The sequence below is a fragment of the Plectropomus leopardus genome, chromosome 15, assembly GCF_026936395.1.
Source record: "Plectropomus leopardus strain MGB_pleo_1.0 chromosome 15, ASM2693639v1, whole genome shotgun sequence".
In the NCBI taxonomy this organism is placed as follows: Eukaryota; Metazoa; Chordata; class Actinopteri; order Perciformes; family Serranidae; genus Plectropomus; species Plectropomus leopardus.
In genome coordinates this window covers 8,870,013-8,942,101 of record NC_142190.1, presented here as the reverse complement: position 1 = coordinate 8,942,101, position 72,089 = coordinate 8,870,013, and the positions used below count along the sequence as shown (strand labels likewise).

Genomic DNA, 72,089 nt, shown 5'->3' with positions numbered 1-72,089 from the left:
GCTGACTGATCGTCTTGCCCTCAGGCAGACGACTCTCTGCTCCTCTTTTGTCATTTCTGCCCCCTCTGCTGTCTCTCCCTCACTTTCTTCTTCTCTTTCATTTTTTGGCCGTGCTGGTGGTGTGGCTCTGTGAATGGCAATGTCGGCCTGTCGTTGCACCACCTCAGACATCCATGATTACCTGATAACTCTGACATGTGCTGTGGTGCCACCATGAAGCTGAGATTTATCATTTTGAGAAGTACTCAAGAAGTACTCAAATATAAAAGTAGCAATACTATAGCAGTAAAATACTCTGTTACAAGTAAATGTCCTGCATTCAAAATTGTACACACAAGTACCAAAAGTAAAAGTGCACGTCGTAAAGAATGGACCATTTCAGAATAACATATTTAATATCACTGGATAATAAAAGTGATTAATAAATGTGTAAGCATCATAAATGTTGCAAATGTAAGACTGAAATTTTAGTAATTAAAATAGGTATGGGTAGTGAAGGAAAAAAAATGGTAAATTAATGCCATATCACATCACTAAAATAAAAAAGGCAATAAAAAGTTCTTATACATTAATACTATTTTCCACTTTCACTGAGTTATTGTTTTAACCAACTCCATATACATCAAATATTCATACATTTTCAGAATTATTTTCAATATACTACATGCTAAATTGATTTTTTATTATCACAGCCTGTGAAATGTCAATGATTAAGACAAAAGTACACAATCTCCCAAAATGTATGCCATATGCATAAACACAGTCAGAATGATTAAAATAAATAAAAAAATTATGAAGTGTGTAAAATGCGGCAAACAGTCCCTAAGGGTTAGTGCAGGTGCTCCTCTTTCTATTAAACTCATTATATGTGGAGCACAGCCTGCACCAGCAGAGCTCAGCACACGGATATTGTAATAAACCGTATACCCCGGTGACATTTCAAGAAGGTCTGACGGTATGAAATATTACATACCACCCAAGCCAACTAGGAGTCAATCATATTTAAAACAAAAGCACCCTAATATACAACATTAAGTTTTTTTTGTCACGTGAGTTTCTAGTCACTCCTTTTTAGTCAGATGTTGTTTACAAGAGTCGACTGACATGACTAACAACCTAACCAAGCAGCTGATCCCAACATCCAACCCCCAACCCCTGCATCAAGAAACAGCACAAAAGGCCGGGATGCTGCGGTCCAAGTGTCAAATTCTGACAAGTAGGGCTGAGATCGTGTTGGATTTGGTGTAATTTAACAGGAACCAAGTGTACCGAGTGCCATGCACTTTGAAACGCAACAGATTTTTGACTTGACTAATCAGATTTTCACTAGCTATGATCATGGAGCTACTTTACATTTCCACTTTGCAGATAACACTGGCTGAAATGTTCTAGTCAACAAAATGCCAAAATCAATACCACATTTCATCAAACCCATTTATCACACCAACCGTTCTCTCCTCTAATATTTGTCTTATCCTCTTGTCTGTCCACATCTGTCCCCTTCTGCCTTACCTTGCCTTGCCATAAGGTCTACATCTGTTCCCACTCTCTCCTCTCTGACACATTTCCCTCTGTGTTATCTTTCCCTTTTCACCTCCCTATGCTAAAAAGGGCATTTGTATTCCAGAGTCAGGTTGGCAGGGTACGCTTATCTCTTCAGAGGGCCTTTGAAAAGCCTCTGATTCTGCATGAAAAAGGAGAATCCAAAGGCAAACTCGGTGACATCTCATGACAGAGTTCAGAGCGGGGGGCTAACTAGACAGCGATTGGCAGCAAATCAGCCTCGGGTACGATGGCAGATGAAGTCTTTGGTCTAGCATGAAACAAAGTACATTAGTCCCCAGTGTACACAGGAAGTAAGGGGGATTTGTAGTACACTCGGTCACACTTCTAAATGCGTTAGAACAAACTGATTTTCTTATAATGTGACACAGTGAGACACAGATGTGAACTGTACAAAAGGGGCTTTTGAGGTTTTTGGTGAGGAGTTAAGTTGAAGAAGGACAGATTATGGGCCACATGTCTGAAAATTTCAGCACAGAATCACAAATACCATAAGTAGAGCTGGTGATATCACAGCAGTTATTTTCCTCAGTTGTCCTTGAGCAAAACTGTACCCCATTTTTGGGCATGATTCATTGGTTTCACCCTAATTTTCTTGTATTTATGACAATCAGCTTAAGCCTACTTACAAGCTGACACTTGACATTGACACTTTTAAGACTAATCTTAAGACGTACATGTTTGCAATGGCCTTTGGTTGCTCATGTTGGTTTTAATATTTTAGAATCTTTTAACATACGTAACTGAACCTACCAGTCTTATTTTGTTTATTATTTGTGTGAATGTAATATTGCTTTCTAATTTTTACGTCCATATTGTTGTTATTGTTGTTTGTTGTTGTTACTCCTATTTAAATGTCATCTGTGTGCCATTTATTTTATTTTGTACAGCGCTTTGGTCAGCAGCAGTTGTTTTTAATTGTGCTGTATGAATAAACTAGAACTGATTTGATGTGAAGTAAAATTCAAAAAGCAGTGTATCTCAAGATCTGGTTAAAAGAGGGACTGCAAATAATGTGGTTCACCTAGTGGTAAAGATTGCAAACTGCAACCACCTGAAACTTTTCCCAGTTTAAATTCCTATTTTTTATTGTTTATTGCACAGGAGGTTTTAGTAAATAAGTACATTTTAGAAGTATTTTTCCCTCAAAAAAAAACCAGATGATTAAAATTGGTAAAAACACACAAACAAGTCGTGTCAAATTACAAATCAGTGTGTTTCCGATAGTACTTGACATGTCAGAGACGAGCCATTAGCCCGGTACCTGTTAATGTGTGCTCACCTTTTTACTCTGACAACTTAAGACCCGGGCGTTCAAGAGGCTGAATCACCCACAGGGGTCTCCTCTTCTCCTATACAAATGGACCAGGTGTTTTTAACCGGTAAAAACGCTGACTAAAAGAGTGTCACATTAAAAATCAGTGTTTTTCTGACGCTGCTCATTGTGGAAGCGCTAACTGCAGCAGCCGATGTGTAAATGCAAATGGCCTTATCTAGAGACAATGTTTGGTTTGTCTGTTCTGGGACAACTGAAGAAACATGACAGCGCAGCATGATCTCCATAGTCAAGAAACAGCTCACTACGTGGAGATAAACGGGTCATTCTAAGGTAATGAAAATAGGCGATTATTCACTAAAGATATATATGAATATACTTATTTTATCATATTCCATTTCTGCATATATCCCCATAAATCCTACACAATGGGCCTTTAATCCTCTAGTGATTCTACTGAAAAAAAAGCACTTATAGAAAACCTACGTGTAAATTTCAACCCAATTTATGAAGAAAACAACTGAAGGAGAACTCCAAACCAAAAAATGTTCAGTTTCCACCCTTAAAAATGCAATAACACAAGCCAGGAAAAAGCAATGCATTGCAAAGACAAAAAAGTCCAGAAAAGGAATAAAACTCACCGGTTGTCAATGTGAGAGAAGAAATAATGTGGCCATGGCTTCATGGCTTGCTCAGTCTTTATGGTCCTCCATACACACTTGTTTCTCTGCTGTCTTCAGCGGTTTGAGGTCCTACAATAACAAAAAAAAACAAAAACAATAATAAATAAAAAACTGTTAAAAAGACTGCTAAAAAGTGTTGTTTTTTTTCTTCAGTAGGCTGTCTGGCTGCCTCCTCACTACTCCGTCTCACCAAACCAAATTAAAATCCCCTCCCCAAACAATTCTCCTCTCCTCTGTTCCTCCAGGCCACGCCCCCTTCACCTGTGTGGAACAGCACACCTGACCATGTGGACCTGTGTGTTAAAAGTTACAGCAGGGCTGAGAGGGACATGCTGCCCTAGAAGTACAATCTAACTGTAAAACCCTTTGTGAAAATATCTATATATTGATATTGACTTGTGTGTAAAATGCAACAACAGTGTGACAATATGCAGTGTATCATATATATTGTATTTAAGAAGTATGTAGTATAGTATCAGGACATGGCTCCAAGCTTATAATCATAAAACAACAATGAAAGTGTCACTGAATTACATGCATACGGGATGTGTGAGAATGCATGGCACCTGGAGCCCTGCATACCTCTTTGTTTTATTGCACTTGTGTTTTCTGTTGTGTGTTCCTGTGTGTTGTTTGTTGCGTGTTCCTGTAGCGTATTGTGTGGTCCTGTGAGTGTCAGTCCGGCCCTCTGCTGACGGCAGTGTAATGTGTGGACAGGCTGCAGGCTCTGGCACATCTTTTCCCGTCGCCCTCCTGGTTAATGTTTTCTCTGAGTAGTGAAAGCTGTCAGGGCTTCACTGCTTACTGGGGCGTATATCATCCATGAACAGCCCCTCTGCTCCTTTTCTGCTCCCACCCAATCATTTTTTCTCTCTTTTGGTCCATTAACATGTGCTCTCCTTTCCCTCTGAATCCTCCTCGTAATGATCCCCCATGGGGAATTAGTTTCAGAAAGGAACCAGAATTAGGCTTACACAGATACAATGATTCAATGAAATATCCGGGTGATATTGGTTTGTTATTCATAAGTTTTCTGCATGTGATTGAATAAAGTTAAATATTGTAGAACTGATTAGTACTACCGTGGTTTTCCATGTTACGCTCTTTACATGTTGCCTAAAACAACACCCACACGCCAGGTTTTGTTTTCAGATTCAAATCAGTCTGGTATTGTGTTCATTGATGGCTGTTTCAAATAGTTGGCATTGAAAACTTTGCGCCTGTGGCAACACATCATATTCCTACATAGCTAGCAACCATCTACATTCATTCAAAAAAGGCCAAAACTTAATATTCACCCACGTAAAGCCAATGTACCCACTGTACATTAACTTTAAGCCAGCTATTTTACAACAAATTCCTCTTACTGAATTCACAACTCATCAGAAGCTCAATTTTTTCTGTAATTATTCTCCAGTCTCTCTCCTTTTATCTTCGTCTTTGTAAAAAGCACAAACATTTTCAAGAAGGCATCTTAAGAGTATCTTTCTGTTGAGTTATTTGCAATAATGCCATCTCTAAGATTTGCTTCACTTTCTGTCTGAACACAGTGCGCTGCAATGGGCAAAAATGAACAAACAAGTCTTTGTCACACTGTTTCCTCTGGTCCCAATAGCACACCATAACATATGTGGTTTTGCAGGAATTTATGCAATGAGCCTGTTCCCGTTCCCAGGGTGTCAAAAACTGCTGCTTCGTGTGATATTGACGCCAAAGGCAGCTTCGTGTCTGCATAAGAGGCACTGGGCTTTCAACTAACTCCAGTTTACACCCATCCATGGAAAACACGATGCTGAAAGCAACTAACATTGTAAAGAGTGAACAAGTCTGCATCAGATGTTGTTTTAACGTAACATTATGCAATATAGACACCATAGTCACGCACTAATTCTAGTCAGGTGACGTATGTCAAGAGCTACTCAAAAAAGTTATTTTGACCTAAAGCATGATCCTTTTTCTAAATCTGACCAGCTGTTTTACAACATTAATCACGCGTTACCATGTTGCCGTGTTTCTACTGTGGATGACCAACACGTTCTCATTCCAACTGGTCACATGGTGCTGCTCTGTCAGTGACCTTTCACGCCTAATTATGGCGTTTTAGGTATCCTTCTGCATCAGATTTTTACACTCCAGGATGCCGTTACCGTGATGTCACCAAATGCACATGGTGGGATGATGCAGCATGTCCTTATGTTTACACAACAGCACATGGCAGCTAACACAACCGTCACGATGGTTAGGATTAGGCAATAAAGTCACAGACGGCTAGCTTTAGGAGGCACATGGTAAAAAACAAAACGTATACACAACCACATGGTAAGTGAACTCAGCAATCAGGGTGGACGTATTTGACAAGTTCGGAGTGAGAACGGGTTGAGATCACATGGATAAGCTGTGTACCAGAGTATGTTAATTATTATAGGATTATCACCATGCTGTGAAGTAAATTGATGGTGAAAACTTCGCTTGGATTTCTTTAGTGAATTTGATGGATATGAGCAGAAGAATAAGAATATAAGCAGCAGATTGGCTGCTGGCATTTGCAGTCCGGAAATAGCAGCCCTGCTGGTGTTTCTGTGTGTTGTGCCCTCCAACAGAGCTTGTCAACAAGACAGTCAGTACCAGGAGGGAGAGCTGGGCGCTTAATCAGATAAAAGGTGTGAAACTAATGCCAGGAAACTGTCGTAACTGGAAGAGAGATGCCGTTCACCCCTGTCTCTTCTGCAAACATATTAATCACTGTCCGCATTAAAATTAAATGACTGGGGGCAGAGAATAGAGTATATATGGTAATGCCAAACCCTAAAGACGTGCAGTTATGGAAACTCAGGTTCGGTGCTTAGGGCTTATTTATATTCTGGGGAAATTATGCGCACTCACGTATCACAAAGATGAAGGTCTGCTTTGTTTCTGTGAGGATGCAAGAATGTTTCCCTGTAGAGTACAGGTTGCATTTCAGAAACATTGTAAAGCAGCGTGTTTCTTCTTTCAACTATTTGCACAATACAGAATGCAATTTATTACTTCTCCACAGAAACATTCAGGTCCTGACAAGGTCTTGGGTGCAAGAACAGAGAAAAGCCTGCTGATAAAAAGCAGCAGCTGCACATTCTTTTTTCATAAAGGAAACTCATCTCAAAAGGACGTGTTTTTTGTTAGGTGTTGCTTTGCGGTAGAAAAGTGGTTGTGCTGGAAGGACAAGTAAAAGCTGACCTGTGTGGCACTGACTGCATGACAAAACATTGACCCAGACAAACCTGTGTGGAAAGGTTAAGAGAAAATGAAAACAGCACATGTACATGAATTTACCTCTAACTTTTAGAGCTGGCACTTTCCTTCCCTCCTGCTGTAAAGCCCTACAGTATATAGGAGCCAGGTATATCCTGACAGCAAGCAGCATTTGGGAGAAAAGGGCAGCACATGACAGCAGTTTTCTCAACTATGCTTAAGCTGAGAAATCTTTTTCTGTTCACACCGGAATATGCCCTTCTCCATTTTGCAGAAAAATGTCATCCAATGCGGTTGGCTCGGTGATGTCTGAGGGGGGTACCATAGTGGAAATGCATGTGTTTGGGAAGCACTGAGTGTACAACTGGATAAATAAGACTTGGATTAAACTGCATGGATTGAGTTAGAGTTTTAAATTGATTTTTCTAATAAACTTACTAACAAAAATTCTAATGTAATACTCCCATTTTTTACAGGTCTAAGTTTATGAAGGCATATCACTATCAATAATCCTGCTCATCTAGAGATCCCAGCACACCGAACCTCACATACACATATGCGCACAATATCTGCTCTTGAGTTCTCAATTCGATTCAAGTCTAAAGAGGTTTAACAAGTACAAAAGTGGGTATTTTTTATCAAAATATTTGAACAGTCCACAATAACAGCAGTATCAGAATAATTAAACAAGACTTGGTAAAACCTAGTATATGGCTGAACCATGTAGTGGTCCAACCTTTTTCTTTCAGGGACCTCTTTACTATCACTGAGTAAACTCAAGACATATTTTAGGAATATTTTATATTAAATTAAAAGAAAGGTTGAAAATAAGGCAATGTACCTGTGGCCCCAAGCTCTCAAATCATTACATCTGCCCCATCTAATAATAAGAGCTCAGCGTGAGCGGCTGGATGAGACACGGAGCGATGCGCTCAGAAGTTTCTAAATAATTACATCCAAAGTCTGACTAAACCTGAAACTAAAATAAAGTAGACTGCAGAAGTCCAAAGAAATCACTTTACATCACTGAATATTTAACATTAACATTCAGACACTTTGGCGGTGTGAGGAGAAGCTCCGCTCTGTCTGTCTCACTGCGCTGCTGTCGGACCATCAGCTGTTTGACCCGCAATAATGAAAAGCATTTTCATTATTAGCATTTGGTGTGTCCCTGTCATGATGCTGTATAAGGCAGACTCTATTGTACATGTCCTGTCAAGCAGTTTCTTCTGTCCTTGCCCAGATACAAAGACAACAGCCTATCAAAAAAACAGTAAGCTAACTAATTATTTAGCGATACTACAGCGACTAGGTCCTCCCACTTACTGTCAAAAAGATAAACCACTCCAGAGCGAGCAGGTGAAACTCAAGAGCACTGACAGCAGCAAAACATGGTTATCTCCTTTCAGGCCTCTACGATATTGTTCTCACAAGAAGAGATATTCTGTATGGTTCTGTGCACTCCGATCTCATTTGCGAGAGCAGAGATATTCTGCTTGCAATTATTGATAGTGATATCCCTTCATATAAGTTAGAGACTTTTATTATGCACTCAATAGATATGGCACGCTCCCTCAAAACTTGCCACAAATTTGGCATTGGTTGATTGATCAAACTGCACATTTTAGAGTGGCCTTTTATTGTAACCATCCCAAGGCTTACCTGTATAATAATGATGTTTAATCAGCATCTCGATATGTAACACCTGTAAGGTGGATGGATTATCTTGGAAGAGGAGAAGTGCCCGTTAACACGGATTTTAACACATTTGTGACCAAAGTTTGAGAGAAATATCTACTTCTACTGATTGCATTCAAATGTCTTTTAACTCAAACCTGTGATAATGTGTTGCAATTATATTTTTGTCCAGTATAGTCAAAGTATTCCTCAACAATTCAAGGTAACACAGTCTAACTTATTTACAAATGTTTTTTTAGGTGACGAATTCCTTCACATCAAATACGTTCTTTCAAGGAAGGAAGCACAGGCAACTCCATCATACTAAGCTACAGAAACATTAATCAGATATGCTCTGACCGTCCTTCCTAACACACTTGTGCATTACTGAGAGTTAAATTGCAGCCTCAAGACAATCAAAGGCTAATTTCCTCCGAGTCAACTGCCTTTGAACTTTACACACTGAACCTTTTCCTGTGTTACCAGTAAATTTAAGTGTGTTGCCTGATTAAGAAGGAAAGGTTTGTTTTTGCAGTTTCATCAGTCAGAAGGGAGGGGGAGCTTCGGGAGTCCTGGACATGATGTCAGGAAGCTGACAGCTCCTCTGTGTAGCTGACTTATTGCTTTGAGCGCTCCAGTGCAGGTACAGCATTTCTAAACAACACGAAACACTGAGCTACAGAAATGAGCATGATAAAAATACTGTGCAGAGAGGAAACCTCTTGACAGTGCAATTTGTGTTTTTGTTCACTATAAACTGTCAGATATTGTCACAATTTAGTGATAGACAAAAAATGTTGTTGTCTTATGTGCAAAACCTAAGAAAAGTTTATTTCCAGGCTTTTTTGTAAGCAATTAGACACCTTTAGCCCATCATCTTCAGTAACAGCTCAGAGGATGAAAACACTTCAGTGATAGCAGCAAAGAATATTGCAAATTAGAGTAAATAAAGGCACTCTCTATTAACATAACCAAAAAAAAGACCTGCGTTTTATTTTGACTGCACCACACAAAGGCTTTAATCTGAATTATTTTTCTATTAATAATTAACATAAGGTCAAGTCCTGTGCATCAACTACTTTTTTAAGTAGGCCTTCAGGAGGGCATTTTTTAATTAATTATTTTGCTTTCTTTTTGTTAAAACTATTTCACAGATACTTTCTCTCTCTCTCTCTCACACACACACACACACACTTTGTTTTAAGATAGATAGATAGATAGATAGATAGATAGATAGATAGATAGATAGATAGACAGACAGATAGATAGATAGATAGATAGATAGATAGATAGATAGATAGATAGACAGATAGACAGACAGATAGACAGATAGATAGATAGACAGACAGATAGACAGATAGATAGATTTAGCCCCAAAAGTATAATCTGTTCCACCAATACTCTAAATTCAACAGCAGTGAACAGTTCCTACTGCAATTTATTGCTTTCTTGATTATCTGTACACAAAAATCAGTAAAAACATCAATTCGTGGTTTTAAAGTCCCGTCACAGCATCACTTAAAACAGCGAAAAAATTGTAGCAGCATTAATAAGGCAAATTAACTGGAGCTAAACACACTGCAAATTAAGAAAACACATATAAAGAGACAAAACTCAAGCAAGTGAAGAAACATCATCTCCAGTTATACAATGTATGAGCAGCATTTTGAAAAAGCGCTGCAAGAAATTCACAATGCAACGGAAACTGTTTCCAGGGGACACTAAAAATAGATTGCTGCTTTCATGTTATTGCTCACAGCACTGATCAATAGTTCATCTTCTTTCAGTAACATTACGGATACAGTATTTTCTTGTGTAAATACCTGTATGCTAATTAGCTGTTTGAAAGTATTCCAGTTTCTTATTGAATCTCTCACATACACACACTATCACCATTAACTGCTTATCCTTGGCTCTGTGCTCGATTAAAGCTCGTTCTCCGTCTCCTGAATGCTAATGTGTCTGGTCCAGCCAGCTGCTCCCTGTTTTATTTAAAGCTCTTTTTTAAGGTCCAGATTAAAGTCTAATGCATCAATTGCATATCCCTATCTGGAAAAGTGTCTCCTGAGGTTGCCTTGGGAAGGTCTGGAAAGATTTGGATTTTGAAAATATTTTAGTTAACTTCAGACATCATCATCCCTCAGCCCCAAAACTCATTATTGTGATGTCTCTCAGTTTCACTCTATGGTCCCTCTGACCAAAAGTCTTTGATCCGTATTCTAGCTAATGTTGCAAATGGTTTGATGAATTCATTATCCCCCCAAATAATGTTCTAATTTCATGTTGAACCTGTAACATTGAAAAATGTCTAAACTAGAGTCTACAGGCATGCCAGCAGCTTTGCGAGGATTTGCTTAAGGTAAAACGAGCTAAACGTCTGCTTGCTTAACAAGCTGATGATGTTAAGCCAACACATGCTCACTCCCAACTCGTCACATGGTGACGCTTGGTCGGCGTCAACCTCTGATGTTTTAGGTATCCTTGGTGAGTCAGCTGTTTACGGTCCGGGATGCTGTTACAGTGATGTTAATAAATGCACGTGGTGGGATGACATCATGGTAGGATGGCGCAGCCCGTCACCATAATTTCAACAAACGCACATGTGGTTGGGATGAAGCGGCACAGTCTCTATGTTCACGTAGCAGCACAGATTGTCATGACTGGTTAAGATTAGGCAACGTAGTCGCAAAGGGATAGGTTTAAGCAAAAGATGCCTGTGGTAAGGTATAGAAAAAAGAAAAAAACATGGGACGCGAACTCCGGTACAAAATCAGTTGTTTGTGGGACCCATCCAACTCCCCATCCCCCACCCTATAAGTGCACTTGTGCTCCTTATATTACATGGTTACTGGCACCGTTATTACCTGACGCTGTCCTTCAGCGTTTTTGGTGCACGCCACCATTTCTGTCCGACAGTGTTATCATCTGACACGTACGTGCACGCTACATGTGGACATGGAAGGTGGTTTTTGGCGTCACACTCGTACGCCCAAAGCACTGACAGAGCAGCATTTGGACTGAGAAAGTGTTGGTTAAGCAGGTATAACTTTACACACAGCACAAAAACTGCCTCTATATAGTGTTGAGGGGGCGTTGCCTGTGCTAATAGGTGACTTATGATCAAATGGGATTTATCTTTGAGCACACTTGGGTCAGAGCAGATTTGGGTGGTTAATGCTATCCCTAACCCTTACCATGAAATTATAAAAAATATAGGAGAAATTTAACAGAATGTTGCTGCATGAGGGTCACTGTTGGCTCAGCTGACTCAGCTGTTGCGTCTCTCATGCTTTGATGAAGGCAGTACTTGCTGGATGGTGCAAATACGGTATTTTTTGTCTCAGCACTAAAGCTTCCTGTACCTGGTTGTGGCTCCTTGAGGGCATGAAGGCTACGCCACCAAGTCCCTAAAGGCATTGCTTTGTGGGTACAAATAAGACATAATGTCCCCCTCAGTGCTGAGTAGCATCATGAGCCTCCTGAATACGCACCCAAAACACTATCAGAGCTCTCATTAATAATTTCTACTGGCGCCTCATTAAGGTGGATTTATGCTTGTGTGTCCTGGCATACAGATGCCTCCAGTGTGGGAACTGATTTATAGTTCAGCAGCTGATTTCACCCAATGATAGCACCACCACAACAAAAGATGGATGTGTTGTTTTCTCAAAATACAGTATATGCCTCATGCAACTAAAGAAGAGCTTTGCTTTGCTATCAGTTGTTTTTGAAACCATAGGCATGTACTTACTTTTTTGAGGAAGTGCATGTTAGATCTGGTGTTGCAACGTAACTGCCAAAACCTCCAAACACAGAAGAACAAGTTCAGCCAAACTTGTCACCTGTAAATACAGTAGGAGGGAAAAAGCATACAAGAGCCAAAGGTAAGATACAGCTAACCACATCCCTAAATTACCAGCCCAGTATCTCCAGGGAGTTAGATTAAATTGGACAGTTTCACAGCATGATTTGTGTTCCTGGGCAAGAACTGAACATTGAACCCCAACCACTTGCAATGGTCAGACTGCTCAATGCATGACAGCATGATAGCAGCAAACTGTAAAGCATCTTGGATAAAAGTGCTGTATAAATGCTGAAAGTAGTGTGCCGTTTATTTAGGATCGTGCAGGTGAATGGTGTTGCGTACCTGCATGCTTACATGCATATGGCCAGAGTTTGAAACCTGACACAATCCAGCACTTGCCTTTAAAATTGTAACCACAATCTTTCCCTAACCAAGTTTTTTAATCTAACCTCAACCTTACAGCAGTTGCAATGCACAAATATTGCAGAGAGAATCTTTTTTTAAAATATTGGAATTGGATGTTGTCAATACCCACTGAATGTAATGTGGGGTTTGCAGAATATCAATGTTCTTTCTCTTATGCTTGAGAGCACTACTGTCGAAATTAATATGTGTGCAACTATAGGTGAGAAAGGGGAAGTAATAGTAAGATTAATAGTCCCACAGGCTAGTTAGTCCCAGTGGCTAATCATGGTGGCTAACCACCAAATTAACATGTTCTACAATGTCTTTGTGGAGTTCGGGTATCTGTTGCACTGTCCATTGCTAAACGGTGGCTTTAAAAACCAGGTGTTGAAGATGCAGACGGAGCAAAAAGGGATTGTTCCTCTAACCAAAGGCACAGTTGGCATGAGAAAAATAAAACAAAAAGAGGGGAGGTGAACGAGTCCAACAAACTACAGACTTTCATCATGCAACCGCTGTTCGCTTCTCGTGTGAGTCAAACCATGATGTTTTTTTCTAAAACTAACCATGTGCTTTTGCTGCACAAGAAAATAAAGATAAATACGAGGTATTATACAAATATTGTAAATTTATTATTAGATGCTTTTACTGCTTTCCCACCTTACGCTGCTGTACAGTCCCTGTGAAAACTAGTGTATTTTTAAAAGACACAATTATGTGAAAAGGGTAAATTAACACAGCATCCCGAAAAACCAAAAACAGACGCAAATGATACCTAGAACATCATATGTAGATGTGAAAGTCCACAGACAAAGCGTTAATATTAGACGAGTTGGGATGAGAACGTATTAATGTAAAGGGTGGTGTGTTCCACTGGTTTTATTTCCCATTCGCACTAGTTAAGAGGATTAGTTAACATTTCAAAACAACGGTTTCTTCTACGCCCCGGAAGTCCCGCTCATAATTCAAGCAAGGCATCATGGGGTTCGGATTGAAAGAACGACATGCTAATCCACACGGGACTATTGTGATGCTACCTGTATTTGTGTTTTATGAAACATGGTATTTTTTTTCACAGCTGACCAATGCAACGATTACAAATCGTATCAGGTCCTCGGCTAACACTAGCCTTGTGCGAGCAGGCTTTATTAATCATATGCAGTTTGAAAAACTAATAGGATATGCTTGCTGTCCCTAAACTACTGTCATGGTTGCTGACCATGGGCTGCTGACTCATGGATTAGGAAAACACAGAGCCAATCCTTTTTTATGGAACCTCGAATGTTTTAATTTCTCCCCATCTTGGTTTTTTATTTCTCCACAGAAATAAGAGAATCTTCTTAAAACGATTATTCATACATTTACAGCTGCTCTGTTTTCACACATTAGTTCTGCTGTGTTGTTTGAGAATACACAGACACTCCTCTTGGATCGCTGCAGCGCCTCGCCACAGACGTGGGAATTACCCACACGGTTACTGCTCGGGCAGATAATGCAACACAAACACAATCAGCCCGCTGCCAATGAGCAAAAATTAGCATTTGCACATGCTAATTACTAATTATGATAAGGGTGGCAAAATTAACCAAGGGTGATGAGGAAGTGGGTCGTAACAATGATGACATCCTGACGGCGTTAACGACAGCGATCCATTGATCCCTGATGGCTACACTGATGAAGAAAGCGATGCTACTCGAAACGACTGGATTATTATAATGCCAATATGCAGCTCTATCCAGCATATTAGCTCATCCTCCACTCTGATGAGCATGTATGAGTGCAGTGGTGGGATTATGCAAATGGCAAATTGAAGAAGCTGGCGGTTTCCCTGGCAGTCGACTTCAAAGCTTCCAGGACTGGAGATGGAATTAGTGCTCTGCCTAATCCCACTGGAGGAGGGCGGGGAGGGGGGAGCTGCACTTTATTAATGCACCAGCAAGTTTAATCAGAGACAGAGAGGGAGAGGAAGGAGAGGTGGGTTTAAAAAAGAGGTATAAGATGGTGACAGAATGAGAAAAGAGGGGAAGTGAAGGAGGTGAGGAAGAGTGGGAGGGCTGACGACGAGAATAAGAGAGGGGAGAATAGTGTGTTTGTGAACGGGGAGGGTTGGGGAGAAGAAGTGCAACACGACGAGGATCAAAGAGAATTTTTATGGCAGACCTGGAACACGACGAACACGGATCCTTTTTCCTGCCAAACCAACCACACCTGATATTCACTGTAACAGCAGGAGCGAGAGCACAACGGGACGACAACAGAGCCTTAAGGGCAGATCAATACAAACACTGCAGATGCTTCTGCTGTATGTATGTTTGCACCGATGTTAAGAAGTTGTTCTCAGTGTACCAGCTGCAACACACACACACATAGAAAGCACAAATGGCGCTGAATTTTCTAACCAGCTCCACACTGAATCATACAGCATGACTTTTATTATTAACGGATCATTAGGGATTATTGTCCTGCATCTCCATGAATCCAAGAGACGGGTGCACTTTATTGTTGAATCGGGATGTCTGAATGTGACCTTTATAGACCAAATGATGGACTGTAAATTACTGCTGCTGATGATATTGTTGCTCTTTTTATTTATTTATCAGCATTGCTAGAGGCAGGGCCAAAAGATGCAGCGAGCGGTTCCACCCAGGTAGACGACAGCAGCAAGATGTCAACTTTCTCAACTTGCTTTCACAGAAATTACAGTGACAACAACCAAACAGAAGCTAACTTTTCTGGTGTTTGGGCTGTACACATCTCCCCCAGAAGACAACAAACAATGAAGACAAACACTTTTTGGAACGGTAAAGCTTGATTATCTATCCGGTCTGGACCAATGAACACTGACTACGTTTACACGCTCACAAATATTTCACTATTATTATGACTGACAGTATTCTGCATTTCATATGGGTCATGTAAACAGGATATTCAAGAATTACACAACAAGAAAAAACATTCACACCCATGAGACTCACGTAAAATCATACAACAGCTCCATAGATCAATAAAATCATGTGTGCAAAATAACATAAAATATTATATCAGCACTATTTTTTTATGATTAAGTTTGGTCCCACTTGTTTTGACAAACTTGTTTTGGGCAAAAAGTACACATTTTACAAAGCCTTGATGGTTTTTGTAAATTTAAATAATATTGCAACGTTAAAGTGCCATTTAATTTGGTGAAGAGCACATTATGACTTGTTTGAAGGATTCAAAACACAAAGTTTTGGACTTGGGACTTAACTCAGGACTTGTTTGTCTTGACTTAGGACTTAAGTATGCAGACATTTACAAAACAATGACTTGGTTCCACTTCTGTTTCTCATATACAGGATAAGGGCTTCAGCAGGTTTTGCATTAACAGAATTTAGTGTTTACATGCTCAGTTACATAAATGGGATACAGGATACTCACGTCCATGTAAACACACAGTAATTGAAAGCAAGCCTTATCAATAACTGAGATTTCACAGGTGAACAGGAATGAGGCAGGTAAGAGGTACGATGGTAAACTTACCTGTACAAAATCAAGTTCCAGGATTAAAGTTTCAGGTAGCACAAAGCAGCACTGACGATCTGGCAACCAACTGGAAAAGAAGCAGGCTGGTATGAATACTGACAGAGGGAAATTGACCTATCGCTAACACTTAGCTCACTCAGACCAAATATCAGCGCGCTGCCTAAACTAACAATAGCAGCTGTCAGTGTCAAAGATATATCCAAAAATGCTTTACAGAAATTTTGGGGACAGAAGCTCCTTATTTAACACACAAACCATCTTCACCTTCTCAGTAACGTTATAGCAAGTTTACATTAATGGTTTTCAGTTGGCTGGACTTTAACCCTTTGAAACCTGAGCAAAAAAAGAATGAGTTAAATTGAAAAAGAAGCAACCTATTAAGAAATGGCCCAAAAGTAGCAATAATTTAGTAAAAGATTACAAGAAAGCGTAAAACGAGAGAGAGAGAAAAAAAAGAAAAACATAACTTAACATAACATAATATTAATTGTATAATCAAGAGAATTATGCATATAGTTTTATGGACGCACATTTTTTTATTTGATAATAACTCATAATCACACACAAATTTCCAGATTATTTGTGGTCTTTTAGTATTTATTTTCTTGTTTTCATTATTCACATTATTATTCTTTTTTTTTGGGCACTTAGGGAACATTTCTTTCCAAGTTTCTCAATATGTTACTGAAAAAAATCAAATATTTTTTTTTCCGGTTTGAGAGTTTTAAAAGCTAATAAAAGGAACTAATGCAGGGCAAGAAAACAGATGTCAATCCAGGTATTAAGAGGGTTAGCTACGACCTTTTTCTGCAGTAAACATAATGTCTGATTGTCGGAGAACAAAAATATGAAGCTAATGACACGAGCTAATGCTACAAAGCTGAAGTTAGCCGTAACGTTAGCGGCTATTAGCTAAATTAAGCTAACCGTACCCCTCAAAGTTTGTTGCTAGGTGACATTATACACGATGTTGCCGACAAAATGTATCAGGTTATATATAATATAATCTACTTGTATATTTGCAGCAAGTTTTGCTGACACTATGTTACCTTACCTTTGAACAAACGTAGACATCCTTGTTTATCTTCTTTATGTTTAGCTGCTTAATCCAAAGACACTTTGCTCTGTTTATGTGAGATTTAAGAAAAGACGTTAAAATACACTCCATTCTCCGGCCTCTCGGGATACCTTGTATCACTGTCAGATTTATTCTTTGGCCGTTTTTTTAAATTATAACTGCATAAATTGAAATAAAACCGTAAGAAAATGAACATTTCTAACGCGTTTTAACGGAGGTCTATGAGCCGGATGTGTTTAGTGTTGTTGCTCGAAATGTGATTGGCTTGTGCCGTTCGAGGGCGGGGCTTAGCGACAGGTCAACTTGGGAATGAGAAACAGGTGAGCAGGTGTGTTAGTCAGGTAGCTGGGGACAAGTCTGAGGGAATCTGGTGGAAAAAAGCAATAAATGCAAACAGTCATAGAAACGCATAAGAATGGAGATTCAGGGGTTACTGCACATTGTTAATCTGCTGTATATATTAGGGGTCAACCAATATTCTTTTTCTATGGGCCAAATCGATAATAATTATTAGTAGTTAATGAGACTGATAACCGATATTTGGAACCAACATGCATTTACTTTTTTTCTGTCAATATTTCAAATTTGGAATATAACAAATGCTTACACAAAACTCCTGTCTCTTCTGGTGCTCACAATTTCAATAAAATTAACTGAATGATTGAATTTTAGAGAATCTCACAAAACTAAACATGGGTGCAGCATGTCGTTATTGACAAAAGTTTAAACATACATTTATATTGTATGCGTTATCTAAGCTGCTACATAAAATTATCTTCAAAGAATCCAAAAAACTTCTATAAAAACCTAAAAAAAAATGGCCTTTAATTGAAAGCAGGCCTTTATTTGTCAAAATGTGAAGTCACTGCAGGCTAGTAAAAGGAACTAGGCTTTAATTTGGAGTTTTAAGGTATTTGTACTCTTCCCACATTGCATTGCAATCACTGCACCGCAATTTCCCTCTGGATTTATTTCCTCTTATCTTAATGTCTGTAATTCGGTAAATTCAGGTTTATTGATTCATTAGTCTTCAGCTCCACTTCCTCATTTTGCTGGAAACAAATTAGAGAACATGCCTCAGAGAATGAACAGCTCACATGTATCTGCTGTATTTATAAAATCATGGCACGGCCCCTAACTCACAGATCAACCCATTTGGACTGCTATATTGATGTATAAATCAGCCCGCTGTGCTGGTGACTCTTTGATATACACACAGCTTGATTCATGAATTTTCTGCCTGGTGCTGCTGTATAACATTATATCTGCATGAGAGCCCCGGAGAGCTTGGAATGGCTGCAGCCGCCTTTGTGCTTAATCAATAAGGCAGCGTTGATGAATTTAACATAATTAGAGCTGCAAATATGAAATCTGCGGCGGCATTTCCCTGCTCCTTGGCATGAAATTGATTGTCTTGGAAAAACAGAGGTATAGATTTTCTTGGGAAAACAGAGCACTTCATGGAAAACCAGGCACTTCTCTGCATTCTTAGGAGACTGTTTTAAACCAAACAGATGACCATTTTTATGCATGCATACCAAAAGTGTTAAATATTGATAGAAAACAGCAGCGTCAGGACAAACAGTGTGTTAAACTGTTGGACTGCAGACTCATATTTCTGACACTTTGCATTATGTGTCTGTGCCGCAGGTACAGCAGGCTGGTGCAGTCCTCTGAAGGTGAGACAGTCAAATTAAATTACCCACTAGCGCCTTCACATGGATGTTTTAAGGTAATGCTGAAATACCGGGAACAGAAACTGCAGTGAGTCTGAAAAAATCTCCCCATGGTGAAATTCAATACTGAATTTCTGTCAAAGCAGGACTTTGTTTATGGATTTCTGAGGGTGAGATGCAACTTTTGCCTCAAGCTTTTGTTGGTTTTGGTGAATAAAAAGAGTCAAACCACAAAGATAGTGATGACATGTCATCATTCTCTCTCCTGCACTTACACACACGCACATTAAACCTGACTTATTTTTGTTTTTTTGCCACTTTAAGCCAGTCCAACAAACATGTTAACAAACGCTCACTTATTTACACATAGGGCAGACATATTGCAGTATTACTGATTCATTTGGAGTTGTATTTCTGTTGACATGATGAATGAAAGTCCAATTTTCATTCTCCTTTTTGCTCTGTTTTGGTCAGCTCCTGTGAAAAACACCCAACTCTTCATCTGCTAAATACTCTGTTATGTTCATCAGCTAATCTCTAACTGACTGACTGCTGGAAGCCCTTCAACAGAAGAAAATGCTGCTATTGTACATTTCTGTAAACCACAGATGTGTCGCAGTAGGTTTCTCATATATCAGTATTTCTAAATGACGTACTTCTGATTAAAGTCAGGCAGACAACTATTGAAGACAGGCAAACAATACCAGTTGTTCTTTAGTGAGACATTGCAACATTTCTGGTAGTGATTGTGGTATCAAAACTGGATGTGTTTTAGTGGACATTTAAAGCATTTCCAGCAGTGGTTTTGCCACAACCTAAACTGGGAGTTTTTAAGCAAAACATTGGCCACATTTGTGTCATCTGAGTTATTTCCAGCAGTGATTGGGCCACCAAAACAGGTTTTTTTAGTGAGACATGGACAACATTTCTGGATGGTTTTTAGCAAGACATCAACAACATTTTTGGATGGTGGGGTTTTTTTGTTGTTTGTTTTTGCAAAATTTCCAGCTGCAATTGTGCCACCAAAATAGGTTTTTTAGCAAGACATTGGAGGGATTAACAACTGTGATTTTTCCACCAAAAATAGGAAGTTTTTTAGCAAGAAATCTGCAAAATTTCCAAATGTGATTGTGCCACCAAAACATTTTTCTTCTTCTTCTTCTTTTTTAGCCAGATATCATCAGCATTTCTGGAAATGTTTTAGTGAGAAATAATGGCATTTCTAGAATCGATTGTGCCACCAAAACTGGGTGTTTTTTTAGTGAGACACTGGAGACATTTTCAGCAGCAATTATGCCACCATCTGTCCTTTGTCAGCTGTGGAAATTGGCTTAGTATCAGAGATAGCTGCTAGAAGATTTCAAAAGCACACATCCCCACCTTACCTGTATGTCATCTCTTTTATAGAGTTTACCCAGCATGCACTTCATCTGATAGATTGCCTCCTGAGTGAAAGGTCACAGGAGAGATGTGGAGAAGCTGAGGACGGAGAGAGCTGGCTGTGCTCTCTGAACTGAAATGTCATTACACGCTGGATCCCACTTCTGCCACACTTTTTTGACAGCTGTTTAAATTATTCCAAAGCTCATGTTTTAACCACACAGAAATATTTCACATTATTGCAGGAATCGTCCTAACTGTTTTGAACCTTAGAGGACACACTTTTGCTTTTCATGTTGTAGCTCATTAACTTCAAAAAGTGTGAATTGATCTCAAGTCTTCCAGGCAACCATTGGTTTCCATCGATTATAAAATTCAGCTTGCAGAGGCTGGAAACTATCATACTCACAATAAAAACTTTTTTTTTTAAATGCAGCCTACAGTGCATTTTCTGTCACTTTGTGGCACTTTGTTTCTGTTTGTATCTGCAATCTTGAAGGCAAGTGATGGATGTCTTCATGCTGACTATTTTTCTAAGGAAAGTCAAGTTTTGTGCTTCTTCATTTATTAACATTAACCTCTTACTATGTAGAAAAGCTAGCAAGCAGTGGTGGCAAAAAAGTACTCAGATCATTAACAGTAGCAGTACCACAGTGTAAAAATACTCATGTTGCAAGTAAAAGTCCTACATAATAATAATAATAATAACTTTATGTATACAGTATATCACCTTAAAAAACAATTTACAAGTGCTATGACAAACAAAGCAAAGCAGAAATGGGATACACTGACAGTGATAAAACAACAGAAATCCGAAAAGTTTTATTGAACACAAGTGAGACAAAACAAGGGAGACTAAGGACAAAATTAAAACCAGGGAACAAATAATGCAAGATGCAAGATGTGAAATATGAAATAATATAAAAAAAAATAGACCAAAAATAACAACAAAAAAAGCAATAAAAGCATGAAAACCCCAAATAAAAGGAAATAAAATAAATAAAACATAAATTAAAAAGGTTAAAGAAAAAAAAGACAACATCACATAAAAGCAAGTCTATAAATATGTGTTTTCAGAAGTGATTCTAATAATAAAACCGTAATTTGTCCAGTCAGGTGCAACAAAGAAAGATATGTAAGCACACACCCACAGGGACCCTACAAGAGCCTTTAAAAACAGCAATTTGCAACTCCATGTTCTGAAAAACACTTTATAAATAAAGTTATTGCTTCATAATGTTACCGGATGCTCGCCCTGCAAACACATTTTAGTTGTCTGAATGTAGTTTCCGCAGGCAGAAAGCTTAAGAAGTGCTGACTAAAGTGAGGATTGCCAACGCTGACGTTAATGTGTCAAGCTCTAACAGTTGCCCTGCAGTTTTGACTTGAGCTCTCATTACCACCGAGTTTGTCTGCAGCTGATCCGCACTAATCCACCGCTTTGATGTGATGTTCATGTATCTCCACTTGCATTATCATTACACACTCTCTCTGATGTTTGGAAACAAACTGGAGACTCTCCTGACTTTGACTAAACATCCTCCTGACAAGTGTGTTTGAGGTTTTAAGATACAAGAGTCTAAAAGCTTTATTGACAGGCTGAAAATGTTCATTATACTCTGCAGCAGAAAAGTCTCAGAATGAACAACATACTGCTGATTTGGCGTTTCTTGGAGCCGTACCAAGTTGAGGATGTAGTTACGATGTTGACGCATGGCGAGGCTGTCACTTCAGATTTGAAAAACATTTGAGCTTGTGGAAAAATTTGAAACTAGATCTGTAATCATCTGTTCAAATAAAAAATATCTGAGCGCAACAGGTTGTGCCTTAAACATCAGTGAGGGAGGTTTATTTTATATTAATTTCCTGTTTAACTGATAATTATTACTCAAAACAAGCCAAGAAGTATGTGGATTCAGGGATAAATGTGGTTGAGTTGATTTCAGCTCCTTAATATTGTTTTTCTGTGTTCGCTCAGAGAACAAATTCACCTCTGCACCTCTGTTGAAGTAGGCTTCCTTAATAATATTTTGGGGGCTTTTTGGTCTTTCTGCTGGGTGTATAAGTATTACTTTTTTAAGCAATAAGATATTATGCACTCCATTTGCAGCATTAACTTCTTTGCTGCTGCCAGCAGGACGTTCAGACACAGAAGAGTGACAATTAAGAGAAGAACCTGAGTAAATAAGTAGATGTTATGACTGTAAGGAGAGACATAAAACTGGACGGAGAATTAAAGGAGTAAATTTGTTCAGCATTTTAGCCTTTTATTGCTAAAAATGCTAGACTTGAATTTAATGAGAGAGCCCTGGCCAAAATAACAAAACAGCCAGCCATGAGTAGAAATAAAATCATAGTACTACATAAACTTGGGGGCAAATTTGTTTTTTTGTTTGTTTTTTGCACCCTCTCTCAGTTCCTATCAGCTGTCACAATGTTTTATATGATGCGTGAGCTTACTGCCCTCTGCTGTTCATCCATAAAGTCAGCATTTTTACTTTACAGTACTTTAGAAAGCAAAATAAGTGCTAAATTAATCACAAAAGTCTTTGCATGCACGTGTGTGTGTGTGTGTGAGAGAGAGAGAGAGACAGCCAAAAAAAAAAGGAAAATAAACAGTCAACAGTAGTTCTAACCGACATTTAGTCTTTATTGGTGTCTCAAAAAGTACAGCACAAACAAATGAAGCACGCAGTTACAATATCTATTAGTACTTTAGGCCTTACTGAAGAATACAGAATGTCATATCAGTAACAATGAAAATACCATCATGCAGATCGTGGTCTTATAGGCAGTTTTAAAGCAGAATATACAGCAGCAAGTACGTAACTTCATCTACAGTATCGTATACTCCTAACACCAAAAATTACTGGTTTATTATCATAAAGGAAACTGCATTTTTTATTTTTACAGTAGTGCAAAGCTGACCATAGCAAAGCAAAACAAGCAGGAGATGAAACCAGCACTGACATTCACTGAAGTAAACAGCTGCATAATACTGACAGAAAAGAAGCATCGACGCTCACTTCAATGGGACAAAGATATTCAGTACTATTATCAACACAATCAACAGTGCAAGCATGGCGCTAAAATGATTTCCTACATTTGTCAGAGCCGTCAGCATCGTCACGTGATGTGAACGCTCATGGATGTTAAATACAGTGGTCACATGTTCAAGTGAAGCAACACAGCTGTGATGAAGTACACGCGTGTCAGATGATTTATCTCTCAGTGAAAAGTAAAAGTAATGACTCAGAGCTGAGACAACAATCAAACTGACGCTCCACAGATAATCGATTAGATTGTTTGGGGGTTTTTTTTCTTAAAGGAGAGTCAACTGCTGCAGTGGCTCCAAAAATGCCACAAGATAAATCTAAAGGCATTTTATTTCTGCATCAAATCTGTTTGTATGTAAGGTGTAGGCATGGTGCAGGTGCGTACCCTCGCCATAGTCTGGCATGCACCTCTCCAGAAATATAGCTTCACATTGCTGCAATGCAGATTACAAAACTGTGACATGGCCACTTGGCAGCACCACATTTTTTCCCTCAAATATTGCATCTAAAAATGCTTTGCTGTGAGCAGTGGGAACTGGAGAAGAAGTGCCCGCATAATAGAGGTTTAATAAAAAGTAAATAGTAATTTCCTTAAAAGTAATGTTGTTCAACATTTATTTGCTCTAAATCCAAAATGATCAACTCAGTTTAAGTTGCTGTTTTTGATGAAGGTACTCAACACAGAGCAAAGCACACCAGTGCAGAAGTATAAATGCTCCCAGTGGTGTGGGTTAAATGTATAGGCTATGGCGTAGACGCATGGCCTATAGCAGCACTCTCCAGCCCCAAACAGGAAGCAGCAAAACAGTTAGATAGTAAACATGGAGGGGACTCCAAATCTTGGTTCTCGTGGACTCTCTTAGACTTTGTGAGGCTTTCTGAGTAAAATAAAGACATCAAATTTTAAAAATATACATGCAACCCACAGTAAGGAGCTGACAGTGGCATCATAGAAGATCGCGGCATTAAAAAGTCATTATTTTCCTGCGTTGACTGGTCGATCAACGCCTCCATCTTTAGCGCTTTTACGTTTTCACAGTCAGCTCTTCACTGCATTAGTAGGAACCACCTCCTAATTCATTTTCTATGGAGCAGCTTCATATTTACATCATGTTTCTCTGGTTGTTGCAGATGCTTCTTGAAGCCTTTATGTGTAGCATTTTTAAGAACATTAGTAAAATGTTAAATTAATATTTTACTGAAAGCAAATGCTGGAGAAGAGGTGAGAACACATTCATGCTCACGAACGTAAGACGACATTCTCCATGAACGCTTCCTGTCAGTCCTCTGTGTCTTTGGCTTCACTGAGAAGGACAAACACGTCTTCACTTCCATAAAGCAATTCAGCAGATTTCCCGCCAGATTTGGACTTTGTAAAAAGCAGCGCAGCGACTGCCAGAGGACATTTGTTTACAGCAAATTCACTAATGTCTTAAAAATAATGTGGTGATATTTTACTTCTATCAAACACTAATTATAAGTTGATTCGCATTCCAGCTCTGAGTCACAACGTAAAACAAAAACTTAGGCACACATGGTGCAAATTAATACATTTAAAAAGAAATGTGCAGTGAAATGAATGTAAATTATTGCTTTGGCTGATACAACAGTGGACACAGTGTCACATTCAGTGAATTAAAATAGTCAAACAATCGTGAACGTGAGCATGTGAGGGACATTCATAACTGAATCTCTGCATGGGGTCAAAGCAAAGGCAAAAACCTTTTGCAAACCTGTAAAAATAATGTTCATGACTTTATTTTTATTGATATTTGGATGTTACTCTGTGTGAGGAAATAAAAAAGTTATTAATTGCAAGAGAAGTAGCTGTTTTAATATCCAAAGTGAGAAGTGTGCTGCCAGTTTTTAAATATCTATGAACATGATTTTGCAGGTTTACAAAATGTACATTTGAGCTCACAAGAAACAAACTACTGCTGTGATTGTAAGTTCTCCACATTCGATATTTTGGCAAGGAGAAGTCTTAGGTGTCATGTCATGTTGACATAAAAAGTACAGTACAATCTATGACCTAATACAGACAAAGCTAAGAGATGACCTGGCCCTATATTATTTAAGAGCTTTTGATTGAATCAGCGCCAGCAACATTTCTTTTATGATTCTTTTAAATTTATATTATAGAGTATCTATAGCTCTTCATTTTAAATACAAAATATTTGTTCTGTCACATTTGTGTCTGAAGCCCGACCAGCTAATTGCCAAAATATTCTGAACTGATTGTGTTGCAGTCTAAAACAGGGATTTTTTGTTTTTTTGGCTGAGAAAGTAAATTTGGTTTGTTATGAGAAGAAGCACAGGGTTCATATCTGAGGTGTAACGGCTGATACAATCGTCGTGAATCATTAAAGCAACAGATAACGATGAGTCGTGTGGTGCAGCCTCCTCATGCACAGCTACAATCGCTATGGTCATCTCTGATGCTGGTGGTGTAACGCTGCAGTGAGGGCGTAGAGGCAGTGTGTGTGTGTGTGTGTGTGTGTGTGTGTGTGTTGTGGTTGAGTGAGCTTTTGGCAGTGACGCGACATGACGTTAGCTGGGACGAGGTGGGCTGAGCAGATTGGGAAGAGAGTCTCCCCAGATGTGTCCAGCAGTTTGAGGAACTATGTATGTGAGGGTAAAGGGTTTTCTGATTTTTTTTTTTTTTTTTAGTTGGCCTACCGGACATCCAGGGGAGACCTCTGTGGGGGTATGAAGGGTTCAGCTGGGGACTGTGGGGGAGGGTCACAGGTCAGGGGTGTGTGTTTTAGAGGTTGACCAGGTGGAGGTCGGAGGCGGAGAAGTGGGGGCACAGAGCCATGTCTGGATTCTTCAGCTGTCGCAGGATCCTCCGGTGGAACTTGGAGCGGACCCGGTTAAACTCCATGATGTCGCTCGGATCCTCCTCGATCCAGAAACGGTGAAACTCCTGCATCAGGTAACCTGCCATGAAGATGAGCAAAAACAAGTTGATCCTTTATGTTCTTAAAAGTGAGTGAATGAAAACTTAACTGGATTGATTTTTCTAATATAACTCATCCGTTTACATTTTATTAAGACTTAAATATGAGTGACAGGCTGTCTGTGAAGCCTCACTACCATCAGCTCCACCCCTCGCTCCTCCACAGCTCTGTCCTTGCGTCCAAATATGGTCATCTCTGACTCCAAAAAACCAAAATGGTGACGGCTAAAATGTTAAACTTATGACCTCAAAATAGGAGTCTATCATAAACCACTGGGTGACGTCATGGTAGTTACATTGATTTTTTTATACAGTCTAAGGACCCATCCCTCTCTTTCTCCCTTATTTATTTATTTAGCTTTTATTTATGCAGTAAACTCTAGGCAGTATTGCAATTAAAGGATGTAATTGGAAATTTTTTTGGCAAAGGAAATTTCCCTAAAATTGCAAGAAACTGGCAGATTTACAAAATTATTTTTTTAAAAGCTAGGGGAAAATGTCAATGTCCATTCCACTATAATTATAAATATCTTAACTATGTATTTAAAATTAGAATTATTATTATTGCTTAAGAATGTTTTGGGGCCATTTCCTTATTCTATTATTATTTTTTTTACTTTACTTTTTTTTGTGCTAATTTAAAGGTAATTTTCTTGCACTTTTTTAAACCGATTTTCTGCAGTTTTTTGGTCAAGTTACTCTTTGCCATTTTAACATGTTTTTGGAAACAATCAAGCTAATTTGCACAGGTGTTACAGGATTAACTGAAATCTGATTTAACAGGAAAATAGTAAACTCACAGAAGGTCTGCTGAAAGTGCAGCAGGCTCGGCATCTCTGGCGCCACGTTGTACAGGTGGGTCTTCAGAGCTCCGCTCACCAGCAGAGAGTAGGCCAGGTCTGTGATGTTGATGCCCACGATAGCAAAAGAGTAGCTGGAGGAAGAAGATAAAAAAAGACGATAGTTTTTAGGAAGTTTTTGTCTGTTTAACAGGGGTGTGTGGTGGATGTGTTTGTAAACAGACTTAAAAAAAAAATACCATTTCCCATGACATCTTAAGTATGACTTAAGAAGAGAGTGTTGTTGAGCATTGTGGAGATGCCCAAAACAAAAACATATATTTTTTTATAAAAGAGTTTAGTGTTTTGGAATTTAGTATAAAAACTGAAAATACCATAAAACTTCAAATAAAAGCCTATTCCCTATTAAATACCTTGTCCCTTTTTACTAGCCGGGTGTGGCGACACATTTTGACAAATAAAGGCCCGTCTCAATTACAGGCTCGGTCTGGTTGCCATGGAGTTCATTTTTATAGAAGTTCTTTGGATGTATTTAAGCTGGTTGTTGGATACCTGCTGGAGTTAATGTTAGTTAGCCACCTAGATCACGCATAAAAATATGTATATATGTTTAAACTTTTGTCAGTGTGGACATATAACGCACATCATTAGCTTGGTAAGATTCTCCAAAATTCAATCATTCAGTTAATTTTATTGACACCGTGAGGAAAACATGAAAAAAATACAGTGAACTGTATTCATAATTGTATATTTAAAATATTTTATTTTTAATTACTTTTTTTAAATTCAGGTAATTTCTGCTTTGTTTTCTTATTTGTTGTTGTTTATGTTTTACTTTGTCTTTTTTATTTGGGAAGGTGTTTGTAGGTTTTTTGGCTTTCTTTTCATAGATTTTTTGCCAACTTCTGGGACATTTCTTCATTTGTTGCTTATTACTGTCTTCCCATGTTTTTGAAAAAAAAAAAAACTGCTTAAGTTTCAAAGGGTTAAACAAATAATTTGATTGTATTTCCATCTTTTCTGAGCAACAGTTATATGTGAAAAACGTAAAAGCCTGTCCCATATCGACATAACTGAAGTTTTACGGTAGCAAATACCCCTTACCTTCCAACTTTCACTTCAAACTGGTCCCAGTGTGTGCTATGTGGTGGACCATTTGGACGTGCGAGGAAAGCGCTGTGTACCATCACAAACACTGTCACAGTAAAAGATTTGCACTCTACAGCTTGCTGCTCTGCTGGAGTGTCCTGAAAATAATGTTTGGGATTTATAGGAGTTTTTGTGTGTGACTGCGTGTGTGCGTTTTCAGAGTCGGCCCTTGGTGCTTATCAGAGCTGATGCAGACTGGAGGCAGAGCACAGGAGGACACACAGCAGTAAAACACTTCCTGCATAGACACACTCCCATGGCCACATCACAGAGCCCCTCCGCTGCTCTGTATTGAGGCCAAAGCTCACACAGCTCCAGCAGCAGCAGCCCAGTTTTGCCTCCTCCATACACTCGTGCATTGCCGTTTTACAGTACACATGCAGACACTTACCCAATAGCTTTGTCTAGGTTCTTCTGTTCCCATTCAGGCTTGTTAATCTCACTGTGAAGGACACAACACTTGAGTCACATATTGTCTACATAGAAAACAACATTCAGTGCACCGACTGAGAAATCTTAAAGTCACAGTGAAATGACATTTTATGATTGCTTGCTTCTTAAAGGGAGCCTTACGCTTCTTCTTGTGTTACAATGTTGGATGTTCATATTAAACAGGGTTTTCAAATAAAGAGGTAAACGTATGTAAGAGTATTCAGACCACTCTGAAAACTCTGTTTCTAATTGTTATTTCTACTTTGGCTACAAGATTACATCAATTCATGAGTCATTTGCTCCAAGCACACTACTGCAAGAGTTAAAATTTCATACCCTGCTGCATGTGGTAACATGCTAATTTCTAGGAAACATGTAATCTTGGTTGTTCATTTCTCCCCGATTTTGGATCATATTCCTTCTGGAACATTTCTGGTTTTGCTTAAATGCTTTTGTTGGGGATTTTTCATTGTAGAAAGTGCCTCTGTTCTCTGTTACAGTCATTTTCTGTTATTTTACAGTACTGATTATAAAGTGCATGTTTAACTATTTTTTTAAATCCAGCTTAAGCAAAATCAGCGATTTTCTCTGTAGCCTGCATATTATATATGTTAGAAAGTACTGGAAACTGTAGTAGAGCTATGTGGAGTTAGACTGTTAAACTTTTTACTATTTCTGTTCCTGGGATTTTTAAGGCGGGCCTGATATCATGGCCTGATGTCACACTGGACTGCTGTCCTTATCATAATCCCTCCCCCAACATGTAAAAACTACTTCACTGTTAGTCTTACTAACATTTCAAAATTATACACACATACACTACTTTCTTTTTTGCAATTCCTAAAACTATTATTAATATTATGTTCTTCTCTTATTAATTCAAATGGCAGCACACCAACATGTTATCCATTCACAAAGAGTGTTAAATAAATATATTTTCACAACATCTGTCTCCGTGAGGGTCAGTATTGGTAATGAGATGACCAAGTAAAAATAACATATATGTAAACTGTGCCTAGTGCGGCTTTAAATGCATGAAACATCAACCCAAAAGACAAAGCTATGAATGCAGTGAAAATAATGAAAGTACCTTTGCTTTCTGTGTGTGCTCCTACAACAGTGCATGTGAGAGTCAGAGAGGACGGCATGGTCAGAAAAGTGGAGGTGAAGGTGGAGGAGAAAAAAGAAGAATCTTCATTTGTGAAATGAGCTCACTGAGATGCGATGAGAAACAACACAAGCAGCAGCAGCAGTCGAAAAAAGAAGACGCAGTGAATGACATCGAGCTGTAGGAATGAATATTATCAAGCAGAACGTGGTAAATGCAGAGTAATGGATGACTGAGTGCAGTTTAAAGGAGAAGGGAGTACACCACATGTCTGGTAGAAAGATTTTAAAGCTGCATTAATTGGTGTTTCGGCCACAAGGGGCAGCGGAATAAGCTGAAAACACAGCATTTATGATATTATCACAACTTAGAGTTGGTTTTGTGAACATGTGAGCAAACAGTTGCACATTAACACTTTAAAATTCCTTTTATATAATGTGAAAAAACATGTTGGAAGAAATGTATTTTAATTAGTAATTAACTTAAAATGCATGTTCATAAATATGGTAATTAAAAGTATAGAATTAGAATTTCTTTCATATAATGTGGAAAACTGAGTTGAAATAAATTAACTTGTATGGGTTATCAACTTCAATTATTTATAAACACATTTTTAAGTTAAGGCCTCATGTTACGTACTGTTACCATAATTATGAACACATAAAAGTTAATTTCGTCCAACAAATTTTTACGTTATTTAAAAGGAATTTTAAAGTGTTAACACATCCAGCTCAAACAGAGTAACAGTAAAATTCATTTGGAGTTGTATTTTTGACCACCTGATTAACTCAAGTCCATAAACTCACTGTTGTTCTAGCTCCGTTTTGGTCTTCACCAACTCTTAAAAATATATCTTCACTTTGTTTACCAGCTAGTATCAATCTTAAACAGCTGCTGCTGGAATCCAGGCTGATGAAAGCATAGTTTGTGGGCCAGAAACCAAAACAATTCACCTAAAAGAGGCTAAAAAAAGCTTGGTAAAGTGAGTTGGTATTTATAATCTGTCAGTTTTTTCACTATGAGCGACCTCTGTCACATCACATGTACCCATTTGTTCCACTTTTATTGTAAGAGATATTAACTGGTGCAGCTTTTAGTGGCGAGAACATTGACAATATAATGGTATATGACAATTGCTGCATGTAATATATACTGCAGTTTCTTTTTATGTCATTTACCTATTTCAAAGCCCCCGTGAGCAATACTATTCCCACAAAGTAGATTCCAATTTGCTCTATCATTGGACATTATGGACTCTGGTGATGAGTGTTTGCTGACTACGATGGGATCTAAAATTGCCATAATTTTATGGATGTATAAATTTATTCTTGAACCTTGAGCGATTGAGCTCTTCTACTGTAAAGACAGCTATAGCTGTACAGAGTTTCTTTGAATCACATGCAATAAATACATGCAGGTTTTAACCCTTTAAAACCTGAGCAAATTGGCTTGATCCCTTTCATAAACATGGGAAGAAGGGACTGAACACACAGACGAAATGACCAAAAATATAAGCAAGAAATGAGCAAAAGTACTAAAAAAGGAAAACAGGACTAGAATAAATAATTAAAACTACAGCAATTCTAATAATTATATGTAATTATGATAATTCTAAATGTAGTTTTTCCCTAGCTGTTTTCTTTTTTCCTCCACATATTTTTTCCTAGCCTCTAAAAATTTTTTTTTTCTAAATCTACTCATTTCTTGCAATTTGTGGAAAATGTCTTGCCAAGTTGCTTATTGCCCTTTTTTCTATGTTTTTGAAAGGAATCACACCAGTTTGCTCTGGATTCAAAGGTTTAAATATTTTTAATGTAGTAGTTTTAAAGCAGCACAAGAATAATGGTTAATGGGCTCAGTTTCTTATCAAGCAGCTAAATATCTGCTAAAAAACTCACATTTCCTCATTTTTTGATACCTACTTCCCTGGAGTTGCTGGTCTCCTGGGAACACTATGTTCAACCAGAGAGACTTTCTATCAAAACATTTGGTGTATTCCTTTATATTTATCATGCTCTGGTCAAAAATTGTGGAAAAAAAGGGGGGATGCCATACTTGTGCTTTGGTTGCAAGGAGTCATGGAGCATCTGCAGGGCGGTGGCTTTATCGTGTTCTGCGAAATACCTGCAAAGACAATACATGAGAAGGGTTTAATGTGAAGGTCAAATTTAGCCCTACATCTGTGCATATGTAAGTTTTAATAATCTATAATTGAATCCAGTTGAAAGCTATTATCTCACTGAAGATTATACCCCTAAAGATGTGTATACATAAACATCCAAATATAAACACTTATATATCTTAAATCCCATTAATTTGCAATAGTGACTTTTTTAAAGTGTTTTGCAGAAAGTGAAGTGACTGAGAGCTTACAGCAGATTGTGCAAGCCCAGCAGGCCCATGCCTCTGAAATCAGTTTTGGGGTCGCTGCCTTGGAAACCAATTTCACACCACTGTTTAGAGATGCGTCCGGTGAGAGGTGTGTCAGGACGCAGCTCCTTCCACAGCTGCAACACACGCACACACACACACACATACATGTCAACATCAATAACAGGGGACTATAATTCTTTACTATCCAAGTGGGAACTTTTATTACCGTCATCATTTTCGTCATTTTAAAAATAGAACTAGAATTGAAAATATACTTCTCACACACACACACACACACACACACACACACACACACACACACACACACACACACACCACAGGTCAGTCCAAAATTCTTTCAGAAGTTACATTTGTAAACTAATAATGGATTTAAAGTTGAAATAGTTAGCCTCAAGTAATATCTTATGGTGTAAATTGCTTACTAAAATGGATTAACAGTTCAAATACATATTTTAAAGTAACAGCTAAACATGAGCTAAACATTTATTTATTTTTATTTATTTTACATTTTTATTTAAATTTTATCTGTTTTATTTCCTTTTAATTGTGGTTTTATCATGTTTATTGTTTCTGTTGTTGTTTTTGGTCTATTTCTTTGTATTATTTTAAATTGACAGATAATGCAAGATGCAGATGTTTTTAAAGGTTCTATTTAAATAAAGTTTTTTTATTATTATTATTATTATTATTATTATTATTATTACTATTACTATTATTATTACTATTACTATTAGTGAGCAGCAGTAACAGCTAAAAATAATGGATAAACCGATGAAACAGTAAGCTTAAAGTAACAGCTACAGTGTAAATAGTTGACTAAAAATATTTGATTAATAGCTCAAGTTGTTATCTTGAAGTCACAGCTAAATAGCAGGACTCGTTAGCTAAGAAATAATGGATAAACAGTTGATATATTAAGCTTGAAATAGCAGATAAACAGTGGAAATAGCTAGCTTAAAATAATGGATTACATCAACTTTACATTTTCTATAGATAACGGAGCTGATTAAATAAAAGTAATTGGTAAACAGTGATTTGTTTAGATATTTACAATAAATAGATTAACACTTGAAAAAATCCCATTGAGGTAATTAGCTAAATGAATAGATAAACTGGAAAAGTATTTAGCTCAGTAATATCTAATGGTTGAAATAAAAAAACAGTGTCCTTAAAGCGGTACTTGAGTTTGGAAAACATGAGATTATCCTGTCAGGGTTTGCAGGCAGCTGGAGTTTATTCCAGCACGCATGGAGCGAGAGGCAGGATGGACCATGAACCAAGTTAACTACAGGAGGTTCAGCACAAAAACTGATGGTTATTTTTGTTGTTGCGACTTTAAGCAGCCACAGAGATCTATGTACCTTCATCAGCAGGTCCTCGTGCTCTGGGTTTTCACAGTCATAAGGCTCCCTGCGCAGCTTCTCCACTTCTGCCACCAGGCTCCTGTAGCCCACGATCTGCAGCAGGCTGGCTTGCAGAGAGATGCCCAGCCTGAGGGACACACAGGGAAGAGGAAGGGCTGCATTTATAAGAGAATTCAGGTCTATTAATTTCACAATATTTTGTTCTGAGCAACTTATCAGCTCAGTTTGAGCAGGTGGGGGTTCAGCACGATGCTCAAGGGCAGCTCAGTAGTCAGTACTGAGTAGGACAAGTGTGTTATTCTTTATTCGCTGTCCCCAGACACACTTTCACAGGTCGTCTTGGAATTCAAAGTGTTGACACAAATTTACCACAACAAGCTAACATTAGTGAAAACTGAAATGTGATAATGTGTCTCACTGTGGGTTGGTGTCAGGGTTAATCTTCTTCAAGGCCATGATGTCCTCAATAGTTTTCTCCACTTTGTCAGGGTGGACGCTGAGGGCAGACTGCAGCAGCTAGAGGGGATGACAGAAAATGACAGAAATGAAAAAGGACAAGAGGAGGAAGATTGAAGCTAGAAAACTGAGCAACACACCATATTCATACTGCATATATATAGATTTTAGAGACCCGTACCTCATTCTTGGAGTACCTCAGAGATGATTCTGGAAGGAAATGGATGCAAAGTATAAGACAACAGTGTGCAGTGACATTAGGAGCAGAGTTATTTAGTAGTTTTAAAAACACGTTTGAGTGTAGTTCAAGACATTTATATATTTAATTCAAATTGTGAAAACTGCAATTTGCCCAAGGTATGAAAAGGTATCTCGCATCGAATCATGCAAACTTAATTTTCAATAAAAAGGAAACTAAATGAATGCAAAGACGCATACAATAACTACAAAAAGGGGCAAAATAACCAAAAATAGACACAATATAACAAGAAAAAGTGGCAAAACCACAAAAATATACATAAAATAACTATGCAGACACACAAATTAACAACAAAAGAAGATGCAAAATGACTACAGGGACACACAAATTAGCTACAAAAAAGGGAAAATCAACCACAAACAAGTACAAAATGAACACAAAGAGACACAAAACAACTACAAAAAGGGGCAAAACAGCCAAAAAGTAACACAATGAATACAAAGAAACACAAAATAATCACAGAACTAAAAAAGGGACAAACTCACCAAAAACAAAAACATTATGACAACAAAGACACAAAAGAAGCAAAAATTGACTACAAAAATGGTAAGGGTAGAGTAAGTGTAAGGTTGCTGATGACAGTGTCTTTTAATCATAAATTAACAACATGAATTTATAAACAAATATCAGATAGTGAGTGGGCCTACCTATCTTGAGGGTCCTGCGGGCTCCATGCTTGTTGTTGTAGCAGATTCTCTGCAGCTCGCAGCGCCCCGTAAACTTTCTGGCGACAAACTTCAGGCCTCGCCACAGACATTTACAGTAGAGGAACACGAAGAATTGGGTCACCACTCTGGAGAGGAGACGACAGGAGGGATTAGACTGATAGTCAGGTGACAGGTGTTGCGTACTGTTTGTACTTTGTGGCCATTTAGAGTCAGTTTATGCCCTCTTGTGTCCTCAGTTTTTAGCCCTGAGTAAGTAAAAAACTATCCTGTGATGGCGTACTAGGACCATTGCAGGTATTAAAAACAAAGCCCTCAGAATTTCCTAGAGTGAAGTATTAAATTGAGGAGGGATTTTGGGGGTTGTTTGGGGGAAAGTCAGAATATCTCAGCCTCTGATGCTTCACTTTCTACCATTCTTTTTAAAATCGATCTCTTATTAATCCCCCAAGTTTCAAACATACAAATTTAATTTTCTTAAATTGTTCTTAATCTATGCTTGAACTGGATTTGTTCTTTCGATATCATCCGTTGAATTGCTCCTCATTGTGATCTTTTTATATTTCATTGTTTTCATTGTCATTTAACAATCTTCTGCTTTATGTCTTGTGTGAAGCAGAACAATTTACTTGTTTTTAGTCCTACTTTCTATAAAACTATTATTATTATTACTATTATTACTATTATTATTATTATTATAATTATTATTAAATCACTGGAGTACTTGTGTGCAATATTTTTGTTTAATGTTGGGTTAATACCAAGATGTTTTCAATATATTTTAGAGCTGCAACAATTAGTCATTTAATCGATAAAAAGAAAATAAGCAGCTATCTTGATTATCAAGCAATAGCTTAAGTAATTATTCATACATTCAATGATTCCAGGTTCTCAAAGACAATAATTTGCTTTTTTTTTCTTGGTCTTACATGATGGTCAATTGAGCATTTGGGAGCTTTGGACTGTTGGTTTAAAAACAAACAAACAAACACACACACAAAAAAACACCAAGGCATTTAATGATGTCTCTTTGTGCTTTAGGATAAAGGAATGAGCATTTTTCACTATTTATTTAAATGTTTTACAGACATATAGTAATTGCCAGATAATCATTATTTGCAGCCCTAATAAATTTCACTTCAAACTTGCTCTAATTGTCATCTTCTGCAAATGAAATAAAGTAAGGGGTTTTCTTCAGAGATCTGTAGTATATTAGGGGATTTCCAGGGGAAAGAAATCTAACCCAATCCTATCATGTTTTAGAGTAAAAATGTGTCAAATTGAAAAATCACTACAGAGAAAAATCTCTATGAAACAAAATGAAGACAAGAGAAGCAGGGAGGAGAATTTGATGCTAACAGAGTCAGAGAATGGTGTTGTACTTCTTGTCTACCAGGTTCGACTTGCAGCAGATCAAAGAGTGCTATTTTTTGCAGGTGACACTGAGAATGAAAATGGAGATGTGTGTCTTGGGAAATGCACAGTGACCCATTAAGAAACAGTGGGGAATAAATGATTTTCAGCCTCCAACTGCTTCATTAAATGATGAGCATTAGGAAACAAGGACAGAAGGAAGAGACTTATGACAATGGCATGTTATTTTGATGTAAAACCTTCTATCATCTGGTTTCGTGATCCTGAAACCCAGGTTTAGGGACCCTAATGGGTTTTTTCCCATCTATTATCAGGCCTAATATTAGAAGAAAGCGTCAGCAAAACCTGCAAGCCACACGAGCAGCCTCACTTTCCTTTTTGTTTGTTTTTGTGGAATAGTATTTACAACCTTTTCAGGCAGAAATAAATCCTCCTGATGCTGACAGATCACAGCATAACATCATCTGCCATGTCAACATAAAAAGAAGGTAAATACAGTCCTGAAAGATTAATTCCTCCTGCTAGTCCCATGGATGAGACTGGCATGTTAAACAGCTCATATAGACACTCTGTCATTTTCTTAACCTTCAAGGAGCGAGCACCAACAGCAGGTGATAGTGGGAGGACTGATACAAAGAAAACGTGTCATTTTAAAGGGGCACTGCACTAATTCACATACAATAAAACTCTCTTATGGAGCTGCTACTCTGCCTGTGAAAACACTTGGATATTAAATTGGTCCAAATGCCCACACCTGCAGGATTTACAAGTAGCAAGTGTTGACGTATGTGACATATTTTGCATAACTTCCACAGTGCTCTGTGTCAGTTAAGACTGCAATTGTGTTGACGTTTATCAGAGCTCACTGGTACAAAATGACTCAAACAAGCCAAGGCATTTTGGTGGTTATATAATAATTCAAACATCATGAATATGCATTTATTGTGCAAAAGGCAGCCGTAACAGGATTGTGTCAGGACCAACAGATGTGAGGTGAGCCTGAAGACTACAAATTTATAACAGAAGACTGTTACAAATGGGAAATGTGACGTTTCAAAGAGGTTTTCCAAAAAAAAGTCTGTCACAGAAAGATGCTGTTGTATACTGTGGAATCTAGGAGATTGAGCCTCCAAAAGTCATGATATCTCCATCTTTTTTAAAATTATTATTATTTAATGTCTCTTGAAAGTTCTCTAACTGTAGAGACATGCAACATGAAATCACTGGAGGACCCCTTTAAGTTATTCTCAACACTCTGACTAGCCAAAACCATTAAAAGGTGGAACATGAATCATTTTTACATCAGTAAACTATTACCACATTCATTTAAGCACATTAGTATAATTACTGTAAACAAACTGTGAAAGCCATCACTAAAACAAATTGGCAGCCTCTGCTGGGCTCCACTGTTCATTAAATGTAATTGAAGCTAAATATCTTTGAGACCAAAGCAAACAGAGTAAAACGTTTTATTATCTTGGGCAGGAAACAACGGGATTTATGGGAAATGTTGTCTTAAATGGGAGAAACACTTACAAAGCAGTGGTGAGAGAAAGCCAATACATTCTCACTCCCAACTCGTTAAATACTGTCAAAGTCAAACTGTCATGTCAAACTTATCGCGCTCTAGGTACGCCTACAGCCTCATTTTTGGATGCTCAGGGACAACGCATCAATTTAGACTCATTACATGCATTATGTCTTTTCTAAATAAGCTTATGTTACTGCAGAAAATGTAGAACACAACATATTGCAGAAAGCCCCTATTTATGTATATTGCCGTTATTTGTCAGTGTAGACTCTACAACAAAAATAAAATTTTACAATTCTATATTAGAGTATAAAAATTCAATATAAAAAAGCCTTTATTTAATGACTTAGGGACTATTTATTCATATGTTGCACTGCTCTGTCACAGCAATACATTTTTTTATGCTCTCAGTTTTTGTCGTATTCCATTTTAGCTTTTTTTCGATATATCTTTTATTCTATTTCACCCTCTGAAAACCTATTTGTATGTTTCTTTTTTGAGGATTTTTATATATAAATAGCTTAGTGCATGGGTGTAATTTTCATTTCAACACTGGGGGAAGACGCGCACGAAACGGGGGGTTGGGGAGTCCCCTGCCAGAAAACCTTTCGCATTAAACCCTTAATTTTTTTGTATTTTGGTTAAATTGTATGCACCAATTTGTGACTTTTCTGCATCACTTTAGGGTGTACATGTCTTTAATTTTGTCAAGTTGAAGTCCTCTTGTACTTTCATTTTTTATTGGGGAAGAGAAATGCCCACGTTAAAAATTTTTAGGGGTTTGTGTCCTTTGCATCCCCCTTGAATTCTACATTCTTAGTGAATGTAGAATAGTGCTAGAATTCTTAGTGCCTTTTTTATGTCTGATGCACAGCACTTTCAATTGCCTTATTGTTAAAAAGTGATATTAAAATAATTTGCAGAATAGCAAAACTACTTAGATTATCAGTGATGTAATTTATTTATATGACATCTTTGTAGAAATTTGGATTTACTTGAGTGAAATCTCACAAATGTGCCACCCCCAGTGTAATTATTATTATGTATAACCAAAAACAAGGGTCCTTAGTAAAAATATTTCCTTTATGATAAATATTTTACTTGCCGTTTTATTCAGGACTTAAAAATAATTTTAAAAAATGTGTACTTCTTCAATATAAAGACTTTTCATTCAGCATATAAATAAATACAGCTATACACTGAAAGCAACATATCTATTAATAGAGACACCGCTGGGTTTACATGTGCTCCATAATTAAGAGGCCTCCTCTATAAACCACCCACTCAAACCAGTTTGCACCACAGCAGCCACTTACTGGCCACAATATCATAATCGATTGGGCTTAAATGGGAGAACTGGGAATACACAGTCTACAGTATTTGATATAAACAAGTCATTACAGTCGATGGAAGATAAACACATGGAGACAGGCTAAGAGGAGGGGGAGTTTGCATGAATTTCTTCACGTTTTAACAAATGAAATGTAAACGTAGCCCGGCATCATGTACAATAATGGAGTGTCTGTACCTCAGGAAATGCTTCATCTTGGCTGCTGGTGTCTTCGGAACTGTTTGTGTTGATTATTCACCTGGAAACGGAAAAAAAGGGAGAAATGAGAGGTGTTTTAATGTGTCTTTGGATGAGGCCGACCGAAGCGGAGAGCTCAGGCCTGAAGCTCCGGGAGCTGTCCGCGGTGCTGAAGTACTGACGCGCATGTAATCTGCACCCGTCTCCTCGGTACCCCCACATACAGCGTTTCTGTTAGACTGATATCGGTGCAACGAAATAAAAAAACACAATGGAACCTTTTAATTTTACCTTTAAGATAATCAAAATCCATTAAAAAACAGTTTATTAATGCTCGATAGTCTCCGGTCTGATTAGCAACCCAAAGCACAAACACACTATGCATAATCCGTAGCGACAGACTGTGCCCGTAACGTCGGCTGTACAGGCGATGCAAGCAATAAAATCAATGCAATAATAGATAATAGTCCCCTCTTACCGAAATTCAAATGATAAAAAGAGGCGAAACAAAGATGTGATGCGGCGGTGTGTCCTCTTCACTCGGCTCCAGTCGTCTGCTTTTCCTCCATGATGACAGCCACTGACTGGAGGAGGCTCGAGTCTAAAAGCTACAGCACAGCAATGCAGTGCGGAATACAAAGGGTCAACGCCACCGATCACCTAACAGTTTATACATCACTTGTTTCACATTTACTTCACATGCTGGTTTATGGTTAGATTTTGTTTTAGGAACTAATATGTATTAGCCTATAGATAGAACTAAATAATGCATGCAGGTAATGCTCCGGTTATATACAGTGACTTAAAATGACAAAACAACCACATTATCTATGTTCAACACCAATTAAAGTACCAGTAGCTGTTGCTGGGAATGGGACCTGTGATCTGTTGGAATGATTGCAATAAGCAGCGTGCAGGGGTGACGCCAGGAGTTCCTGGGCCTCTGCAAAATATTTCTGTCTCTCTCCACCACAATTTTTTTTAACTTGCATTAATATTTTTGGCCATTTGTGGGCAGCACAAGAAATGCTAAAGGTAACATTTATAATAGTTCAACCAAAAACAAAAACAAAAAAAAAAACTGTATGTTGTACACAACTCCCTAGACTCTCTAGGTCCCAAAAAGAGCAACCAAAAAATGACAGCCTATCAGCACAAACACACTTTGACAGAGGCTGAAGGATAGAGCAAAAAAGACAAAAGACTAAAACATCTGGATATTTAAAGTTATAAAATATGTATCTCAAAGAATGACCCAAAAACCAGCAAGAAATTAGTAAAAAAGAACAAAAAAATGACCTGAAAAATAAAAAAGATTTAAAAAAAGGAAAGTTAAGAAATAAAAAAATGCCTGAAAAAGTGCTTATAATGTATAATAATAATAATTCTGTAACATATATTCTAAATGTCATTATGTAAATTTACTTCATAATTACATTTCACTAGCTTTTTCTTTTATCCCACTTTTTTCCAGACATTCTTCCGTAGTTTCAAAAGTAATTTTCTAGATCTTCTAATTTTTTGCAAATTGTGGAATATTTCTTACCAAGTTGCTCATGCCCTTTTACCCACGTTTTTTAAAGAAATCGCACAAATTTGCTCACAGTTGAAAGGTTTAAATAAAATTGATGTTGCTATAGGTTTCAAAGAGTTAAAGCAGTGAATGAGTCTTTAAAGAACACCTTTTCTATCATTTAACAGACTGATGACCCCTGACCTAGTGACACGTTTTGGATATTTCACATTATATTCAATGCATAACAATAACAGTACAGACAGACTTATAAACTGTGCAGTTACCCAAAACAGTGAATGCAATAACTGCAGGACACTTGTGTAAACTTTATGCTGAATGTGCGCCTGAGTGTCGGATACGTCGGACACAGAAAGCTAGCTTGCAAAAAAATACTGCTCAACATGTTATTGGTATATTTTCCATTTTCATACTTTCCATGCCTGTCTTTTGACTTACTGCCTCCCAGGCAGCACCTGGTGATGAAGACCACGATGAAGACCCAAGAGAATATAAAAATGAATTTAATAGTAAAAAAGTAAAACTGTTGCTTAACACAAGGCAAAGAAAGCCATGCGATTTACAGTATATTTGGTATATTACCAAATATAAACTGTAACAGCATCGTAGGCGACAAACATAAAAATACATCTTTTGATTGACTTCTGTTCAAATTCAAAACAATAACAATAAAGTGGCAAAACATCAGATATATTACTATAAAAAAAGGAGAAAGCATGTAACACAGAAGTTTTGGCACAATAAATAGCAGTGCATTGTTTGTGTTTAACACTTTGACATCCAGTACACGTGCAGCAACATACAGTATGTGTAAGCACTGTTAATAAAGAAATGTTTTTAAAAATGACATAAATAGTCAGTACTAAAAGCATTGCAACGAGATGTCAGAAAACTGCAACGTCTTTGATACTGAAACTGCAAATACTAAATATGGGTAAACTTACTGGCTAAGAACAAAGAGTGTGTACTTTTATGACAATGTACGAGTTAAAACGGAGTCCTCTTCAAAGTGACCTGTAATGGAAGAGAAAAAAAGTGTTGCAGCTACCTTCTGTCTTCAGTCAGCTTTCTGTCACAGTGCAGCCACAGCGGTGATTGTCTCAGTTCTCTGACTGTCTCTGCCTGTAGAGAGTAAATGGTCTGAGGCGCTCTCAGCTGACCCGTCAGAGGCGTCTTCCTCATTGGACTCTGGTAAAGCTGAGTACGTGGGAACGGCGTTGAACATGACAAAACCAACAGTGATGACGACAAACGACATGATGTACAGGGTTGAGAACTGAGGATGAGACAGAAGATAAACATGTTTACTGCATGCCACAACTTTAACTCGCCAATTTATTATTTTTCTACCTGTACATACATCACAGTATATATATATATATTGAGTCTTAGATTTTAATCACATCTTAAGTTAGGGATGTCATGAGAACCAGTGCTTTGTCACCAAGTTGATGCCAAAATTCTGAAAAAAAAGCGATGGTTTTTGTTTTATTCCCTTACCATAGGTATCATATGTACTGTTGTTGATAAGAATGCAATTCCTCTGGACCTGACAGGGTACGCCTACAAGTGTTCTGGTCCACTGTTAAATGCCAAAGGAAGAACGCCCACTAGCACAAGAAAACAATCGAGGAAGATGGCCACAACTGCCATTGCAGTGACAGCTTCGCCTCGGCTTGTTGAAAAGTGTTGTGCACCATATATTTACATTAAGCTACAAACTACAGCAGCTGACGAGACGCCAAGAGTCGAAAAAATGTTCAACTTTGGGTAAAACAATAAACTCGTCACTGACACTTTTAACCCAGCTGTCCAATTACAGTGGAGGAGGGGAGCTGTTGGAGCTGGTATTGGTATCAACTACAAAACTTTTGGTATCATGATATGTCCCAAGTGCCAAATGCACACTTTTTTAATGGTCATTAGGGTTGCACTTTGAAAGTCCGACATTCAAACCAACAGTTGGAGACACTAAGTCAAATGAGATTGCTTCAAGTCGAGCATTCGTGCTTTCTGGGGACAATTTGGTCCCCAGATTTTGCTGTGAAGTGAGTGCTCTTGACTTTCAAGAACCAAAATCTTCTTTGGTTTAGAGAGCTGTGGACCTGCAGGCATCGCAACAGAGGAGAAGAGAGGAGAGACCTTTTGCTGGGAAGTGCTGAATCTACAGTACACAGCAACTTAATACAATACAGTCTCTGGCTTTGGTTTGATATCTAGTGTTGGCAAAAAATATTGTTGCACATTTACGACCCGTCGTAGCGCCGTTAGCTTGTTTACTATACCACGTGAATGCCACTGTCACGCAATTGCACACATATAAACAGGGTATTAAAACTAGTTTGATGTCTAAAATCAAACCCTTTGAAACCCAAATAAACATATATAAATATCTGACATAAACACTGTAACAGCAGTTGATGCTTTCTAATGGTACTCACTGTGTAATGGAAGAGGAAGATGCCACAGAAGAGGCTGAAGAGGTCGGCAGTGAGCAGAGAGAGGTTGACCGCAGTAGCACTGGTCACCTTTACCACCACAGGCATGAAGCTGTACAGTGCGTACATACATAGAGCATAGACTACAAATAGCATGCCTGCAGAACACAATGAATAAACTTAATTAAGAGACTGCTATGATTCTGTTTCAATAGTCACTGTGTACTCAAATACTCAACTTTAGTAGGACAGAAAGTAAACTTACATATGTGAAAGTCCCATTTTATTGATGCTACTGCTCGAGTTTCTAATGCAGCTCTGCAAAACAAAGCAATTCAAAGTTAGCATACTGAGGGAACCACTTTGCATGTGGCTGCAGTGGTCTCTTTTGCTCTGTAACAGAATATATGAGAGATTTAAACATTAACCCACAGCTGTATGCCACTGATGAGGGTCCCAAAGAGACCCATCATGCCCAAGAATTCGATCCGGCTCAAGTTTTTAACTGTGTACTCTTGGCACACGTTGGATACAGCATAGAGGACGGCACTGAGCAGGACCAAACAATCTCCCAGCACCACATCGGTGGCTGCATAAAGAAAAAAAAGACAGTTACAGAAAGACATTTGAAAGTACATAACATTAATATGGCAACTTTTGAGCAAGAGGCACCATGTCTGGGCCATCATTCAGACCAGCCAATCACAGCTGTGGCTCATTCTGGATGCTGGAAAAGCTCGATAAAAAGTTTTTAAACTTTTATGGAGAAGATAATACATTTAAAAAAAATTATAAATCACATTTACGCATTGAAGGACGATAGGAAACATAAAACAGACATAATGGCCATTTTGTTGCTATAAAGTTTACACAATAACACCCCTTTTATATATTTATTATTTTGATAAATAACGTGCTAAAAAGTTTTTAAATTTAGTCTCAGTACTTTACAAATATACATAATTTTCAAAAAGTGTCCATACTGGATCCCTGGTCTCTTCCAGCCAGGATGTCGGCTCCCACCATGGCCCCGACCCCCAGCAAACACACCGTCACGGCTACAAAGTGGACCAGCTTGTAGCGAGTCTTCAGGAAGAACCAGGAAAGTACCATCAGCACTGGGATTACAAAGCAGTCCAGCAGCTGAAACACACAATGACAAGCTGGCATTTTTTATATGGACATATATGGATAAAAGTCAGAAAGACACAGTCATCTTTGGAGGTCTCATTACTGATTAAAATACTTTGTATACAAAATATTATTTGGCAATAGAAAGAGTAAAAGCAGATATTAACTATTTAATAAATTTAAAGTTGGAGTTGCATAATTTCCATCATAACATCACTGCTAACACCTTACAAGTGAGGAGTTTGATATTTTTACACTATTTCTGACATCAGGAAGTCTTCAGTAAACATCCTGCTCACTTGAATTGATCGTGTAAGTCACTTTCTAAGCAAAAATGTCAATCATTACCCATTGTACGGCTTTCCCCTGTGAGGATTTGCTGCTTTTCTTGGTTCTCTTTGATAATACTCTAAATATCTTTGGATTTTTAAAGAATTGGCCCAACAAAGCAAGATGTTTTAAGACGTCACCGTAAACTGTGAGAATTTGAAATGTACAATTTCTAATATTCTTGGGACATTTAAGAAAAACAAAATCGACAGACTAGTTTATAATGAATCTAACCTTGACTTGAATACATCAACTTCACAATTTTAACATTTCAACAGTTAAGTGACAAATCAGGATGATTTTCTTTTACCTGTATACTCGTCAGGGTGGTAAACTGGTATGCCTTCACAACTGTGTAGTTTGCCTCCACGTCTGCCAGACCCATAACCAAATATTTCCACCACTTGGTTTTTAAAATTTGCAGGATGTTTCTGTCACCTGTAGAAACCAGGAAAACTTACTTCAGAGTAAGAATGAAAAACATTTTTTTCCAAAAGCAAACATATTAGTGTTTTGATTTTTTTTTGTAAGAAAATGCTTAAACGTGCTTTTTTCCATGACAGAAACCAAGTACAACTTTGTGCAACATTGACACAATGAAGAGGAGAATATTTCCAATAAAGCACCTGTGTGACTGGAGCCTTCATGGGTTTACATACTGTGGAAACCCAACGACATCAGCAAGTTTAACCCCCATCTCACAGGTTTGTTTTGTGATTATTGTTGGCCGAAATGGCAGAATTTACAGCAGCTTTTTGAAAATTTGTTAAAAAATGTCATCATTTTTTGTTATTTTATCTTAAATTGACGTAAATTTTAAAGCTACTTTAATCGAGATATTTTAATCAAACAGTGTGTATGTGCATGAGGATGCTCTTTTTCTCAACTCCATGGAATTTTTGTTTTCACGCAACTGTTTTAACTTACATTTTCTTTTCATCTGTGTATTTTCAAGACAGAAACCAGCCGTTAACTGCAAAAACAGGCGAAGACAAAACCTCCACTGTACACTACCTGCTCAGACAAAGTTAGCAACTCGCTTATAGATATAATGGAGCATTTTACAGCTAAGGAACAAGAGATTTACCACAGAGGTTGTTTTTAAGAAAAACCTCCAAATGAATATATCTTGTTGTTCTTGCTCCCAAGTGACCAGGTAATCAATTAATGCAGATTTAAAAGTTTCAACTGAGCGCTAAAGAACTGGAGACAGCTTAAAGGTTGAGTTGAGAAACCTCTCAGGATCTCAGTAATGATTTCTAATTGGGCATTTGTATCATAATGTGTTACCCTGTGTAACCTTAGTGTTTCCCTCTAATGCCACACAGTGCTGCCAACAAGCTCCGTAACCTGATTAGTTTTAGGTATTAGATTAGAGACGGTTCTGCTTCAGTAAACTGGAGAAGCTTGGACAAAGTGATATGTAGCCTTGGGGAGCAAGAACTACCTGAGGAGACGAGCTAAAGGGTACAGTTAAATTTGATTTGCATTTACTGCAAAGTGGTGAATTAAAACCAGTCTGGTAAAACTATCCTGATAACGTGAGCTCAACATTGTTTCTCTTGGTCTCAGTTTGGACTCGCTGCCACACAAAACACTTCCAATGGGCAGGAGTTACTCATTTTGACAGACAAACGTCTTCAGCCAATCCTGATGTTAGCAATACTACTTCTCTACTACACAAATATGTCTTCAGTTAGACATTAACGCTCAAAAGATACCATTTATTATGTTTACCATTTGTATGCGACGTGTACCTTGTGTACAACAATCCCCATGAGGTTTTCCAATACACTGAAGTTAACAGCATATTTCAGCATTTCTCATTACCAGCTGCCTCGACTGCTAAATACCAGCTGGCAGCGCTCTTGTTGTCTGTCCAAAGAATTATGATCTGCGTGGCCGTGATCCCGAACATCTTCTTCATCACCAACAGAACCAGTTATTAAATCAAGCTTTTGCCAAATTCAGTCAGAAAAACGGCAAAAACGTATTTTCTTCTGAGAATCTCAGCGAGTGCGTTCTCTTATTGTTGTTTAATTGTTGTTACAGACTCTATTGCTGATTTAACTTCAGTTTTATCGCTGTGTTTTCATGCTAATGCCGAAATTAGAACTTGCTGCCGCATCGTTTGCGTTGGCAGAAAGTCCAGACTGATACAGAGAGAGAAAAACAGGATGCTGTGCTCACATGATCAGCGTGGTTTTACCAGGCTGTTGAACTACTGGAGCATCCATGAACTCAAAAGAAACCTTAATCAATCACCAGCTTTGAAAACAATTCAAAAGTCCAGATATGTTGACCTTTGCGGGTGCAGAGGATGGTCGTGTAGACGAGCAGCAGCAGCGCGTAGTTGAGGAAGCTCTGCAGCATGGGCGTCTCCACCCCGGCATCGGCCAGGTACTGACAGCTCACCGCCGTCCCACAGATCAAAAGAGACAAGACCTGCCCCATGATAATGGTCTTCAGCAGCTGCCTGGAGGGTGAGGGAGAGCATCATGTGTCAAATACATCGCAAAAGCAACACCTATACATGATAATACAATGCAACAACACAGCCCGTTCTGTTGACTCTGTGTCAGACTCATAAAGGTGACATGAGGGAGGATGGCGCTTAGCCTGAAGGCAAAGCTCTCAATATACAAGTTAATCTACATTCCAGTTTTTACGTGTAATAATGAGCTCTGTATAATGACCCAACAAAAAAATACTTCTACAGTATGTGGCCCACTGACTACCCGCGTTTCTGCTGGCTCCTCCTGCGAGTTCTCACTCACCTAATAGACTTGACTTTATGATGACATCATGGATTTTTAAATTGCTTTTCTTGGCTCCGGTAAAGTTTTACGAATATAAAACCACCATGGCTAAAAAAATTCAGAATGTAAGGATTCACAATTGATCTTGTTTGCAGTTTGAGGTGTCCTGTCAACAGTTTTACAGATGTTGGTTTATGGGAAGGGCAGCACGGTGGCTTTGTGGTTAGCACTGTGGTTCAAATCCCAGTTCGAACCCCAGTTGGAACGGGGTTCGGTCCGGGCAGGGGCCCTTCTGTGTGGGTCTTGGGGTCTCGAATCCAAAGACATGCAGCTCAGGTTAATTGGTGACTCTAAATTGCCCTTAGGTGTGACTGTGAGTGTGTATGGTTGTTTGTCTATATGTGTCAGCCCTGCGATGGTCTGGCAAACTGTCCAGGGTCCGCCCGATGACTCCAGCCCCCCCTGCGACCCTTACGAGGACAAGCGGTTACAGACACTGACTGACTGACTGGTTTATGGGAAAATGCTTTCCTGGGGTTGATGCCATGGATGTATTATAGTAAAATCTGGATACAACTGTGGGGGCTCGGCCTCGTTCATTCCTGAGAACTCTGCAGTTATCAAATTTCTGAAAGAGCGCAGTCAAAGTTAACCAACAACACTGTAGCTAACGTGACGTTATCCGGCTTTTATCTAATGTTAGCGAGCAAGAAATTATTGTTCATTGTTAATTTCTTCACCTTGGTCATTGTAATGCCACTCCACACTGAGTAATAAATTCCACTTCTTTATGCATTTTTTTTCAGTTCATCCTTCTTATAGATTGTATATAATGTCTGTGTCTTTATGTGCAGCTTATGATCTGCCATATCTTTCATGTTTAGAAATATGACTTTGCAGAGTTCGATTTTTTTCTTAAAGTGGAGAAATACTTTATTATTCACAGTGTGGAGCGGCATTACAATGACAAAGGTGAAGAAATTAACCATGAACAATAATTTCTTGCCGGCTATCGTTAGATATAAGCCGGGTAACGTCACGTTAGCTACAGTGTTGTTGGTTAACTTTAGGTTATCTGACCGCACTCTCTTTCAGAAATTTGATAACTGCCGTGTTAAATCTCCATGAAAAGTGACTAAATTAATGTGAAATAAATTTATTGTAGTAGAAAGTACAATATTTCCCACTGAAATAAAGTAGTCCAATGGAATTTTCCAAGTAAAGCTACCTCAAATTGTCGATAACAAGCTAGATTACCTGAGTAAATATCGACCAGTATCATTAATTTAAGAGGCAGCGACACTCATCATTGTGCTCTCTGATTAACTCCTCGTACATACGGCACATTCAACTCTTAATATTATTTCTCTTCCAGCTTCAACTGAACAAATTAAACAAATGTATGTTTTGTGACACGTTGATGTTGTAACTGCATTTGAGCTGATTTAGAAAGAGACCTGGACAAGTTAAAAAATCTGCCAGAAACTACACATTGCTGTGATTGGATGGGTCCACTGTGAGCATTTTTCCGGGTTTTGAAAAGTGTAAAATACTCGGATCTACTGGCCCATAGTGCATGCATAGTAGTAATTAACGACAGCCGAAAGCTGCCGAGTGCGGCCGAATGTACCCGAGCACTGACTCCGACTCACTGGCTCACTGGTAAAAAGCTACTGTTAGGCTATACACGAACTACATCGTGGTCACCCATATTCAACGTCACCACTACAAACACTGTAAAAACACGTTAAAACACGATAAAATATTATAAACAGATAAATCTTCAAGTTCAAGTGTGACTCTGTAAAGCTGTAAAGGCGGACAAGTGCGTTAAATGAGTTTCTGTGTCCGCTGTGATGACGTCTGACGTCCCCAACAAACACTGTAGTCCCATTTAGCCACTTGTTAGCAACCGCCTTTTTTAAGACAAGTAAAACCTTAAAAGCTCAAAAACTGGGTTTAAGTGGATGTATTTTATGTTGCAGAACAAAACTTCGAAATATCTTTAGCCTGTGTTAACCACAGACCTTATTTAAGGCATTTTACCAAAAACCCATTCAAAAAACCCATAGACTATAAGACGAGGGAACCGGACGTGCTAAAAGGCTATCGGACTTCCGCGTTTTAGGACTCCTTCCTTCACCACTCTATTGGGAAAAGTATGTGTATGTAATGTAATTTTCATTTATTGTGCAAAATAAGAATTTATTTTATTATTTTAACATTGATATTGGTCAATACAGATTATGTGCCGATATTATCAGCATGTTGGCCAATTCAGATCATTTTAAAGCCAATATCAGCCAATACAAATGACCTGCCGATATCATCGTGCATCCCTAGTTATTACAGACATCCATTTTTATTAAAAATAACAACCATGCACTAACTATTAATGATAAGAAGTTGTAGAAGACTATTACATGCATTCTTACCTGCCGAATATGACATGCCTACTGATGTCGTCAAGGTGAAGGAAAAGCTGCTGTTTTTTGGTTCCAACCGGAAACCAACTTTTCGGGTTTCGAAACAATTTATATTTATCAAAATGCTCTGAACGGTTCAAAACTAGGTGCACAAACCAGAACCTGTTACATGTTAGGGGTAGCGTCCCTGTAGAGGTATTCCTTCAAAGAATAGCTCACCCAAAATCAATATAAATGGTGTGTAGAAATCATCTCCCTAAGCTTTACACAGACCCAAAAAAGCAACAGTTTTTTTTAAATTCTGTCCTGTAGGCCTTTTGAATATTTTTACTTGTTGTCATAGCAGGAAAAGCACAGGTGTTACCAACAATGGGTCTGTCCAATTAATGTGTCCCACAAAGCCATGACAGTGCGACAGTGAGCCACCATGCATAATATCAGGACCCTGGGCCAGATAAATGGAATTCAGCCATCATTCATTTTATTAATTACACCTGTGCTTTTCCTACTGTGACATGTCATAATGTACTCTGCGAAAATGTCACTTACAATTCAGTATCTGTCAGTTAAAGTGTAGACTCGAGCTCACTGACATGTCTTTTAATGGATCAGTACTCACCATGTGAAGACGTCCCGCAAGTTGTAATTGTAAAGACGACAATCAAACCTCCATTTCCCACACAGTCTTTCCTCGTCATGCCCCTCCATATCTCTGACAGCTAAAGCTACAAAGAAACAAAAATAAGATTAAAACCTTTAAATTAAAGAATTAGTGTCTTGCACGCTTATTGTCCTCATCAAACTACCCAAGCTGAACATGGTACCAAATCTCCACAGGAATGTGATGTCTCCCATGTGACTAATTAAGCTCATAATATGATTCTCACGAAAAAAAAAAATGCGGTCCACAAGAAAAAGGACAAAACATGATACTACCACATAAATCAAGGAACTTATTTCATATTATATTATTCTCAGTTCGGCATACGCTACTTCACCGTACTTTACCGATATCTGATATAAATGGTTTACATTAGAGGATTTGGCGCTATGAAGTGAGCAGGTAAAAACATATTTTGGGAAAGTTAAACTACGATAAGCCATAATTATGGTATTATATGTACGCCGACTTTTAATGTGACCCCTAATGATTCGTAATATGGTCTTAATAACATGTAAACACGCACAAACGACTTGTAATAGCCACAACAATGTTCACCTGTCACTTTTTTAAATGCAGTTTGGTATGTCGTGCTCAACGCGCCAATGTCAGCTTCATTCATCGGACTTCCCGAAACTACAAATACTTAAATATAACCGTTACGCTGTACAAGTTCTATTCTAAAAAAGTAAACATAAATGTTAGTGTACATACGTTTTCTTTTTCTTCTTCGGTCATGACAAGTGTTGGGAAACTCTCCAGCTGTGATGAATTTTTATGTTTCTCAAAATAGCACCATATTGCCATCCACGTTTCTTCTCATCCTGTGTACGTCAATCTAGCATGTACTATCAAGTCCCGCCTTCTGTCCTCTGATTGGCCAACAAAAGAGACGACGCTACGTGACGTCTGCACCGCGTAGTCTCCAGTCACTCGTTGGTATGGTGCTGATGAGAGAAAATAAAAATAAAAATAAAATCATCCATTAACTTTATAATGTATAAAGGGGGTAGGGAACTTTTATTAAAGAACTGTAGGTACTTTACTAAATGGGATTTTTCAAACAAAACATGTTTACACTTTTTAAGTTATGATGCATTTGTTCCCTGCAAAAAGTCATGCATTCGGATATTTTACTTTATCAAAAGTAAAAAAAACTGTACAACTGTACAATAATTGGTGCAGTAATCCAACTGTGCAATGTTGTTTCAGTATCCTAATTTATTCTTACTTACACCACGACTATATGTTGTGTGGTATATTGAAGCATAATACACATATTTTTATATTTTTTGAATATAATTTTTTTAAATACTTTAATTTTTGCATACTTCTTTTTTCATACTCTTTTTTCATAATTTATTTTAAATTTATATGCATATAAGAGCGACTGTAAGGAATCACAATTTATCCCCAGTAATCAATGAAGGATTTCTGATTTTGAGAAAAAAACAAAGCCAGAAACTGAGTCTCTATCTGTATTTAGGCTTCTAAATTAAATAATATTTTTGATTAATATTACTACTGTAACTACTATAGATGTTTGTGCTCATTTCAAGTCCTTTATATAGCCTACTGTTGTATCATTTAGTCTAAAGCAGTGCATCATATTCTGTAAGATTACATGTGTTTTTTACTGGACAGGGAAGTTATGGAAAAACTGTAATATGGAAAGTAACAAAAGTTGTCAAACAAATGTAGTCTATTGGAGAAAGTGTAAGGTTTGTCTATTAAATGTTGTGACTAAAAGTTGCATAAAATTGGGTCTGTATATGCCTAGTACTACTAAACAATCTAAGTTTCTTCCATCACGAAGCAAATATTACTTAAAACATATATTGAATCCTCAAGAGGGTTTTTCATATCTTTTTTCACCCTTCAGAATTTTCTTGTCTGCCATGAAACCACTACTGTTTACCAAAACATTGTCTGTTATCTTCATGTGACGGTAAAAATCCTTCTTGCTAGTGTGAGAAAGCATTCGCAGCCAATATGGCCAGACAGAGAGAGAATGATAACAAACACCAAACCGATTGTAAGAAACAATAACTGTCCTTGAAGCTGTGCAAATATTTGCACGTGGCCTACAAGTTGCCTGGTGCTCACTTTCTCTATAACCTGTTTCTAGGGAGCGCCAAAAGTGGGATAAAGTTCATTTAAAGAATGAATAAGGACTTTGAGGTGAAGAGTTGTTACAGTTACATTAATAAGTATAGAATAAGTGTTCAGGTCCTTGAGTAAAAGTTTAAATACCATAGTCAATTACTATTCCAGTAACTTTACTTAAGTAAAAGTACAAAAATATAATCAGAAAAATATAAGAGCATCATATGTTTATATGTAAAATCTTTGTGTAAAAAGTAACTAAAGCTGAAGTGGATTAAAAAAGTACAATATTTCTCTCTGAAATGTGGATTAGAAGCATAAAGTAACATAAACAACATTGCTCAAGTAAAGAATATGTATCTCAAAACTGTACTGAGAATGGTAGGCCTACTTGAGTAAATGCTTAAGCTACATTACATTACTGTCTGTTGGAAATTTGGGAATAAAAACAAAAAATAAGTAAGTATTAACAAAATTATGAGTATGTTCCAGAGTGTGGTGGGAAAATTAAGAATAAACTAAGCTGTAGTTTACATAATATTAAAATCCACAAATGTGAGTATGTAAATGATATAAATAGCCCCAAAAATTACAGCAACTTAAAAATACAAAGGCTTTAACTGTTGAATTAATTTATTGTTTATCTAATTTATAATGACTTACCATCTACAGTGCTTTAATTTAACTATGTTTGCAAAAGTGCTTGAGTATTTCTATTTACTTCATAATTCTACTCCACTACATCTCAGAAGGAAAATTTTGTGCTTTTTACTCCACTACAATTATTTAACAGCTGTAGTTAATGGTTACTTTTTACAGACTTCAATTATTAATAGAAAAATATAACTAACATTACACAACAATCAAACAAATATGTATCTTGCTTTCACAGGCTGCAACATTAGTGGTCCTTGCATATTAATATCCAGTAATATAATATTTATAATTCTGAAGCATGCATCAAAAAGAAAGGTAAAAAGCAATGAGTAACTTTAAAAATATAAATATTTATAAATATGAAAAATATGCGTTAATAATAATAATAATAATAATAATAATAATAATAATAATAATAATAATAATAATAATGACAATAATAATAAGGATAATTTTCAAATCTGCTATTTTTGCAATTTGACATATAGTTTTTGCCAAGCCACTTACTGCAAAAAAAGTGTTGATCCAATTTTGGGGTTAGGAAAAGATCTCAATACCTCTTCCACCACTGTTAAACGGGTTACGACAATTATAAAATTACTCATAAAAACTTAATAATCAGAGGGACATCAACAAACGAAATAATACAAAAACACAACGGATTTAAGTGTTAAATGCTTGTGTTATTTATTCATGTATATACGTATACATTTATTAATAACGAAAGAGAGCAGAAAGAGGACTGTGATGTGATAAGGTTAATCCTCACGCTCCGTGTAGTTCACGCGAGATTTTACGAGAGGATAAGTTGAGGGAACATGGCGACGTCTAATTTGCTAAAGGTAGGACCCACTTCAATTCAATTATTTTGTATTTAACGCTCGCTAAAGTGCGTGTCACCCGCGTGGCGTGGTGTCGGCGTTTAGCTTTAACATTAACGAACAGCCCACAGCACCTGTACACGGCCGCGCTATCAGTGTTGACTTTAGCTGCGAGCAGTTAAGTTACATCTGGCTAACATTAGCTACTTATCACTGATTTAGCTAAATAGAATAGCTACAACACAGCTAACTAAATATGAAGGAAAGGGACAGACACGGAGACACAGAGGGACCGATATCGGTTAGGAGGCATATCGTTAGCTCAACGTCCGCTAAAATATAATATTATCTTTGCGCACGCTAGCTACAAATCTCATATCATCTGTCACTTCAGTGGCACATGAATCTGCAGCTGACCATCCCCTGAAAAGACATGCTAAAGGCTGCCGAGAGCAACTGTCGGAGCAGTTTCTGTGCATTGAGTGAGCGATAATCCTCAGCTGTTGTCTTGCTAACTAATCTTAGCGTTACGGGGACCCGTGGCAATGTGTGTTAATTCAGTCATACTTGATGTGTCGTCAAGCAGGGGAGCAGGGAGGTGACACAGCGAGGAGACACTAACTACAGCGGTGTACCGGTGTTGTGTTGAAGGCTGTTTCCTCGTCGATCTGTGTTACCCTTTTCTAAACCTGACCCTCTTAGGTACCGTACTTTATTTACCAAAGAAAGGGGATGCTGGAGCATGACCTTTTTTTTCCATCCTGACCCTCCCCAAAGCTATAAATGTTTTCCCTAATTAATCACCCTTCTTCCGCCATAAATAACGTTTTTTTTATTCACATCAAAAGCAGGTCGTATTGGAGCCAATACAGTTAGCAAACACAGAGATCTTTAGGTATCACCAAAATACAAAATGCAAATCCACCTTAAAAATTATGTGTTACAGGACCTATGGAAACTAAACTGTTTTTTCTGTTTTTATAGTGCTAGCTAAATTGTGTGATTTTACAGATTTTTAAAGAAAATATGAATTTAAAGCAGGGATTTTGTGTTCAGATCAGGGCTGGGCAATATAAAAATATTTTGTCGCAGCAAGATATGAGACAATATATCATCTTAGATATTGGATATCATTATATCATAGTTTGGAATAAATGGTATTTTTCCTGATTTTAAAGGTTGCATCACAGTAAAGTGATGTATTTTCTACTTATAGTTCTACTTGTTTTAATACTTGCCTTTACCCATTTAGTCATTATATGTACGTTACTAATGTCTATTGATCAACATGAAAATGTGTTAATATTAAGTACCGTTAGTTATTCTTACATTATTATGACATCACAAAATGGGAATTACAAAAATGTAATGTACAATTTTGTCTCCCAGTTCTTGCATTAATGAAGTGTTTTTGAGGAAATTTAAAAATATCGAGATATATATATCATGTATCGAGATGTAGCCCATATTGCCTAGCCATAGTTTTAATACAAAAATTAAATAAATACAAAATACTACCATTTACCATTTAGTTGTATGTCTCTCACCTAAGCCCAAAATTACAAAAAACAAAAAAAAAAAAATCAGTCCCCCCCCTACTTCCACTTTTTTAAATACTTTGTCAGTTTTGCACCACCCCTTCCAGATTTCGACACAACAGCATTTCCAAAAATGGCATTGCAATCAAAACACAAGGCTTTTGCTTGGAAAATATTAACCATATGTGCAGTATGGCAGACAGGCCAGTGCATTAATTACTACCCCCATCAATATTCCAGACTGAAGAGTCCCCTGATTGTCCCACACTGTAGGACATTTGGGATAGGCTTCTTCCACCCACGCCGCATCCATATAAAACAGTCCACTTTCAAAAAAGACCACCAACAGCAACAGGAAAGAAACGTGTATAAAATAACAATGCATGTATGTTATGATAAGGCATACACTGAAATTAAATAGGTAAAAACCTTATACTTACTTGTACTGATACTTACTGTGCGTATTTTACAAGCATTTGCCTGGTGGCTGGTTTCCAGCACTGTTTGAATCAGATCTATAGTATAATATTTTTGCAGTATTATACAAGAAATCAACTTACCTATTTGTGTTAAGATTTACATATTGTAATTTTACTGTTCTTTATGACATCTTTTGCATGTCTGTCCATCCTGGAGGAGGGATCCCTCCTCAGTTGCTCTTCGTTTTTATTTTCCTCCCGTTATATTTTGGGGTCAGTTTTTCCTTAGTTGATGTGAGCGTCTAAGGACAGGGATGTCGTATGCTGTAAAGCCCTCTGAGGCAAATTGTGATTTGTGATAAAGTGCTTCATAAAAATCACTGAACAGAATGAAATTTATAAACAATTCAGTTCAACTTTTGAAACCAACAGCCAGTTTAATCAAGACAGATCATGTTAAATGTTTTTCCAAAAAATATTTACTATGTTTTCCAAGGTGTTCCTGTAGCTCTTTCACCACCACACAAAGTTAATATCCGTTTTTTGGAGCTGGTGTGTCGGAAAACAGTCTACATTGTAAGAGCACACTCAAAAACCAAGTTTTACTATGCATATTGACCATTTTTAATGTATTTACATTAGTCATTTTTAACAGTACGTAGTCAAACATGCGTAGAATTGGTGTGCAAAAGGAGTTTGGAAAAAAGTGTAACTCTGCACAGGATGAATTTTAATTGGTAAATATAAATTGAGATTTACCCTAATATTTTCTTTTGCTGTATTGTGGATAATGCTTCAGATGTTTGAATAACAAGCTCATGAACAGTTTAATTCATGTGGTTGACTTCATGTCTGTTTCCAGAACAAAGGCTCCCTTCAATTTGAGGACAAATGGGACCTGATGCGTCCCATAGTACTGAAGCTGTTACGGCAGGAGTCCGTCACTAAACAGCAGTGGTTTGACCTGTTCTCGTAAGTTTACCTGAATGCATCTTTAAGCTTAGGTGAACATAGGTACATTTTCTTAAAAGATAACTGATTATTTCCCCTTTTGTTTCCATAGAGACGTCCATGCTGTGTGTCTGTGGGATGACAAAGGTCCAGCTAAGATCCATCAGGCTCTCAAAGAGGACATCCTAGATTTCATCAAACAAGCACAAGCAGTAAGACCGTGACCTTAATGTCCCTGTTCTTACGGAGCAGACAAGTATCTGTTGCTGTTGCTCTAAACTTTTCTTCTTGTTTAACCCTTAAAGGATTGTTTGGCACATTTTATGCACTTTTCATTGTTTTTTTTTTTTTTTTAATAATCTTGGCTGTGTTCATGCATATGGCATACATTTAGGCAAGATTGCATCTTTTTGTTTGATCTTGGAATTTCCTGATCCCATCAAAGCATAAAACATGCAATTCTTTTTTTTTTTTGCTTTTTTTTGCATATGGAGAAAATACATGCTATTTCCACAAGGTGCACCGTCACAATTAATGTTGCTGCAAATCATTGATATATCCTAGGCTGTAATAATAATAAAAAAAAATCTACTTTGCATCTAGTATATTGAAAATATTAATTTCTTCTTAAAACATAGAAGCAAAAACCTGGCATTTAAAGCGTTAAAATCCTGAAAATCAACAAATACTTGATATTTATAATTAGGACTGACAGTTAAAAAAATGAACTCACTGAAAGCAGATAATCGTATTAATTTTTTTTTAAAGCTTTATTTTGAAAAGCGCATTTGTGTGCAGAGCGATAAGAACGTGTGTAATATTAAAGCGAGCCCTGAGGGTTAAAAAAGCGACCAATGTGTCAGGTTTTAATTAGCCGTGTCTTGTGCTTCTTACTCTTTCTAAGCGGGTGTTGAGTCACCAGGATGACACAGCGCTGCTGAAGGCCTACATCGTGGAGTGGAGGAAGTTCTTCACACAGTGTGACATCTTGCCAAAGCCTTTCTGTCAGCTGGAGATCACTCTGATGGGCAAGCAAGGGAGCAACAAAAAGTCCAACGTGGAGGACAGCATCGTCCGCAAGGTGAGGGGGAGCAGGAGGAACGGGCAAACTCAAATAAGCATGTTGTATACTGTCATCATATTCGGATTATTATGTGTGTCTGTCTTCTCAGCTGATGTTGGACACATGGAACGAGTCCATCTTCTCCAACATTAAAAACAGGCTACAGGACAGTGCCATGAAGCTCGTCCACGCTGAGAGGCTGGGAGAGGCGTTTGACTCCCAGTTGGTCATCGGAGTGCGAGAATCCTACGGTGAGTAACACAAGAGATAGACACAATAGATTCACATCCTGTCTCTGTAAATTTAATCATTATGCAGGGTTCCCGCTAATCCTTAAAAGTCCTAAGTGGCATTGAATCTGTTAATATAAACACAAGGCCTTAATAAGCATTAAAATGTCATAAATCAACTGCATGAAAGCTTAGCATTAAAAAGCATAATATTTTAAATAACGCTTTGTTTTATAGCTTGTAATCTTCTTCCTGATGGTCAGTGGAGTAGAATAAAGCCACTGGCTGGATTGTGTTTTCCCGGAGTGAAGCTCAATTGCACAAGCATCCTTTTGCATGCATGATACAAAAAAACTTGGTCCTACTCTTAAAAATATGCATTAGCACTTTTAGTGGTCAAAACCTCCACAGAGTACCTGCAAGCACCTGTAGCACATTCCTCAGATCTGTGGTTATGATGTTTTATTTTGGTCTCTTAAATATTGTACATTTAACCCTAAGATTGCACATCTGTCTGCATATCTACAGACACATGTTGACCTCTCCATATATCTCTTTGTATTGGGACTGTGCTTTTCTGTCTGAGCAGTGAACCTGTGCTCCAACCCGGACGACAAGCTGCAGATCTACAGGGACAACTTTGAGAAGGCGTATATGGATTCTACCGAGAGGTTCTACAGAACACAGGCGCCCGCCTACCTCCAGCAAAACGGGGTCCAAAACTACATGAAATATGTGAGTATGACTCATGGTTGTATTTCCCAGATGAAAACACTTTTTTAAAGTAAAGTTTAAAAGGAAAAGGAAAGTTGTGATTATTCAACATCAGAGATTTCTATATTTTTTCTTCTGTTATTCTGACTGGTTAAAAGTTTCAAACACTGGGGCGCCCAGTAGCTCAGTTGGTAGAGTGGGTGTCCCAGGTCCTCGCTGCAGTGGCTGTGGGTTTGATTCCAGCCTCGGCCATTTGCTGCATGTCATCCCCTCTCTCTCTCCCCCCTTCATGCTTAAGCTGTCCTATATCTAATAAAGACAAGTGCCAAAAACAATCTTTGAAAAAAGTTTAAAAACGTAATATCAGATCTCATCAAACTACATATACACAGACCTGATAAATCAGATTAGCAGAATTTTGCTTTTTTAACTCCACCTCCGGGGATTATTACTCATTTAGTCATGGCTATTTCATTTTATAGGGAAACACTTTTGAGTCAAGTTTTTGGGGTCTTGACTGGATACTGTGCTCCAAGATAGCACCCCAGTCCTTATTAAAGTTGCTCACTTTGGGCATAGGCCAAAATAATCTCCACATGCTTTTTAACACTGCTGACTTTTTGGGGCCATAGAGCTCCATGGTCTCCCCCAGCTGAGCAGGTAATACAGCTACCCGCTCATCATGACCAGTGGTGATAGATCTGATTATCAGGATGGACGACTACCTCCAAAAACGTGGTTAAACGTATCGGTGTGTCTTCTGGAATATTGTTTGTCCCAAATGCACATCATGTTGGCAGGTTTTTTGGAGTGGTGGATCTATTTGTCAGAGCACTGGTTGAGAGCATTTCCATGTAAGACTTTCTGTTGGCTCCCTGCACACATAAACGGGATATAAAGAAATGTAATCATATGACTTTTGGAAAGTTATTACACAGCCATTTGGTGTATTCACAGTTTTAAAGCTGCTGTGAAAAGTGTGTGTGCGTGTGCTCCTGTGGGCTCAGTGTGAGATGTAGCTGCGATGGAGCGAATGTTTCTCGTCATCGTGGACTTCAAACTTTCATTATAAGAGATACAATTCCAGGAAGTTTATGGAATATTTCTTTAGCCAATCACTAACAAAAAAATAGAGAAAAATGTCCTGAATTCGGTACATAAATTGATTTTTATAATAGCTACCTGCGTCTTGGCAGTTGATAATGTGAAAGGATTGAAATTGCAGCAGTTTCTGCTCCGTTTTCAAACCGTTTTTGTAATCGGTCACTCTCCTCCCAGCCACTCGAGTTTATTTGTTGCTCCCCGCTTTCACGTTGCTCACACTTAAAAGAAAACAACCCTTAGTTCTCTTTGTATCAAAGATAACAGCTGCTGTCCAACAGTCACATCTGTACAACACAAAGCAAAAACTTGAGACATCTATTGCTGCTCATATTCCCTGTTTTGATGATCTTGGCAATAAGCCAGTTGGACGAATCCAAAGAGAAAACAGTCAGGCAGCCAGCGTGATCGGCTGCGGCGGCTGATCTCATGCTTGTCTTCTCCACATTATCTCCCTTACTCAGACCAAACTGAAGCATTGTGTGTGTTAAAGCACAGCGTGGGCCAGAAATGTTCAGTCTCTGTTGAGAAAACAGTCACAGTTTGGTCAAGCTTTAACACTTTAAGTCAGTGTAGATCAGGCCATATTAGCTCAGTCTCTCCAGAGACCCTTTTCTGCAGGATTTCTACAGTAAAACCTTTGAAGTAACTCTTGTACTGAACATTATTTATGTGAATTTGGGAAATGCTCTTCTTTGAGGAGGTTTTCTGGACTGATTGTTGGCATCCAAACACTGCTAGAGTCAAAGTGTGTATGCTTTTGACATCCTTTAAGGTTATTTTTTTATCCCCCAAACTATTTGGGCAAAACAAAATAAAGCACACAGATAAGTTAAAGGTTGAGTTAAAGTCTTGCATGCTATTTGCTATTTGCAAATAATTTTAATAAAACCATATTCTGTGGTTGTTTGCTAATGTGTTTAAGGTTGATGACAGTTAATTAAGATGAGTTCAAATTTGTATATTATTCTGGTAGAGATTTACAGAGACGTACTTACCTCTCCTCTTGGTTTCGGCACAAATAATTTTAGGCTTCACAACTGAAATAGCAATTGTGTACATGCATAACCCTTTTTGATGTGTTTCTTATCTATACTATGACATATGACATTCGACATACTATACAATGACTTTTTTTGACATGCTATACTGTGACCTTTTTCAGTTTCTTTGACATTGTATACCATGAGTTTTTTTCTGTCTTTCAGATCCAGTTGAGTGTATAAATGTAATAACTAAATGTGCATGTACTGGTGTGTGTTTCCACCAGGCTGATTCGAAGCTGAGGGAAGAGGAGAAACGTGCACTGCGATATCTGGAGACGAGGCGTGACTGCAACTCTGTACAAGCAGTGGGTATCACACATGAGCGTGGTGTATCTTACTTTGCCGATTTTATTTCTACAGTTTCAGTTCTACAGTTTTCCAGAGTGCAACTCCATTGTTTAGGTGTGTCATTACGTAAATATCTTCAGTCTCCACACTTGTTTGTATTCCTGTTTGTTTGTTTTTATAGGTTTTATTTTTTTGTGCATCTATGTTTAATGTAAGTGTTTTTTCCACCTTTTTTATATAAAGGTAACCTTCATTTCTTTTTTATGTATTAAAACAATAGTTTAACATTTAGGAAAATATGCTTATTTCCTTTCTTTCCGAACATTTGAAGACAGATAACAGTCTCAAATGTGCATTAATTACCTTTGATCTTGTCTAAGCTCTACACGAACCATAATGTAAAATATAATTTATGGTTTTAGAAGGAGTTATATACTGCAGCTATTTGTTGATGAACAAACGAATGCAGCAACTCGATTCACCTTCGTGGTTCTGTTCTGTTTATCTTCCCAGTTAATGGAGTGTTGCGTCAATGCGCTGGTTACATCATTCAAGGAGACCATCTTAGCCGAGTGTCCAGGCATGATCAAACGAAATGAGACAGAGAGTGAGTACGGCCGGACGGCTCCCACCAAAGGCTCAGCCAGCTCAGGTTTGCACCAGGAAATAGCCCTGACCAAACCTTCCTGTCCAGCATCTGAACGGCTGTGGAACATCCATGTGTTGCTGTTACCACTCGTCTTAAATCATTGTGTGATGATACGCTGTGGATAGTCAGAGTATTCATGCTTAAACTGACCGTCCTCCCCAAATATCTCAGAAATCAGCTTGAAATTATCGGAAAAGATGTCATTTGCAACTCAGCAATTTGCCTGAAAATCATCATGTTTTTGTTTTTGTCAGAAAAAAAATCCAAGAAAAGCTGACACCCATCAGAGCTTTGCAAACATGATCTGCTAATAGTTAATTCTGCATACTTTAATGGCGCTAGTTTGCCAAAAACTGAAGCAAATACAGGCTGAAGTTACAGTAATCCCGAAAATGTTATCGACAATACATTTTGGGAAACCAGACCAGAATTAATTTTTTTCTAGCTTTTAAGTTACTTTGAGTATCACATCTTTCTATTATTATTATTATTATTATTATTATTATTATTAGTAGTAGTAGTAGTAGTAGTAGTAGTAGTAGTATTATTATGCAATCTAATATTTATAGAGGTGTAAACCAAATAACCTATAATGTAAAAAAACAACATAATGTGAATATTTCACTCCAAATGTGACCAAGGACAGGAGATTTTCAGAATATATATGTCTGTTTTGTAATCTTTTCACAATGTCTTCCAGTATTCATCTGTTTTCATTGAAACTCCCTGCACATTTATGAACATTTGTACCCTTGAGTTTTTGAGAAGGGTCATAAAGATTATGGTTAATATGTAAACTCTAAAAATGATTTTGATTCTAGTGCTGATTAATTTAGTTACAGATACCAAGACTTTTTTTTTTTTTTTAATTTAGCAAAAGAAGCCAATTTTCATACATAGGTAGCTGTAGTGATTAAAATACAGTCTAACATTTACATGTGACAGATGCTTAAAATCCACTTGCTGAAATGACATTTTGATTTTAAGGTTACATTTTGTTATCTATTGAAGAACATTTTTATAACTGCTCTGTTTCTGGGCTGCATAAATCACCCGTCATTGTGTTTTTTACATTTGTGTGTGTCTGTGTTCAGGTCTGTGCTCTTACAGTTTGATTGAACAAATGGGCAAAGGGCGTCCACAGTAATGGATTTTAAAGTAGCTCATCCTCTTCTAGTTTTATAATGCAGCTGCCAGATAAAAGCTCAGTATTCAATATGTCTGCTAACAATTCTACTGCTAGATAAGATGGCGGTGTGCACTGGTGCAGCAGTTCAAGGCTCCTTATTTCGCTGTGACACGAGCCTGATGTGAGAATATCTAAACAACACTAAAATTAAGCTTAAATTTTAAGTGACATCAGAATTAAGTTTCTTTCAGCATCTTAAGTGTCTTTATAGGTTTGTAACCTCTGCAGCCGTGTCACATTGACCATTAGTCTCCTGTGGAGTTCAGAATCGTAATTTTTACCTAAAAAGTGAAAACTTTGCTTTTCCGTCCATCACAGAGCTTCATCTGATGTTCTCCCTCATGGACAAAGTGCCGAGCGGCATCGAGCCCATGCTGAAGGACCTGGAGGAGCACATCATGAGTGCCGGCCTGGCCGACATGGTGGCAACAGCAGAGACGATCACTTCTGTAAGTGCCACACACACTCGAGGCGGGAAATTAACACCTGATTAATGCAAATTGAGTCCAGCGGGAAATTCCACACAAGCATTTTTTGAGAATTTTTCTAGGTGTTTATATGTCTGTCTGTGGACAGTTTTGTCACCACCGTGCAAGATGCAGTCACAAAAATTTTGTAGATGAGATCAAAACAAAGCTGAGTTTGAAAAATGTGGTCCAAGCCAGGACACTTTACGTCCCTGGCCTACATTGGTTTTAAGTCACGGAGGCTGGATTTTGGCTGAGGAAATCCCAGTTCAAGTTATTTTCAGGGTTTTGGCCATCATGTCTGATAGCATTGTACTCACTAAAGTAATGACTGAGATCTGGGATCATGATATCATCACTCCTGTGCTGTTCGCTCATTGTTTTAGCTCCAATGCTGTGTATTGGTGTCCAGTTGTTTTTTGTTTTCTTTTTTTTACTTGACGTTTTACTTTACTTCTGCAAACTGAAAATCTTTTTGTAATTGACATTTAGTTCTACACTTGAGCCCTTGATCTTTTTTTTTAATGCTAGTCTATTGGTATGGGACTACATCTGCATTATTTGTATATTTGACTATTGCCCCCTCCCAGCTTCACACCCCTGGCTCACATTCGTTTTATGATGCGGATCACTATATTGCGACCGGAGTGATTGCATTGCAAGATGGTGTCTACTAGTCAAGAATATTCTGTTCATGTTTGTTGCCCTGTCAGACTTTTTTCCCTGAATTGTTATACCAGAATCAGTCTGTTTTGTTCCTGGCTTATCCCTTAAAAATTGATTCATGTGGTGCTTTTTACCTTAGCAGACAAACTGATTTGCAATGGGTATTATGGCAGTAAAATTGTATTGTAATGTTTGGATTTTAACATCCATGGTCGTGTGGAAATAAAACATTAGCAGCCTTGCTCTGGTACTGATGTATCAAATCGACTTAAGTTAAATTTTCACACTTAAAGATGCATAATATGTGAGATGTAGCACTGAATTTACAAAGTAATCATAACTAAAGTTCACCCCACTGGCTTTTTGTGAAGCTTTAATCGCACCTCATGGATCAGCTAATTAAAATAGTAAGCGAACCCTGAGCTTAGATTAATCTGTCAAACTTCTTTATTAAAGATTGAGAATGAACTTTGATCATTTTGACTGTTTTTCCCTTTTGTTCTTTGTTGCAGGACTCAGAGAAATATGTCGAGCAGCTGCTTACCTTGTTTAACCGCTTCAGCCGACTGGTGAAAGAGGCTTTTCAGGACGACCCTCGCTTCCTGACGGCTCGAGACAAAGTGAGCTCCGCTTTTTCTAACTCTTCCGTTAACGACTCTGTGCCATCGTGGGATGCACCTGTCAGAAGATGCTCTGAACTGATCACAGTCCTGTTTTTCTTTGCAGGCGTATAAAGCTGTTGTGAATGATGCAACTATATTTAAATTAGAACTTCCTATGAAGCAGAAAGGGTAAGAGATGCTTCCTGTATGTAATTAGATTTTTTTACTAAATGATGAAGGGAACAGTGTGTAACTTTACTGTTTTTCTCTTCTGTTTTTTACAGGGTAGGTCTGAAAACTCAACCAGAGTCCAAGTGTCCAGAGCTGCTGGCCAACTACTGTGACATGCTCTTGAGGAAAACTCCACTGAGCAAGAAGCTCACGTCTGAAGAGATAGAGGCCAAGCTCAAGGAAGTGGTACGCCTGGATTGTCGTTCATTCATTGAAAGATCATTGAAGTTGACAAGTGGATTGGACGTTGTTTCAAACATGTTTTGAATTCTTGGTCATTTGATTCAGTCTAGGTAGTAAGAGTCTTAGTAGTTTGGGCTCTATTTTAATCACACAATCACAACGGCCAGATGTTGGGCGCACAGACTGCTATTTTGGTTCAAGTAGGTGCAGCAATGCAAAGGGCAGAGGGGCTAATTTTTTATTTGATTTTGATTTGATTTGATTTATTTCAAACATGAAAAAAGAAAATTGAGAAATGATAGTACAAACATGCTGACAGACAGATATTTACAGACAGTGAAAAATATAAAGCAAAAGAAATTGTCAAACACATGATGATTTGGTTTACATATTTGAAAAGGAGTGAGAAGAAGTACAGATTTATTTAATCCTACCCCTTCTCCATAAGTCACTGAATTTTAAAAACATAACAACATATATGCATAAACCCAACTACCCAAAATCAAGTATCTACCTTTTTTCATAGTTTCATTATTTACAGAAAAAAGAGAATAAAACTAGGAAAAAACAACTGTTAAGTAACCAAATAAATAAACAGTAACCTCTGTAAACACCTGGTGATCGTCTAAATCCCTGTACCTCGTGTACATATAATGTGTTCTTCAGTAACAATCTGTGTGCTTATTCTGTGCAGCTGTTAGTGCTGAAGTATGTCCAGAACAAAGACGTGTTCATGCGTTACCACAAAGCCCACCTGACCCGTCGACTCATCCTGGACATCTCAGCCGACAGCGAGATCGAAGAGAACATGGTGGAGTGGCTCAGGGTAAGACCTCAGTGGAACAAAGTTGCTTTTATTTTGCATCATGAACATCAGGTTTAGCTGAAAAAATATGTAGGGAGAAATATTCAAGGATGTCGTTTGTTTTTTTTTATCACTTGCACAAACTGTGATGCATCCTAACAGGAAGTAGGAATGCCAGCTGACTATGTCAACAAGCTGGCTCGCATGTTTCAAGACATCAAGGTGTCAGAGGACCTCAACCAGTCATTCAAAGAAATGCATAAACATAACAAGCTCGCTTTACCAGGTAAGAGGTCTCACTCACACTTAGTAACCTATGATGCAGGCGACAGTCTTTCTCACATTTGAGCAGCTGTGATCAGGAAATATTTTTAATTTTTACTTAAAAAATGAGTCAAATGATTCATCATTAATCACATTTTCATTGATGACAGACCTTTGAAGTTAGTTTTTAACATTTTGGGACTTTTGCTTTCTTGCCACGAGTGAGATTCCACTTTTTTTATCTGTGTGCGTACAAACACCATCTCTCATGCTCAGTCGTAACATGTTATATCTCATTTTCTTAATCATTTCATAAACAGTAATTTAAAGAAGACAAGCTGCAGTTGTACTGTTTTTCTGACAACCAGCAACTGAGTGCAGTGGAGTCCATGTGACCACCTTAAAATCAAAATGTAGCTTTTTTTTTTTACACTTAAAACAAACAAGATATGATATATTAAATCACCAGGCTAGCTGTTTTCTCCCTTTTCCTGTCTTTATGCAAGAAATCTTTGATCTAGCTTTATATTTAGCTTGCAGAAATGAGTGTTATGGTTCCTCTCACCTAAGAAAGCAAACATGCATATTTCCAAAATAACAGTAGTCCAAAATAGTTCCACGCAGGCAAATTCATGACAAAAACTTAAATGCAAGTGTTCAAACTTTGTAATAATAACATCGTTCTGTATGTCCACCTGTGTGGTTCAAGATGTATTTTTGCCCAAGTCTAAGACGTTCTAACGTTATCGGCTTTTGTCATTCAGAAACTTACATGTCTGTATGTTCTCCATCCAGCTGACTCTGTCAACATAAAGATCCTGAATGCTGGAGCCTGGTCGAGGAGCAGCGAAAAGGTTTTCGTCTCTCTGCCTACAGAGCTGGAAGATTTGATACCGGAGGTAGAAGATTTCTACAAGAAGAACCACAGCGGCAGGAAGCTTCACTGGCATCACCTCATGTCCAACGGCATTGTGAGTGTACCAGATGTGAAACACACAAACAAACTACGCATGACTGAGAAAGCCATATGATTAAGCAGCAGCTCTTTATTTTATGTGACTGATTAAAATGTCCTTTCTCCAGATAACCTTTAAGAACGAGGTGGGCCAGTATGACCTGGAGGTGACCACCTTCCAGCTGGCTGTGCTGTTCGCATGGAACCAGAGGCCCAGAGAGAGGATCAGCTTTGAAAACCTCAAGCTAGCCACGGAGCTACCGGACGCCGAGTTGCGACGCACTCTCTGGGTAAATGGGGAAGATAGAGAGAGAGAGAGAGGGAGAGATTTTCATTAAAAAACATAAACTCAAAAAACTACATAAAAGGGCAGAACAACCCTAAGACACAAAATGACTGCAAACTACAAACAGGAGGTAAAACAACCAAAAAGAAACAGAAATACCACAAAAAGGGGGCAAAATAACAAAAAGAAAAGACACAGGAACGACTACAAAGTAACCAAAAAAGACACAAAATTACTAGAAGAAAAACACAAAATTCACTCAAAGGGACACAAAATGACTGAGATCACAAAAAGAGGCGCAACAAACAAAAAGCAACAAAAATTGACCAAAAAAAGACATTAAATGGCTATCAAGAGACATAAGATAACAAATAATAACAAAATAAAGAGTCCTATGGTGGAAATGTGGAGGGCCCTTTTATATGTCTATGCCCAGCGGCCCATTGTTTTATAATCTGCCCGTCATGAAGGATTATTTTTGCAAAATAGGGAAATTTTAATCAAACTGGTATTGGTTTATTCATTTTTTGGGATGGTCTTTATCCGTGTTTGCAGATTAATTTTTCTCATATGCTTTTAGATATGACATGAAATTTCTGGTGTCATCGATCAGTGTAACATTGTTTTAAAATGATAGCTGGTTTTATACATGAAATAACTTAATAAACATGAATTTATTTAAGGAATTTCAGGCAGCCAGATAGATTCGTAGGTAGGTAGATAGATAAGCATTGCATTTTGAGGCCATTTGAGGTAGCTTGTTTTTGATGATTTATTAATATGATTTCTTTGTACCTCCTTCCCCTGAACCACCATGTTTTTCTCTCTGTCTCAGTCTCTTGTGGCGTTTCCCAAACTCAAGCGGCAGGTGTTGTCGTACGACCCGGTGGTGTCTTCACCCAAAGACTTTGCAGAAGGAACACTATTCTACGTCAACCAGGAGTTTTCTCTCATGTAAGGAAACGTTACACTGCTGGGTTTAGTGCTTTATTGTTTCTGCGATCTCTTCTCACTACATTTGCAACATGCTAGCTTCAATCTGCAGCATGAAAAAACTTACAGGTTTAACAATCAAAACAAATGCCATACTTGTGACTTCAGTTCTCAGCTGATGGCATGCTTTTGCCTCAAAATGCTGGGATAATTAAGGAGGGAACTTGCTTGTGAGTGTTAGTCAAAATCTGTGTTTAGCCACAGTCGCCAAACTAACAATTCAAATTAACAAGAGTCCAAGCAAACTTGTTAATGCCTCGCCCTGCACACTTGTGACACAATTAGCATTAAATAGAGTGCATTCGCATTGATGCTGTGAAACACAAACGTGGATGTGGTCAAAGAAAAGCTGCTGCAAGATGACTGCAGCATTCAACATGGTCGACAGACTTTAATTTATCAGCAGTGTTGCACTTAAGTGCAATGAACCCCTGGTTAAAACCGTTTTGTGCTTGTAGGATTCCTCTGTTATCTTTCAACTATGTGCTAAACATTGCTTTGTTTACAGATTTTATTTGCCGCTAATGGAAAATAAGTCAGAATAAACTGGTGTGACTTTTGGCTGTTACTCAATTTAAAAACTGTAGACACGTGTTGTACATTGACCTCAGGCGGCGATAGTCAACTTAAAGCCCGTGAGCCAAATCTGACCTGCTTTAGGGTGCATTAATTTTACAATGAAAATTAATTGAGTCACACTGCGATTCTTTTTTGTACTTTGGATGTACATAATGTGCCAGAGTGCATAAAAAGCATCAGGATAGAGTTTGTTTAAAAACAAATGCCAGGGGAGGAGAGAGGTCCAGGCTAAGTGCTGAATGTCCCTGAATCCTGGAGACGCCCCTGCATACACCTGAGCTGTGTGAGGTTGCTGTTATGAGGTCAGCAAACATTGGTTGAAACTGGCAATTCGTTTTTTTCTGAAAACTAATGTTATGTTTATTCAAAGTTTGTTTAGTAATTGGCCCCTGGCACCATGTCCTTGTGCAGAAGTGGCCCCCAAAAGCAGCTTAAAAATCTCTGACTTAGGGCCTTTGTTTGTTTGTCTTTTTAAAATTCAACTCTACAGAAAAAACTCAAAGGTTCAGAAAAGGGGGAAGATTAACCTGATTGGTCGGCTGCAGCTCACCACAGAGCGAATGAGAGAGGAGGAGAATGAGGGCATCGTCCAGCTCAGGATACTAAGAACGCAGGTATGCAGCTCTCAGCATGCAGGTGGAGATACTGCTGGTCTCTCTGCTGTTATGTAACACCACCAACTGTGAATAAGTGGTTTCATTTCCATTTCCCATCAGCAGACACCTGTGGTTGTGTTTGGATAAACTTCAACATAATCCATCTGTTTTACGGTACATTTTGTTATCGTTTCTCCAGGAGGCCATAATCCAGATCATGAAGATGAGGAAGCGCATCAACAACGCCCAGCTGCAGACGGAGCTGGTGGAGATCCTAAAGAACATGTTTTTACCACAGAAGAAGATGATCAAGGAGCAGATCGAGTGGCTGATAGATCACAAGTACATAAAGCGGGATGAGACCGATTTAAACACCTTCATCTACATGGCATAGCACAGCACATCGGGATGACTCGTGTTGACTTTGGTTTCAGTGGATCAGGCCTGATGGACACTAGGATACTTCCAGGCTCCCCGTCCTCTATTTAAAAATAAAATCCATTCTTGTGCAGGGAGGCATGAATTTAAGACTGAGACCTATTTAAAAAAAAGTGGAACTTCCTGCCTTAAAGTTGTACAAAGAAAAAAAAAGCTGCAGTGGGAGTCTGCACCAAGTGGTTATAACTGTTTTTAGATTGAGGGAGTTTCCTCGCTGTCCAGATGAGGCTGTTAATTGTTAATGGTCTGTTTTCGATGCCATGGTGTGTCATCTGGATAGCTACCGCAACACTCCTGCTCAGAGCTTGCGCAAGTCTAAAAGGCATGCTGACAGGAAAAGCCGAGGAACTTTGGATCTCAAAATATCTGCAGTCCATTTTTAATCCAAACCCAGACCATCTGAACCTTGAACAAAAACGCTGCCCTCTTCACTCAAAGGCGACGCTGCTTTAACCGAGCCGAGTTGGTGTTTTTTGTCGCGGGGCGCCCTGATGCTGTCATGACTCTCCGCAGTCACAGTTAAAGTGATCAAACACTTAATCCGGACATTCAGTTTGTATAAAGAGCCAGATAAGCACTTCACAGTTTGCAGGACTAAACCAGACAGCAACCGTAGAGCCAGCTCCAAACCCCGTCAGGCCTCTGTCCCTGGGTGAAAAAAAAAAAAAAAAAATAGCATATTGCTATAATCCAGAATCAATTTTCCCAAAACCAAATGTACCCAGGGACAGAGGTGGTGTTGGAGGCAAACGGGGAGCTCAGCTCATGTTTGCAAACGCTTTCTTTTCTGCAGGAAGTCTGGGAGAAGAGGCTGAGGTCAGTATTACACGTGGTAAATACTACAGTTCAAAGCTATAGGAGAGTGAACCATGAGATGTGAATAATAAAATGATTAAATAAACAGCACCTTATTATAAAACAACTCGCAGGCTTGTCATTCGTCCAAGCTCAGGTGAACAATTCCCCTTAATCTCTATTTTCCCCCAATTATTTAACATTTAATGTAATATTTAAACATTTAAGGCAATTAACTTTATTGCATAGAGTTGGATGGGAAGATTGATTACACCTATGTCAGCTCATTAAATATGAAGCTGCAGCTGCTTAACTTTGCTTAGCGAGACTGCAGGGTGTCTGCAGATCATCAGTAAGTCTCAAACACAATTTTATAAGTATTAGGCCTTAAAAGGCATAAACAATCTTAAATTTGAATAAAACATGAACGTCTAAGTCTGAGAGGCCCAGACAAAAGATGTAAGAACAAGAAGTAATGACCATTATTTGAGCTAAAGCACTGAGCTAATGGTGCATTTTTTGAAAACTTTATTTCTGAGGGTTTTTATCTTAAAACAAAAAATGCAGATGTCATTTATTATTCCAAAATGCAGGACAGATGCATCAGTGAATGTGTTAGCTGAACTTACCAAACATCAGATGAAATACCCCTATCCCATCCTCGCTATCCAACATACAAGAAATCAAGTAAATAACTAAGACAATAAAAACACACACACAAAAGAAAGAGTAAAATAGAAACTGTTGAATTTGTTGCACAATTCAGCTACACTGTAACAATGAAAATATGTTTACATATAGTTATAT

The 72,089-nt window shown here is 38.0% G+C and overlaps 3 protein-coding genes across 5 annotated transcripts; 1 reads left to right on the top strand and 2 right to left on the bottom strand.

Annotated features, from left to right (window-relative positions):
• Positions 1 to 22,922: 22,922 nt before the first annotated feature.
• On the bottom strand, positions 22,923 to 39,998 carry elmod1 (ELMO/CED-12 domain containing 1). Of its 2 annotated transcripts, XM_088088628.1 has the most exons (12): positions 39,850 to 39,998; positions 39,372 to 39,432; positions 34,921 to 35,066; positions 34,196 to 34,224; positions 33,977 to 34,074; positions 33,556 to 33,685; positions 32,174 to 32,307; positions 31,856 to 31,924; positions 29,783 to 29,803; positions 28,652 to 28,702; positions 27,112 to 27,245; positions 22,923 to 26,292 (listed from the first exon to the last, which is right to left on the bottom strand). In XM_088088628.1, the coding sequence occupies exons 2-12, from the start codon at positions 39,386 to 39,388 to the stop codon at positions 26,117 to 26,119; spliced, it is 1,005 nt and encodes a 334-aa protein (XP_087944754.1). In that variant the 5' UTR covers positions 39,389 to 39,432; positions 39,850 to 39,998; the 3' UTR covers positions 22,923 to 26,116. The 2 variants fall into 2 exon arrangements, with proteins under 2 accessions (XP_087944754.1, XP_042354510.1); XM_042498576.2 differs by lacking the exon at positions 29,783 to 29,803.
• A 1,392-nt stretch (positions 39,999 to 41,390) lies between these two features.
• LOC121952605 (queuine/queuosine transporter SLC35F2-like) lies at positions 41,391 to 51,522 on the bottom strand. The gene is made up of 9 exons (XM_042499378.2): positions 51,365 to 51,522; positions 50,609 to 50,714; positions 47,108 to 47,280; positions 45,115 to 45,242; positions 44,327 to 44,486; positions 43,776 to 43,932; positions 43,609 to 43,661; positions 43,347 to 43,501; positions 41,391 to 42,181 (listed from the first exon to the last, which is right to left on the bottom strand). Exons 2-9 carry the CDS (start codon positions 50,695 to 50,697, stop codon positions 41,978 to 41,980), a joined length of 1,119 nt encoding a protein of 372 aa, XP_042355312.2. The 5' UTR covers positions 50,698 to 50,714; positions 51,365 to 51,522; the 3' UTR covers positions 41,391 to 41,977.
• Positions 51,523 to 54,141: 2,619 nt separating this feature from the next.
• LOC121952810 (cullin-5) lies at positions 54,142 to 71,409 on the top strand. Of its 2 annotated transcripts, none has more exons than XM_042499651.2 (19): positions 54,142 to 54,255; positions 57,054 to 57,163; positions 57,255 to 57,354; positions 58,047 to 58,223; positions 58,315 to 58,456; positions 59,025 to 59,170; positions 61,521 to 61,601; positions 62,098 to 62,191; positions 63,741 to 63,871; positions 65,068 to 65,175; positions 65,282 to 65,346; positions 65,442 to 65,574; positions 66,266 to 66,397; positions 66,539 to 66,662; positions 67,436 to 67,611; positions 67,724 to 67,885; positions 68,717 to 68,835; positions 69,944 to 70,067; positions 70,249 to 71,409. In XM_042499651.2, exons 1-19 carry the CDS (start codon positions 54,232 to 54,234, stop codon positions 70,441 to 70,443), a joined length of 2,343 nt encoding a protein of 780 aa, XP_042355585.1. In that variant the 5' UTR covers positions 54,142 to 54,231; the 3' UTR covers positions 70,444 to 71,409. The 2 variants fall into 2 exon arrangements, with proteins under 2 accessions (XP_042355585.1, XP_042355584.1); XM_042499650.2 differs by having other exon boundaries at positions 62,098 to 62,236.
• The last annotated feature ends 680 nt before the right edge of the window (positions 71,410 to 72,089 follow it).

Bases quoted from the DNA above. Each gene is read 5' to 3' on its own strand.
- elmod1 (XM_088088628.1), bottom strand. The intron at 34,075-34,195 runs GTACGGGTCTCT...CATCCCCTCTAG, and splicing joins TGAGGTACTCCAAGAATGAG to CTGCTGCAGTCTGCCCTCAG. The intron at 32,308-33,555 runs GTACATAGATCT...CGTGTGTTGCAG, and splicing joins ACGAGGACCTGCTGATGAAG to CTGTGGAAGGAGCTGCGTCC.
- LOC121952810 (XM_042499650.2), top strand. From the start codon at position 54,232: ATGGCGACGTCTAATTTGCTAAAG. The intron at 65,176-65,281 runs GTGAGCTCCGCT...TTTTCTTTGCAG, and splicing joins TCCTGACGGCTCGAGACAAA to GCGTATAAAGCTGTTGTGAA. The intron at 68,836-69,943 runs GTAAGGAAACGT...TCAACTCTACAG, and splicing joins AACCAGGAGTTTTCTCTCAT to AAAAAACTCAAAGGTTCAGA.
- LOC121952605 (XM_042499378.2), bottom strand. From the start codon at position 50,697: ATGGAGGGGCATGACGAGGAAAGACTGTGTGGGAAATGGAGGTTTGAT. The intron at 43,662-43,775 runs GTGGGTTAATGT...TTTGTTTTGCAG, and splicing joins CTCATCAGTGGCATACAGCT to AGCTGCATTAGAAACTCGAG. The intron at 42,182-43,346 runs GTGAGTACCATT...TCTCATCCTCAG, and splicing joins TCTTCCTCTTCCATTACACA to TTCTCAACCCTGTACATCAT.